This window comes from Cupressus sempervirens, chromosome 7 (assembly GCF_028749045.1).
Source record: "Cupressus sempervirens isolate cs-2001-9-10 chromosome 7, ASM2874904v1, whole genome shotgun sequence".
In the NCBI taxonomy this organism is placed as follows: Eukaryota; Viridiplantae; Streptophyta; class Pinopsida; order Cupressales; family Cupressaceae; genus Cupressus; species Cupressus sempervirens.
The window spans coordinates 567,517,821-567,589,909 of NC_143124.1; the positions used below are offsets into that span (position 1 = coordinate 567,517,821).

At 34.9% G+C, this 72,089-nt stretch overlaps 1 protein-coding gene across 1 annotated transcript; it reads left to right on the forward strand.

Annotated features, from left to right (window-relative positions):
- The first annotated feature begins 44,258 nt into the window (after positions 1 to 44,258).
- SDP1 (Patatin-like phospholipase family protein) lies at positions 44,259 to 48,509 on the forward strand. The gene is made up of 3 exons (XM_089792043.1): positions 44,259 to 46,376; positions 47,299 to 47,442; positions 47,528 to 48,509. The coding sequence occupies exons 1-3, from the start codon at positions 44,937 to 44,939 to the stop codon at positions 48,485 to 48,487; spliced, it is 2,544 nt and encodes an 847-aa protein (XP_089648169.1). The 5' UTR covers positions 44,259 to 44,936; the 3' UTR covers positions 48,488 to 48,509.
- Positions 48,510 to 72,089: the final 23,580 nt, after the last annotated feature.

Consider the following 72,089-nt stretch of genomic DNA (forward strand, 5'->3'; position numbering starts at 1 on the left):
TACTCTCCCTTGCTATACAAGGGTTATCTTATCTTGCATCTACTAACATAAGAAGAAATTATACCAAGGGTGACTTTATCCTGCATCCACTAACATAAGAAGTTATATAAATATTTCAAAATAACATTAAACTAAAATAGTCATCTAGATTATCACATGTCACTATATAATGCTTATTCAACCTTGAGCAGTAGTTTTCATATTCATAAATAAATCACAAAGCCATAGTTCAATCAAAGTATTCATTATTAAAAGACTTCACACTTCCCATGAAACAATTAATGATTATTTAAAAAATCTTCAATGAAGGGATATACCACACCTACCTATACCATATTAAATTGGGAGCACCTCAATTTAATGATAGTTTAGCAACCATTTAATGTGATTCTATCATTCATTTGCATTCCTCCTCTTTCTTCTCATTTCTCCTAGGCAGAATTAGGGAAGGACCTAATAGATCCTCTTTAATGCTCCTATTCTCATAGTATAAAGCTTGAGATAGGATCTAACCACTTAGGTCCTCCAATTACTCAAAATCTATTTTTTACACCGTAGTGGTCATATCTCAGATTTTGCATCTGATTTCTAGGATCTAGGACCTATTTTAGGATCCCTAGGGAATCCTAGGGGTTCTGGACCCTGGTTACCTATAATATAGTGTATCCCTACTTAATCACAGATGTAATGCATCTCTTTTGGGCCAATCTCAAACATAGTGTGGTCATATTTAGGCCCTATTTTGGATCTACTTCCTAGGTCCCGTGTCCAGATAGATCTAGGGTGTTAATTTCAAGGTATGCTAGTCTAGGTGAAAGAAAGTTAATTCTAAGCCCTTTATAAACCTATTCATTTGCTCTATTTTTTTATATCACACATTCTTGGTAGAAATAGGGAATACTGAGAGGAAGGTGAATCAATATTCTACAAACTTTTTCCCAAAATTAAATGTTCTACCAACATGTCAAATGTGGTAATAGCTCAAGCACAAGTAAAACATGATACTCAAATATTTGACACATAATGTTAGAACATTAGGAATAATCTAGGAGCTCTTGATGGTTGTATTAACGAGCTAAGGAGATGCAGACTAGAAAGAAAGGCATGATATGCCAAATGTGATGTCTTTCAAATTCACAAAGGATAGTAAGTAATAATGAGTTGTAGAGGAAGTGAGATGAAGTTGAGGCTTTAGAGCTCTCTCTGGTCATCATCATCTAATCTTGTTAGAGCTGCAAGGGTAAGAGATGTGCTTGGTGCACGTGTCTTCTTATCCTCTTCCTCCTTTTTCTTCTTTTCTTTCTCTTCTCTTCTTTTCTTCTCTTCATCTTCTCTTCTTTTCTATTTTTCTGTCTCTTTCTTCTTCTTCTCTTTTTCCTCATTCTTTTTCTCTTCTTCTTCTACCTTCTTCTTCTCTTCTTCCTCCTTTTTATTTTCCTCTTCTTCTTTCTTCTTCTTTTCCTCATGCATTTTTCTCTTCCTTTCTTCTTTCTTCTTCCTTTTCTCCTCTTCTTTCTTTCTTTTCTCCTCTTCTTTCTTTCTTTTCTCCTCTTCTTCATCAAAACTGGAGTAACTGGAGATATTGCTAAGAATTCTTGTTCCATAATACTTAAAAGGATTCTCAACTATATCAATTGTGATCTTTGTGCCACTAATCTAGATTGTATTAACTCTAATTAAGATCCGAGGTGTTGGCGCTACCGACTTGTTAAAGTCTGCCATCATTTGCATAATAGCCTTTTCAGTCTCCTCATTAACTTCCTAATTTTCCTCCCATTACCAATGTGGCTCTTTTCTTGTTTCTCAAATATGGTTCTAGACTGTTCATTAAGCTATCCATATGTTCATCACTGACAACTTGACATAGTTTATTGATATGGTTTTGTCTGATGTTCTTTTCCTCATCAACCACTATCTTCCCTCTGTTTGTTAGCCTGTCATAGAGGTCTTTTGGAATTTCATCCTTAATATCCTCAAATTTCTTATTAGATATAATAATATTTCTGATAACAAAATTTTCTAACTCTAATCTTTCAATCCCTATAATTGAACAAAGTTCCCTTCATTGATGGTTGGGTTGTTTACCTTCTCAATTTTAGGTTTCCATGCATGTTTTCCTAAGAGTGCACTTTCTAGTTTCTATTCTACTATCTTTTGAGGCTCTACTTGACCTCACATCTTCTTGCTAGGCAAGTTAGGCATTAGTTCATTTTTTTCTCTTTCATGGTCCTCTTTCTATTTCCTTCATTCTTTTCTTCTTAGGAAAATCTAGTGACTCTTGTTTCACCTTTGCCAGTCTAACTTATTTCCTTTTCACCTCAACAACTTCAACTTCTTTTTCTTTTGATTCCTTGGTCATTGGAATAGCTAGTATAATGGATGTATGTTGTTTTGATACTACTACATAAGGTGCAATAGGTGTTGCAATAGCAAGTGTTGCCAGTGTCTCTCCTTTTGATGGTGAATTGATATTCTACAAACTTTTTGACATTCTTCTAATTCATTTGTATACTGCCTTCATTGCACAATCTAGTGACCTCATGAATAAGATTTTTTGAGATCTCAACAACATTATCTCCTAACCAAAACTTTCCATCATGAATTTTTCTTAATATTATCTTGGTCACCTCTTCATTGTCAAACTCGTAATAAATAAATAAACTTTACTAGGTAAGTATCCTTCAAATATTCAAATCCTAGTTGATAACTCATGTCTTTATTGTGGATATGGTTAAATTCCTCATAGATGTGTTCTTTTCCTACATTTTCAAATTTTCTTCTTAGGTAACTACCCACATCTTCTAGGTGAATGACATTCTCAAGTATTCTTTACAATGTGGTGCTAGGATCACAATCACATATCTAATAGGGTTCATCTTCACCTTAGGTCTTGCTTCATCTTCCACATTATGTAACAAATATATGTGTGTGTGTGTGTGTGTGTGTGTGTGTGTGTGTGTGTGTGTGTGTGTGTGTGTGTGTGTGTGTGTGTGTGTATGCATTTCTACACTTGAATTCTTAACATAATTCATAGATCAAATGCTTTCTTTAGAGTGAGATACCTCTATTTGACGCGTAGTTTAGGGCTTTTTGAACTTTGCACTTGAAACACTTCAATTCTCCTTCAATTTTGCTATCAAATCACTCTTGATTTCTACTTAACTCTTCACACGATCAAATGATACTTGCAATTTTTCCTGCATAGCTTATATCTCATCAAAGTGATATTTGTATTAAATGTGCAACTGTTTAGTTTGTAAATAGTAGTTTCTATATACCAGTGGACTTTTTTTCACTCATGTACCTTCATGTGATCCACAAATGACATGCACTCTTAACCGTAGCTTTTACACATAATCTTCTACCTCATATTAACTATGCAACTCTTAACAAGGTCTCTACCTCAGTTTTCTCTTTCTGATACTTGATCTTTAATAAAAGATACTTAATTCAAATAAGATGAGTCACATATAATAATTGACTTCAACCTTTCATCAAGTGCATCAAAATACTAGTTTCTAATACTACATGTGAACTTGATGGATCTTTTTCTTTGAAAAATACTTTTTGATTTCTTCTGCGTACTCTTTCAATTCATATTTCTAACTATTGCTACTACTATCATTCCTTCTAACATTTGTGTTATTGTTTCTTCTAAAATTTGGATTTTTGTTGATGTTCCTCATGTCCATTCTACAAAATCTTTCTATGTGACTAAAGTTGTTGCATAGTTGGCATACGGGTGTACTTCTTTGATTAGGTCCATTCTGATTAACTAGTGCTCTACAATTTCTAGCAATGTGTTCAAAATTGAGACACGTGTAACATACAATATTACTCCTTGTTCCATTAGATCTTTCTCCTTCATTAGATTTTCTAGAGGATCTTCTTCTTTCATTACCTATAGGGTTAGTATCTCTAAACATTCTACTATTTCTATTATTATTATCAAACTTAGATTTCTTACAATCAACTACTTTATGACCAAAACCAGGACAATTATAACAGTAAAAACTTGTAATAGGTTTTAAAGACTCACCTCTACAATCTCTCTTCATATTACCAACTCCATTACATATAAAACATCTATCTTTGAATTCATACCTTACCTCTTTAGGTAGTTCAACTTTTTCTGTTTCCTTAGGTTCATCAAGTTTCTCAGGTTGACTTGCTTGTTCAACTTCTTTTGGTACATCTTTAGATTAACTAGATTCAATCTTATATAGATCATTCTTATTAGGTTCAGGGTTTAGATTTTTTTGCTAATTTTTCTCGAATGAAATATTCAAGACCGGTCTTATCATAAGAAGGTCTTTGGTAATATAGTTGCTCATCAATTTTCTCACTACTAGAATATAACTTTTCTAATTGTTTCTTAGCTCAAGTTAACTCTCCTTTCACAACAGTATTGTACTTCTCAAGTTTTGCATGCTCTATTTTGATGGAATCAAGTTTATATGTTACTTTAGTAAAATGGGATCTTAGATCCATATTTTCAGATTTCAGATTTGACTCAACCTTTCTATCATCTTTTTTCAAATTTATCTTTAGTTCAACAATCTTCAACTCATGTTTCAAAATCTCATTTTCCTTCTTTAATGGTGATACATAATCACTATATTTTGTCTTCTCTCTAGGTTTCTTGCTAGATTTGAGATGATCAATCTTATATTTCAATTTCCCAATATAGTCTTTTGCATCTTCATATCTTTATTTTTTATTATCTCTTTCTTCAATAAGAAGACCAATCTTCTCAAGGACTTCTTCAAGATTCCTTTGTAACTATTCCATATTCATAGGAATCTTACTCAAGCCATTAAGCCTCTTCAAAGTAACTGTGCTTTGATACCAATTTTTAGAAATAGGGAATATTGAGAGGGGGGGTAAATCAGTATTGTACAAACTTTTTTCCAAAATTGAATATTGTTAATTATTTTATAACATACATATGAAAGTAAACTAACAATGTTGTACACTAATAATAACCATATACAAAGAGATTTCATAACACCGTATTTTGTTAACTAGGGAAACCCTAGCCAACAAAAAACTCTAGTGGGGATGGTACCCACAAAATGATCCACTAAACAAAAGTATCATGTTAAGGATTTTGACCCTATTAGGAGTCTATTACATACATATAGTGTCTTGGTCCTTGTTAGAGGACTAGGCCCTATTAAAACCGTCAACCTTATTAGGAGTTTCTTCAACCCTATTAGGAGTTGGTATATACAATGATAAAATGTATGCAAGATGAACCTACTACCCAAACATCCAATTATACAATATAGTTCCTTTACACAAAAGAGATAGGTACAAAAACCTCTTTAGTGTTGATATCTTCAATATCTAATCTTCCTTGAGCTACAATTCACATACCTCTGATCATACATCATAATTTACATCAATATAATTTTCATATCACTTCACATATCACATACAACTTCCACATACCACATTTTACTTCGCATATTATGAACTTTTGTTTATACATTTACATTTTATCAAAACATGCCCAGTCAACCTTCAAGCTTTCACACGCTTGGAAAAACAAAAAACTAACTCTTTGTCACTTAGGGTTAGCATCTAGGATGTCATCCCTAATTAGTTAAATAATTATTTTGTACACATAATAATTCTTCAACCCATAATTATCTAATTACTGATATGTTATGTTATGCTTTGTACAGTGCCTTTACTGGTGTTTATTCCATAACTCATTCCATACCAACTTGTGCACTTAGACTAATCATCCTGACATACTATACTATATGTCCTTAATTATGCACATGCCAATAATCACTCTACCATATATACACATCAAAACTATCCCTGTTCTACTAGATAACTATTTGAGACTTAGATAATTTTCCATGTCTAACTGTATAAACTTTATCTATACATAGAGTTGTATTCATATAGGGTATATGTTTCCATAAATGACAACTCCAACAATATACCAACCTACCTTACTTAGCCATATTTCCAAAAATTCTATCGTTGAAGCCCTAGGTCTCAAGAATTCTTCATACATTCTAGGCATTCAAGCAAGCTCTCCATTCAAGATCAAGGATTCAAGCATTCAAGAAATAGAAGAATTTTATGCAAGATCTAACATTCTCAACATTCAAGATCTCCCTTTATACATTAAAGATTATTTATTACATCTTCTACATTGATCTTTCCATTCATTCATAAGGTGAATTTCAAACATATTCATTAATGAAGGTTTTGATTTCACTTTGATTTCCTTTCTTATGGTTTTTGAAGTTGAGTCAAGGCTATTGCATCTACATACTTGATTACATTCCAAATTCAATATCATATTCATAGATTTACATTGCTTCAATTTAGATCTATTTCTACTACTTACTAGTATTTTTTATGTTCTATCTTAATTCACTTGGTTAATTCCTCAACTAGAGTTTGACTGAGGCAAACCCTCCCCAAACAACAAAACAGAAACCCTTTATTTTGTAATTTGAAAATGTTGGAAAGACAAATAGGTGCAGATTTATATATCCTTTTCATGGGACTTTGAAAGTGAAAAATTAGATTCAGGTTCAGACATCATTGATCATCATAGTTGTATTTATTTTCTGCTCATGTAAAAGTCATCCTTGCTAAGGAAAGTCGGTTCTACCAAAAAGTCGAATGACTTATGGGTTTTGTAGATCTCACTATTTTCAGTCCATATCATGATTTTCATCACTTTTGGAGGTCATTTAATAGATCATTTTTAGGTTTTTATCTTGCAAGGTTTATCATTTCAATATACTATCATTCTTTAATATTTCAGCTTTACATTGCATATGTATTTACCTAAAACCCTCTTAAGGTGGAGCTAAGAGGGAAATAAATCCAAGCAATTCACCCCTTTTTCATTATATAATGAATTGATACTTCCTTTTGTGTTAATTGGGTCTATCTTAAGAGGTGGATCTTGGTCTTCCCCCTTCTTAAGTTGTTAGGGCGATTGATTCCACTCTGCCTCTAAACATCTTTGGTGAACCTGATATTTCCTCTTTTTCTTTTGGAGTTAGAATATTGCAATTTTGTGTGTGTTTATCTTCATTAGGTGAATCTCTTCTTTAGCATTAGATTGTAGATTACATCTTGCATTATAAAGATCTTTTTGTAAATGGTTATCTTTCTCAACATTATTTTTCTTGCATCTCTTTATAGTACCTATGATGTATATGATAGTTTCATTCATTTCATGGTATTTATGGCTCTTTATACTTTCCTTGCTTATGCTAAATGAGATTAAGGAATACATCTTGTCCTTCTTTCAAGTCTATGTTTAGGTCTTTATGTGGTTGACTTATTCCTTATTTGGATTATGTTAGAACCTTAGTTGATAATCCTCCTAACCATCCTACTCCTTTTCCTAACCCTCCTTCTCCTTCTTCATCTCCTAGCACTTCTCAAACATATGATCAATCTCAAACCTTAGTTCACGATGAAGATGTTATAGAATTCTTTGATGAACCTTCTCCTCCTCTTCCTACTCATGATGATATTATGTCCCCTCCTATTATTATACCTTACACTATCATTTCTCATGATTCTTGTGAAAATCTCCTCATATTGAATATTTGAAAAATAATTATACTAGAGGATACTACATGATTACTAAAAAAGGTTACAAAGGCTTATGACTTAGAATTAATGAACATGGTATTAGAAACTCTATTCATATCCATCATAAGAAATTAAACATGGTATTAGAAACTCTATTCATATCCATCCTAAGAAATTAAACATGGTATAGGTTATTCTCCTAGTAAGGAAATAGTGCATCCTCCTATGCGGCCTGCTCTTCATCTTCTAATACCTAATCCTAATCTTGATTATTTGAATACTTGTCAAAATGAAGCTTTAATGGTGTATATTCAAGTAGTTATTGCTGAACTGCTTTTTTTAGCATTCCTCTTGAAGAGGATCTTTTCAAATTTTCATGTCCTTTTCACTATGATGAGTCTCACATGTTTGTTGATTTTTTTATTTGTATGTAAAGGAGAAAGCCTATTTAGGAATTATCCCTTGCATGCAAGAGGTGTTACAATTTTTTCCATAATTTCACTTAGTTATTCTTCTCACATATTGGGGTGGATTTCACATTATTTTACATAATGAGCATTAGGAATCTCCCAATATGCTTCCTTCATTGTTCCTTCACTAGGGGCAAGGATTCTTCCTTTTATTTCCTTGTAGTGATCTCTTCTTCCTCCTATACATAGGTATTTTCATTTGTGAAATCCTATTTGGAAGAAAAAGTTTGGTATCCCTTCTTTTCTATCTCTCTCGAATCCTTTTCCTATCTTAGGAGTGATTTTTCTTTATCCCAATGACTTCTTGTAATTTGGTGCTCTTTCTTGCGCATTCAATAATAGCATTTCCTCATTGCACATTGCTTTCCTTCTTTCCATCTTTGTATGCATTATCTCTATATGTTACATCTCTTTGCACTACACATCTTATGTTGATTTCTTTCTTTACTATGTTGATTATGTTTATAAGATGTTATTTAGATGGTATAATAACATCCTTTCATCTCTTTATTTCATTTCTCTATAGATCTGTATTGTTTTATGGAACATTATTATCTATGGGTGTGTATTTATTTGTTGCATGCATGACCCTTATTTTTTCCTAGCAAATATCTTTTAATGCCTTGGATTTTTATGTTTCTCATTTAATAATTAGCTATACTCTACTTCATATGTGATATTTTTATAGCATCCTATGTTGTTTGAAATTGATTATCCTATGATGTTTTCTTGGTTTCATTTTCTCTATGGTGTAGAATTATTTTATAATAATTATTGTTGGCTAATTCTTGTTGGCTATGGGATGTTTGCATTTTGTGCATGGTTATTGGTTTTTTCTTATGACTCATCCTTATATCTTCCAAGGTATTTTTACATAATCCACCATAAATTTCATTTTCTTGTCTCATGCTTGGGGGGAAAGAAGCTTTCTATATTCTTTATTTCTTTTTCTAAGGGTCTACTTTCCTTAGGCTTAAGTGTAACTTTTTTATTATGTGACATTGTTCTTTCCTTATGAAGGATTGTGTCTTGACTATGGAATCTCTCTTCTATAAAAGGTGTATGTCCTATGTCATCACCACTTCTTTATCAAGTAAAGTTATATACACTTTCCCTTGCATTGGGTGAATTTTTTTCAATCTTCGGCCAAGGATTCCTATTCCACCTATATATATAGGGGGCTAAATAGCTGCATTCTTGTTCAAATTTCCCTCTTCTTGGAGATGTTATCTTGATCAAGTGCTCCTATTAGGAAGATTTCTTGTCATTAATAATTCTCCCTTTTGAGGATACTCTTTCCATAAGTGATATATTTTTTTCACGATTGATTATGTTATTAGATCGTAAGGGTCAAGGCCCTTCACTATGAATATAGTTCGCATTACTGCTTTAAGGATATCTCCTTGTGTGTGAAATAGGTATCCTCTTTGTCTTCCTTTCTCATTTATATTATATAGACATGATAAGGAGGGGGCATGCATACACCATCCTTATACATAATTTTTGCTGATGAGGTAGAAAATACATTTTCTAAGAATACTTTAGCCTTGGACACTTGGTATGTTTTCTAGGTTATTCTCAAACCAATGCATTGTTACTTCATCTCTTTTTCTCACACAAGAATACATGCTAAATCACATTTATGGATAACACATACATTCTCACTAAATCTCATATATGGGCAACACATTCCAAACATGTGTGATAAATCTTATATATGGGTAATGCGTACAAGCTCGCTAAATCTCATATATAGGTAATGTGTTCAAGTGCAACATATAATAATTACGACACTACAAGAATGACTAGATATGTGTGCAGATGTGATATGAAATAATACTTGATTGGCAGTTCAAACTGTTATACTACTGCAATTACATATGATGGATAATTCCAATTACTATAATATATTGAAAGAACTAATGAATTGTGATACAATATGTAGTGTGTAGTGTAACGAAAATGTATTAATATATGTCAAAAATGAAATGTATTATATTATGCAATAAATAGGTATTCTAATGATACTAAATAGAAATGGACAATATGTATATTTTTACTATTGTGATTCCAATTCCATAATGAAAACTAAGCTTACAAGGCTATGCTTGCAATAATGGTTTGAATGATAATGTGATCCTATGGTTGTCTTTGATATGACAATATATCTTATGCATGCATTCCTTTCTAGCCGTCTTTGATAAAAAATGAATCATGTGTTGTTGTTATAGGAATGGTCACTGCAATCACCTAAAAATGGTCATCTAGACTATTAGCGCCCTTTCTCAGCATTTTGGCTAAATTAATGAATCATTTACCTAGATCAAATTTCTAAAAATCAATTAATTTGATTATAACCTATAGTTTGACTATATTATCTAAGTTCATTATTTGATTAAAAGAACATGTCCCCTTTAATTAAATAAAATACCTCATTCTTCTAACCCACTCAATGTGCACACATAAAGTCCTTTTTCTATTTTCAAATTAAAAAGAAAGGCTTTTTGTCTCACTTGAAAAGTCAACTTCTCTCCATTGGTTGACTTGCTCTTGCACATAGATCATACCAAAGTCAAACTACATTCTTGATTGTTCATCCCTTGATCTTGATCTCCACCATCCATACACCTTTAAAATAAAAAGCTCTACCCTTCTCAAAAGATCCACACTCTTGAGTATTGTTATGATGCAAGTTTCTTGATTGATTTCTTGAGAGCTTGTGGAGAACTTCTATCCTCTTGTTGATTTCTTGAAAGCATGTGGAGAACTTCTATCTCCTTGAGAGGTTCTTTTTGGTACATTTTTTTCAATAATAGAAATATTGTACGATATTTCCTAAAGTACCCATGCGATACTTTTAAAATATCGTATGATATTTCTTGTTTAAACCCCTAAAAAATGTGCAAAAAAGATAATAAATGCTTCAAAAAATGGCAAAAAGTTGATAACTTACTAGTGCCTCATAGTCACGTGGTTAGTTGTGTAACCAGTTGCGCTTGAAATAATGCTTATGCATCAGAATGCTTGCTAAAGCCATTTTCTCTCTTCAAATCAATCCAAAGCTCTCAAAACTATAAAAGACAAATGAATTGAAAGTAACAATTTGACCCCTTATATATCCTTCTAACCTCATTTTGACACATTTTTCAAACTCCTCATAATCTCACAAAAATTGCATCCCTAGCTAATCTCAAAGTCTTGGCTCCATTTTTTTGATTGAAATCAAAATTTGAGTTCATCTTGATAGTCAAAGGCTACCTTCTTCTGTGTAGTTAGCTGACCTTTTGAGGTCTAATCTTCAAATCTCCACTGTGACATCTTCATTTCTTCATATCCTCACCATTTATACACTTCATATCTACTTCACTTCACATTTTCATATCTAAATCATCTTTCTACTTCATTTGACCTAATTTTCATACTTTATCCCTTGTGGTCAACTCTGGTCAAATTGGGGCATTCTACCATTTCTTTATGGTCACTCTTTGGTTCTAATCACATATATGTTATCATGGACTTTTTTATATCTTGATTTTCTCATATCTAGCTTGTTTTTGCATTCCCTTTACCTCATTTCGATTTTGATCCCAAGGGGGTAGAAATACTCTATCATCGCTTGCTAGAGTTATATATTTCTTAGAAGCACATGTCTGATCTCTTCATGTTTGTTCCCAATCTATCTACTTTTCTTGGAGTTAGCACTCTTCTTGAGTTTTGATATCATCTCTTTCCTAATGTTTAGTACTATCACTATCAAGTTGTGCATTCAAGATTTGCTACCTCTTTCTGCATTTCGTTCTTCGAAATCAAATATCTCTATTGTTGCCTACTTGGCTTTTGTTTTCTTTGACATCATATGTTCCTAGATCGATCACACATTAGTCAAAGAGGGGAAAATGTAATCACCTAAAAATGGTCATCTAGACTATTAGCCCCAACAATTTGGATAAATTAATTAATCATTTACCTAGACCAAATTGCTAAAAATCAATTAATTTGATTATAACCTATAGTTTGAAAATATTATCCTAAGTTCATTATTTGATTGAAAGAACATGTCCCCTTTTAATTAAATAAAAGACCCCATTCTTCTAACCCACTCAATGCACACACATAAAGTCCTTTTTCTATTTTCAAATTAAAAAAAAAGGTTTTTTGTCTCCCTTGAAAAGTCAACTTCTCTCCATTGGTTGACTTGCTCTTGCACATGGATCATACCAAAGTCAACCTACACTCTTGATCATTCATCCCTTGATCTTGACCTCCACTATCTATACACCTTTAAAAGAAAGAGCTCTCCCCTTCTCAAAGGATCCACACTCTTGAGTATTGTTATGTTGTAGGTTTTTTGATCGATTTCTTGAGAGCTTGTGGAGAACTTCAATCCTCTTGTCTAATTATCTCATACCATGGTATTTTAGCTTAGATTCATATAGCTTAGCATCTATTTTTTCAATAATCTAGCTCACATAGCTTAAATAGTTTGGATTTGTAACACTCTCCTCTTGCTTAATATAGTGGCATTGTGCATTGCATGTTATCTTAGCTCATATTTGCATTGCATTTTGAGAGTTCTCTTGGACATTGACATTCTTTATCTTGTCTCAAAGAACCTCCCATTGCATGGTTTACTAGCAATGTTTGTGTCTCAAAGACTCAATTGAGAGCTATTTACATTTCTCTAAACATACCTTTGTACTCCATGGATGGGGAGCTCTAAGCCGATATTCAAGCATTCCAATCTATGGAATACCTTGGATAGAAGGGCTTAGAGTGTGACACATTTATAGTGTATATTTTTGGCACCCATCATGGGCAATCAACCATGTGCCTCCTCTCCATGGAACTAGGCATAAGTTGTAGTCTCCATTGAGACCCCTTGTCACTAAACAAATTGAGACCATACTTAGCTAATCACAAAATGATCCACTATGTTTGAATGTCTCCTAACTAGTGGTTGATTATAGTGCATATACTCCAACTCCTAGGTGTAAAACCATTCATGAAACTAGTGGTATGACCGCCAAACAAAGGAGGTAAGATCATCCAAGATCTACTAATGATAGGTCACATCCCCAATGTGACTCTATGGTATGAACCCTATATATTTGAATATAGAATGTTTACTACACTCTTGTGGTTGTACCTATAATTGAATCACTACAATGTGCTCCCAAGCCCATATCTGATCCAATAGTACCCTGCATGCCTAGGTTCATCCATCATGATATACTATCTCATGCATCTTGTGGTACATATCCACCAAGATCGTCAGTCCCCATGCCATCCTCTAGGGCTACCCAATCAAATCTACCACTGGTTTGCCCAATCCTAGTGGGAAGCCCTTCTAGGCCCTATTAGTAACCAAAGCTTGAGAAACTAATGAGAACAAGAGACATAGTAATGTGTACTCATCCCCATACTCAGTTGTGAGCCTCTCCCAGTTCAAATAATGGTCTAAGATGGTAACATCCTAAAATATCTATTGTATAGCTAGTCTCCCCTATGTCGAGATCTGATCATAATATACTTATGACATGCAAAAGCCTCACATTAGTACACCTCACATGGATATCATAAACATTAACACAAATGAATAACCAAAACATAAAACTCACTAGATCTTCATAGTATGGTACCTGAAGGATGCAATATACATCCTCCAATGTGATGGTGGCCTCTCTAGTAGGCAAGTGAAAGGTGTTGTGCTCACTATGCCATCTCTCAGCTAGACTAGTCAACAACTTGTGGTTCACCCATATATTGGGCATACAAGTCACCCACTTCAACCCCATACTTGATATAGAAGCGCTCTCATCATCAATCAAATGATGTAGGATGCACAACCCCACCACTTTGGGGGCTCTAATATGTAGTGCAAGAAAAATCATCTACAACACAAAGCAAAACGAACATCAAAATCATCAAAACAATACTCAAACATGCGAAAAAAGTTTTAAAATAGACTGTATGACACTTTTTGCTATAGGTAGGTGACACTTTTTTGCTAGCTAACTATCGTGTGATACTTCTCTAAATACTCAGCGATACTTTTTTCCTAGATGATATTTTGCACCAGGTGGGACGACAGTTGGGTATTGCCAAGATGATATATTTTTTTAAGTGGGGCGATACTTTTGCAATAATAGAAATACCGTACGATGTTTCCTAAAGTACCTGTGTAATAATTTTAAAGTATTGTACAATATTTCTTGTTTAAACCCCTAAAAATGTACAAAAAAGATAAAAAATGATGAAAAGTTGATAACTTATCAAGGCCTCATAGTTGGGTGGTCAGTTATGCAATTAGCTACACTCAAAACAATGTTTATGCGTTAGAATGCCCACTAAAGCTATTTTATCTCTCCAAATCACTTGAAAGCTCTCAAAACCATAAAAGACAAATGAACTAAAAATGACACTTGGACCCCTTATATAGCCTTATGACCTCATTTTGACTCATTTTCAAACTCCTCAAAATCTAGAAAAAATTGGACCCCTAGCTAATTTTGATGTCCTAGATCCAATTTTGGGATTGAAATCAAAATTTGAGTTCATCTTGATAGTCAAAATCATATTTCAAAATTATACTTTCTTCTATGCAGTTAGCTGACCTTTTGAGGTCTAATCTTTGAATCTCCACTAGGGCATCTTCATTTCTCCATATCTTCACCATTTCTACACTTCATATCTACTTCACTTCACATTTTCATAAATAAATCATCTTTCTACTTGATTTGACCTAATTTTCATACTTTATCCTTTGTGGTCAACTCTCATCAAACTGGTGCATTCTACCATTTCCTTATGGTCACTCATTGTTTTTAATCACATATCTATTTTCATGGACTTTCCTATATCTTGATTTTCTCATATCTAGCTCATTTTTGCATTCCCTTTACCTCATTTTGATTTTGATCATGAGGGGGCAAAAATGCTCTATCATCGCTTGCTACAGTTATCTATTCTTAGGAGCACATGTCTGATCTCTTCATGTTTGTTCCCTATCTATCTACTTTGCTTGGTGTTAGCACTCTTCTTGAGTTTTGATATCATCTCTTTCCTAGTTTTTAGTATTATCACTATCAAGCTATGCATTCATGATTTTCTACCTCTTTCTGCATTTCGTTCTTTAGAATTAGATATCTTTATTGCTGCCTACTTGGCTTTTATTTATTTTTTATGTCATGTGTTCCCAGATTGATCACACATTCGTCAAAAAGGGGCAAAAGTAATCACCTAAAAATAGCCATCTAGACTATTAGCTCCCTTTCTCGGCATTTTGGCTAAATTTAATTAATCATTTACCTAAACCAAATTGCTAAAAATTAATTGATTTGATTATAACCTATAGATATACTATATTATCTCAAGTTCATTATTTGATTGAAATAAAATGTCTCATTTTAATTAAATAAAAGACCCCATTCTTCTAACTCACTCAACGTGCATAGATAAAGTCCTTTTTCTATTTTCAAATTAAAATGAAAGGCTTTTTGTCTCATTTGAAAATTCAACTTCTCTCCATTGGTTGACTTAGTCTTGCACATGGATCATACCAAAATCAATCTACACCCTTGATCATTCATCCCTTGATCTTGATCGCCACCATCTATACACCTTTAAAAGAAAGATGTCTCCCCTTCTCAAATGATCCACTCTTTTACTCATGTTATGTTGTAGGGTTGAAGATTTGATACTTGTGGAGCTCCTCTTCTTCTATTTTCTATTCTTTATTCTTCATACTTCTCATTCATTCTAGATTCTCTCCATTCTTATAGCTTAAATAATCTAGTCTAAATAGACATTTTAATACTTATTTTCTAGTTTAGCTTTCATTCTACTTTCTCTCATTTAACTTTCATTTGCATTACATTCATTCTAGATTCTTAGGTGCTAGCATTCTTGCTCCCGTCTTTGAATCTCTCATTCTATGGTGCACCATGCAAAGGTTGCATAGTTTGGTTCATTTGAGAGCCACCATCTCATGGCCTTTCCACATCATAGATAGAAAGCTATATGCCACCTCTTGAGATGCCCCCTTTTATGGGTATTCTTAAGAATAATGGTTTATAGAAGTGTATCCACATTTTTCACATGCAATATGACATCTTTGCAATTATCTGAAGTGTATATTCAATTTGTTATTTTGAGTCATCTTAGATATAGAGATATAAATGTGTTTTTTACTATGTGATCTCTATGATTATTGTTATTATGCTTGCACTTGGATATAAAGAGGTTGCATCAGCAACTGATAATGCTAAATAAGAGAAAATCATCTATGAGGGAACAAATATAATATTAATTCTTCAATTGACATCATCCATGGTTGATTAGCATTGTTCATTTATAATATTCAAATAGGCATAGTGAAATGTTTTGATTAAGTAATTTAAACAGGTTTTAAAGGACCCAAAACCTTTACTAAATAACAAAAGTCTAGAGATAAACAAGAGATGTAAATATCAGAGAAAAGTACCATAGAACAACATGGGATAGACCTCTAAAAAGAATAGCCATGAGGTCACCCAAGACAAAGCTGGGAAAAATAGGAAAAGAACAATAAAAGAACAGCAACCGACCAGCTAAGAAGTCTTTATTAGGTCAATAGCCTAATCTTCTAGAATATGTATATTATCAACAATGGCCTTCACCTCATCCTTTTTACTCACATCCTCATTCTTCTTAGAATGAGCTCTAGTGCATTTGCTTGGTCCCTGAGTCTCTGCCACTGGAGGGGAGTCCTACCCTTTATCATTCTCAATTCGCTTCAAAAGGTTACCCACATTATCAGCCATCTATTTAAACAATTTTTCCAAATTTCCCAGCTTAGCATCCATTTTAGACACTTCCCCTAAATACCACTAATCTCTTTATCCATCACCCTTTGTTTGGCCTTGAGAAATGGTATCTTATGCATGAGGTTTTTAACTTCTTTTGCATTCCCAATAACCTCTGAAAGTCTGTCTATATGTTGTCCCAATGTATGCTCACCTCTGGTAGTTTTGCTGACTTGCTCCATTTCCTTGCCCAACAATTGCATTTGTTGCTTAAGGAAGCCAATCTCCTTCAAGATTAAACCAGAGTTACCAAAAAGACCCTTGGACGACCCAAGCCCACCATCAATATTATCACCCAAATCTGGAAGGTGCCCCTGTTCCCTAACTTCCTCATTATTCGAGTCCCCATTCTTCCTAGTTTGTAACCTCTCCTTCTGCCACCTTAAAGATTTTATTTTCCTTTCCAGCCGATGAGCCAAAGGCTCATCATTAAGAGGAGAGGCCCAGACATCTTCAAAGCCCTTAATACCCTTTCCTTTACCTCCACTCCTCTTATTATAGTGATCTCTCACTAATTCTTCCATGAAATCACTTTCCCAGTCAAAATCACCTTCCTCTAGAATCTTTTTCTTCTTTTTAGAACTAAAATCATAGCCCTTTTTCAAAGTCCCCATACCCTCTTTAGCTTCATCTTGAGTATTTGAATCATAACCCTTTTCCAGGAGACTCCCTTCCTTATCCTGGTCTGCCCCTTTCAAAATGCCCCTAGGTTTCACAATCTTCTTGGACTTTAACACATTTATTATCAAGACCATAAGACCCTCATGGTAAACATGCTAACCATTCAGGTCTTTCTGAATAGCCTGAGTGGAAATACTAAGAGACTGCATTAAATAAAATGGGAAATTGATCCTAACATCATGCCTAAAGTGATTTTCCAACATGAAATGGTACCCATACAACTTCATGAATCTCCCATCTAAAGTTAGGTATGAACCGTTATCACAAAAAGCACAAATTGCCATGGTCGAGAAATAAAGGCCGAGTTGAAATATGAATTACCTTTTTTTACCATGCAACTTTTCTCCTGCTCTATCTCCACGAAATCATCAATGGCCCTATCCGAGAGCTTCCTCTCCCAATAAAAAATAATCCCATCCATGTCCAGCCCTATGGCCTCCGTAATTACTTCTTTGGTAACATCCATTCACTGGTTACCAACCATAATAGAGCCATCTTTCCAAGATTTGATAAATTGGTGCATAATAGCCAGATTGTTACCTCTAAGCCTTTCCATGTACCTTGTGAAATTGCCACACCTTAAAATATCCCAAACCTCCATGTTGTTCCTCCACTTCGAGCAGTTTGTTTACTCCATCCTTTTCCTTTTTCCTCCCATATTCACTTCACCAAATTCATTGGTTTTCGTTCTCTAAAATCCCCAAATCACTCTGCAACAAAAGGCCACACCACAAATGAAAAGAGATGTGGCAAAAACTACCCAGAATCCATGTGAAATGTTCGACTTTCTAAAAATCATAACCCACCACACTCTGAAAGTGTTCACGTCATAATTACAAATCACTGACAGCATCATAATTAAAATATTTTTTCTTAGATCTCCATTTAGCATTCTCAATAGATTGGCGGCCATCTAGAGGTAAGGATTCATAAAAATCCCAAATGATTTTATGATCATTGAAACAGGCCACATTCGCAGCCCAATCAGTAGCACGGTTGGCTTCTTTGAAATTATGAGTTATAATGCATGTTTGAAAAGAATTTATAATGTGAATAGCCTTGAAGATAATATTGCTAATTGTCCATGATGGTTTAGTAATTTTATTTAAATAATTAATAATGTTGAGGGAGTCACCTTCCACCCATATGTTCCTCAAATTCATACTCTTGGCATAGAGAAGACCATGAAGAGCAACAGAGGCTTCTACAAAATGATTGGTTTGATCCCCAATTGGAATAGCCATACATCCCACATGGTCACCATTAGAGTTTCTAATAACAACTCCACATCCTACTTTGCTTGGGTTCACTTTCGAGGCCCCGTCAAAGTTTATCTTGAACCAATTCGTTGGAGCATAGTCCCACCTAGCATTATCCCTTGGATTAGGATCCTTAATATTCATTCCCAAACTCCTTAGATTCCAGCTATTAAGCACCCATTCTTCCCACTCATTACAAGGTTGTTATCCAGAACCATTAATTTTAATATTTTCAATCATAAGGAACTTAATTTTATAGAACGCTTGATCAAGACTAGATTCCACCCCTTTAAAGATCCTATCATTGCCCTCCTTCCAAATGCCCCAACATAGATAAGGAGGAATGAAGTCCCACAATTTGACAATCAAAGCATTATTGGAAGGAGTCGTCCAACTAGTAAAGAACAATTGAATAGTAGCATGGAAAACCCACTCCACTTTCAATAAGCTACAAACTTTATCCCAAAGCTCCTTGGTAAAGGGATAATGCAGCATGATATGATCCACTGATTCCCCATCATTCTTGTAAAGAACACATCGATTTACAATGATGAAACCTCTCTTCTTAAGATTATCAAGAGTCAGAATTTTATTCTACAAAAGAATCCAAAAGAAGATATTAACTTTGGGTGTCATGCCTTTCACCCAAGCCTTAGCATAGCAGGGTTCATCATGATCATCGAAAGAATTAGCATAAGTAGAGGCAATAGAGTAAATACCACTGGGGTCAGTTTTCCATATCAGAACATCCTCTTCATGGTTTAAGAAGAATGCATTCAGACACTTACCAAGCTCAACCAGGTTATGGTCCACACTATAAAGATCCACCCACATATCATCCTTCCAATAATCACCCACAAAAGTACCAAACTAATTCTTGCATTGCTCCATATACATATTCCACCTTGGATCATCATGAAGTGGGTGGTCCAAGATCCAAATGTCTTCCCAAAAAAGAACTTTTCTACCATTTCCCACCTTCCATTTAACCCCTTTCCTTAAAATATATTTGAATTTCTAGCATTCTTCTAGATCATAGATCCCCCTTGTTCTAAGTCACTATTAAGGAAATGATAAAAATCAAAGTGGTCCCTATTATATTTATCAACCCAAATATTCTTCCATTCCCCCTCTTCCTTGTGCCATCTCCATAGTAATTTAGCCAATAAGAATTCATTCATTGTAGTAATCCTTAGCAAGCCAAGCCCTCCCTTCCCCCAGGGCATACAAACATTTTCCCAAGCAACCAGATGGAGTCTTTTTTTTTTATCTCCACTCCAATCCACAAGAAAGTCTTTTGAATTTTCTCAATAGCAAGAGAAAACTTTCTTGGAATTTTAAAAAAACTCAAAGCATAAAGCATAACACTTTGTAGGATAGACTTCAAAACAATAACCTTACCAGCCTAACTGAGGAGAGACCCTTTCCAACCAACAAGCTTCAAGTGGATTTTATCAATTAGTGAGTTCCAAAAGTTGTCATAAGGGGCTAAACCCAAAGGTAAACCCAGATAGGTTCCAGGCATAGAACCAATCTCATAGCCAATTATCTTTTTGATCTTGTTTTGTCTTGCCTCACTAACAATAATAAAGTAGATCAAACTTTTTCTCCAGTTAATGATTTGATGAGTGGCCATCCCATACTCACCCAAAGCCTTCTTAATGTTCCTAGCATTTCTCACTGAAGCCTCCCCCATAACAATAGAATCATCTACAAATTGTTGATGAGAGTAAATTAAAGCAAAAGATGAGGGATTAAGGCCCACAAAGTCCCCTTTCACCACCATATTATCCACAAATCTCCCCAAGCATTCAACCAGAATAATAAAAAGAATAGGAGAGATCTAGTCCCCTTGTCTAAGACCCCTATAAGCCTTAAAGAAAGAGGTAGGGGAACCATTAACAAGAACCAAGAAGGAGACCGATGAAACTAACATGAAGATAAGATCCTGAAATCTCTTATTAAAGCCAAACGCTTCCAATCCACAGAAAAGGAAATTCTAGTCCACTCTGTCATAAGCTTTAGATAGATCAAGCTAAAGAAGAAACCCTTCCTTCTTAGACACCGCAAGAGAAAGAATATTTTCATGAACTTTAATAATGGAATTCAATATCTATCTACCAGGAACAAACCCATTTTCCTACTTTGAGATGATAACCAGAAGAAGGGATAAAATTATAAGAGTAAGAACCTTAGAAATAATCTTATAAAAAGAATTACATAAGCTAATAGGCCTAAATTGATCCAATCTATCTACACCCGACTTCTTTGGAATAAGGGCAATAAAGGTGCAATTTAACTCTCCAAGGATGTATCTGGTACCCAAAAATTCCTTCACACCATTACAAATATCAACACCAATGATATTCCAATATTTATGAAAGAACAAAAAAGGAAACCCATCAGGACCAGGGGCTTTGTCACCCTCAAAAGAGAAAACAACCTTAGAAATCTTATCTGTGGAAGGAATGGCTTTTACTTAGTATGTTTGTTAGCTTGATTAATTTTGCTAGAGACTACATTTAAGCCTATGTTGAAGGTGGTCAGAATATTTTGGATAGAAGAGGACATGCTTTTGGGTTGTTTTCACAATACAAACGTTGTAGAATTTTGTTTTGAGAAGTATTTTTATGTTAATAGTGGGCAATCTCTATCAATTTCAAAGACTTTGAACTTTCTTAATTTTCATTATGAAATTTTGTTATATCTATAATTTATCTATAGTTTCTGAGTTCTCGTTAATAAATTCAAGGATGAATATTAAATAATATTTTAACATTTATCGTTCCTTTAAACAATCATGTTTAAAAAAATTAAGTTCACTATTTAAAATCAATCTAGAACCACTTTAACTCTTGAATATTCTTACAAATTCTTAGTAGCACCCTTTAAAACATTTGAAAAAACCCCTCTCCCTAAGGATGACAATGATGTAATGTCCTCTTTTTATAATAAGTATGATAGTATAAGATATATGTGCAAATGCAATATGAAATAATAATTTATTGGCATATCCAAGTGTTATAGTAATGTAATTCTATATGACTGATACTATAATGAATTGAAAGAACTAATGATTTGTGATACAATATGTAATGTGTGGTTTAATGAAAATGTACTAGTGTATGTAGGAAATGCAATGTATTATATTATACAATAAATGGGTAATGTAATGATACTAAATGGAGATGGACATTATAGTAATTCCAATACCACAATGAAAATAAAGCTTACAAGGCTATGCCTACAATAATGGTTCAAATTGCAATGTGATTATATGGTTATCTTTGATATGACAATATAGCTTACACGCATTCCTTGCTGGTTATATTTGATGGAAAATGAATCATATGTTGTTATTATTGGGATGGTCATAGGCTGTATGACACCTCTGCAATTCTATAAAGTGTATATTCAATTTGTTATTTGGAATTATCTTTGATATGGAGACATAAATGTGCATTATACTATGTGATCTCTGATATTACTATTATAATGCTTGCACTTAGATATAAAGAGGTCGCATCAGCAACTGATAATGCTTGATGAGAGAAAAAAGTCCAGAAAGGATCAAATATAATATTAATTCTTCAATTGACATTCTCCATGTTTGATTAGCATTGTTCATATATAATATTAAATAGGCATAGCAAAACCTTTCTTTTACAATGTCAGGGCGTAGTTACCCACTATGAAAATCTCGTTTGATTTCAAATTTGAAATCCATGTCCAAGCAGTTCTTAACAAACTCGTGACCCCTACTCCTGGACTCTAAACTAGTAGCCCTTCTAGCCCATCTATTAGCCTATGAGTAGGCTCTGTCCTTTCTTTTTTCATTTTGATCTTTTCTCGTGTCACATCAACTCTAACTGACTTTGTGTCTTGTCACATCCGTGGTGACTTACCTCAATGATGATTGATGATCAATCAATCTTCATGCCTATCTACTGGCAATGGCTCAGACTACATTAACATACACATGTCACAAGTGTACCAGTTCATTCTTCTACCTGTGGTAGTGTTACCTTGTAATATCTCCTCCTTCCTTGAATGACAAAACCACTTACAAGCTTCATGCCAATGAGACTTGTAAGTCCAACACTCTCTGCATCGATTTCCTTTCACTTTGGTGCTAGTATCTACATGTTTTAAAATTTGGAAAACCCAAATGGATTTTCCAACTCATTGCTTAGTTAATTCCTAGGGAAATTATTTTCAAATGTCAAAAAGTCAATGATTTTTCCCACTACTTCTAACATGCTTTTAGACTTTGTTGAATGGAAAATGCCTCTGAATATTCTTATTGCTTTGTTGAATTTATAAAGCATTGGTGTCACCATTATATTTGCAATATTGTGTGTCAGATTTTTGGGATATTAAGCTCCACAATACGAATGCATGTGATAAAAAATATTGTATTCCTATATAAAGAAGCATCAACTCATTAAAATTTCTATTGGGGTTGTCCTACCTACCTCTGACAATCTAGTTTTAACAAAATTAGAATTGGAATATCCAAGTATTTCTATAGATCTTATATCTAGGACTAAATCTTCAACATTGTCTCCTCCTTCATTTTTTTTATAATTAATATAGAGGACTCTTCAAGAGATAATCTAGCTACTCTATTAACAACAGAGTTGAAAGGGATAGTATTAATTAAATCCACTTATTTTTCTATTTAGCTATGGGGTAGTCAAATTGATGCTCAAGTTATCTTTGTAGCTATGAAGAAATATTTTGAACTAGGTTGAAAAAATGTTATGAGATGGATTCCATGATTTTGGCCTCCTTATTGAATAAAGGCAATGTTTCATTGTATTCTTGAAGAGTGGGTTTGCGTGTGGAGAGAACTCTTCTTACATCAATTTTTCTCTTTCTATTTTATTTATATTTCTAGAGAGTGGACAAGTCTTGCAAACGTTTGGCTAAACAAGTGTACGGAGTTAATCAATATCAATGTTGTGGGCTCCCTATCATAAGATTAGGTTAGGGTCTCATGGGGGGCTTAAGCTTCTATTTTAGAGGGAAAATCAATTTACTTATATATTTTGTAATGACCAAGTCTATTGTTTTGATCATCTAACTTTGATATGTGTGTGTGTGTGTGTGGTCGGTAATAGGTTTATATTTTATTAATAAGAAAAGAAAATACATCAGCAAAACACGTCCATTGACATCTATCTAAAAGGAGAATCAAAACCTCTAGACACATCTTTCTTCTATACTATCATTACATAAGAGTCTTTACCAACTTTGATATATATATTGACGAGCTCTTAAGGCTAGACATTTAATCATGTGATGCAATTTTAAAATATTATAATATGCAAAAAAAATATAAATAGAAATAAAAATATGTAATGGATTGTTGAAAATATTTAATATGCCCCTCCATGGACCCCATCCTTAGGGCTTCCTAAGAAATAGAGTGGAGTTGCTTTTTAGTCCCTGCCTTGCATAAGGCAAGGTACTAATGTTTTTGGTGGTGCTCACCATCAATCAATTTTTTCACAGAAAGCTATTTAATTCCTAAGGTTGAAAATAATGTTTATTTTTAAATTAATTTTGAATGAGGAATTCTTATTTTCTCATTGGCTGGTGGCGATTTTAGTAGAGGTAAAAAATGATTTTTTTCACGAAAATAGGGAAAAAAGTTTCTAGAAACTTCTTTCAATTCTTTTTGGTGGAAACTTTATTTTTATAGATCACAAATCATAGAAGCAGAGGATCATCTAAACTATGCCTACCATTGTTTAAATTGTCTACCTGCACATATAAAGAGATTTGAAAGTGCAATTAATTTCATTTTCAATCTGTTCTAAGGATTCAGAGGCGACTGGTAGGGAAGGACGCATTGGGTGTAGAGCAAACCATGTCCATATAGATATTTGGATCCAATTATGTCAATTCTTTGAGTAATTTCCATTTTCAAGAGATTTGTATCATAATTGCAGGAATTAAGAAGAAGAAAAATGGGGGCTATGAAGAAATTGTTGGCTATGGATTTGCAAAAATTAAATGCAAATCATCAATCAATTAGATGTCATTTGATTCAAGTCTAACTAAATTCGTCGATGCCTAACTGAATTCGTCAATTCCTGTAATAACCATCATGTAAAAGTGCTTGCACAAGCTCTATAAAATGTTGAATTTGATCAAAGGTGTTTACTAGAAATAGTTTTTACTTAATAATGACTCCAACAACCAGTTTTCCTCATACATCTTACCAATTTCTTTCCTATAACAATCGGAATCATTCTAGATACGTTTGGTAGGATTGATATTCCTAATTGTTTCTTTAATTTTTTTATATGTCAATGTGTATGTATGTTTACTTATTTTTAATCATTTCAATTTATGGAATAGAGAACCTTAGGGCTATTTCACATCATAGTGTTAGAGATCCAACTCTATATAGTAAAATGTTTATATTATAAAAACAAATTCGCACAAGAGATGCATGTAGATAGAGAATTTCTAAAATCATTAAGGTGAGAGGATTGTGAAAGAGAAGAAAGTGTTTGCAAGGACAAGTTGGTCCCTTCCGAAAGACCACATCAAGAAGAGGGCCATGAATTTCAATTACCATTTAATGAAACTCAAAAAATAGAGTACAAGGATTGAAATTATTGAAAATGTAATGGTTAAAATTTTAGAATTTTTAGATTATAGATGTATAACTTCACTATGTACAGTTGCAAGTGCCTTTTTTGCTCATGCTATAAGATCTGGGGATCTAGTTGTTCAAGTTGTAGATGGATGTTTTGGGAATTTAGGTGAGTGGATAGAAAGAGTGAAATTTTTTATAGACAAAATGGCCTTTAAATAAATGGAGGGAAGAGTAGCATCCTTTCACTAGTCATGGTCATTGTGCTTAAGGGAGATGAGTTCTAGAGTTTTCTATAACTTTTGAGAAACTATAGATATTTTAATTTTGGATTTTTTAAACAAAGAAAATTAAAAATACCCTTAGAAAAATAAGAACACCCAATCAAAAAAGAAGAATTATTGAATAAAAATTATTTTTGAACTTTAGAAGTTGAATACTAACAAGTCTGGTATAGTTGACCACAAATTATTTTGATGGAAATGAGATCCATGGCACAAACTATTTTGATGGAAATGAGATCAATGGCCAAATTTGACACTATGAAAGAAGAAAATGAGTGTTGTTGTCACTTGGCTATAACATGAATGGTAGAGTCTATGACATAATAGTAAATGAATTTCCATGTAAGGGTTCCATTATATCTTATAAGCAACCTTGCATCCAGATTCGTGCCTCCCTATCTGACTTGCTTTACAAAAAAATTGGTTAGTAATAAATGTTAAGAAAAACTCTAATTTGATCACAAGAGTACATATATCTTAGGAATTGAGAAAAGAAACCACAGTTACATCCAAGCAATCTCCTCAATAAATCAATGACATAAATTGTATCAGCCTTACCCCATTAATTTTGAAAAATAAAGAGACATAACTAATACAAGCTACTCGTAAACCAAGACACGTAATTAAGTGCTAATGTTCAACTATATCTACCAAACATGTAACAATATTATCCCATGTCATATGCCTCATAGGAGGTCGAGGAATGAGTCTATATCCTAAATCACCTAACTTCCAAATCGAAAAGACCGAATAGCCAATATCATACGTTTGAAAAGAAAGCCCAGAGCGATTTTAAAGTTCTAGCCAAGCCCAATAAGAATTTATGAATTACTTATCAAAACTAAACCAACCCAATCTGAACCATTCATCAGAACAAAACCATGAAAGATCACACTCTCTACAGAGTCATTCATGGTTAATGCCCTATTATCTTTTGATTATAGGGTAGTATTCTGCACTCTTAAAGTTTTAAAGATTAATAGCCCATCTAAACATCCAATCAACTGAGCAGCCAATTTGATCTTCCATTGATCGAGGCACAAGCAACCATAACAAAATTGAGGGCTTTTCTTTACATAAATTGAAATAGGACTTCCTAATAACATAATCACAAATTAAATGAGAAAAACAAAACTTAGGACAATCAGTCGAGGTGTTTATTCCACTTAGACTTCAAAGTTTTACAAGCGGAACACTGTGCATTGAATCATCAAATTTCTTCAAATTCTACTATATAAATAAATTCACAAACATTCAACGAAGATGTTGTCATACAATTGCCTAATGCAAACAAGTAAAATGAAAACTACATCTTCAAGTAATTACACTCTAAATCCTGTTGAAATTTAAAAAGCAAACCATAGCATAAAAAGAGTAAAGCTACGAAAAAGAAACCCTACAAGCATTCATGACCAAGTCTAATCCAAAGGATTATAATAGCTAATTTTCATCATATATTTATAGTAATATATGTACATTACGTTTATGCAAGATCTTAATTACATCCCAATAAGTTTTTGAGGCTATTCGGCTCTCAAATGGAGAAAATGAGAGGAAAATCTAGCTAAATTTATAAGCCCTAAGGAGTATTACAACCCAGTGTTGAAAATTGCCGAACGGCTTACCAAATATTAACCCTAAGAAGCAGAGTACAATCCCAAAACACCATCTGATGCAAAAACTTTGCTTCCAATATACCATTATTACTTATGGGATGTCATTAGGTTGTTCCACAACATAGTTTGGTGGAAATTCAAAATTCGCTTTCGCCCTACTGGTTTTTTCAGCATTTGGGGTGCAGAAATTGAGGGCATCAAGGTTATCGAATACCACTCCTGGTTGTATGTACGCATTGGATAGATGGAGGTACTTAATTAACCAATCTCTGCTATCATCTGCAATGACCCCTCTTGAGTGTAGCAGAAAATGTATACTCACTTCCATTTTTGGCCATTCACGATAAAACACAAGGCTTTCACAAATTACTAGCAATGGGCACCTAAATGCAGTATCTAGGTCTAGGGAACCCAGAGACAGCTTCATGTATTTTTTTGGTAATGAAATTTGAAGTTTATCTTCTATACTATAGACGGCCTATTCCAAACCCTTCCTCCAAGTTGGGACAAACAAGTCACGACAGAGTCTAACAATGTCTCCTACCACAATCTTTTCTCTGGCCATAACCCCAATGAAGGATTTGATAATGGTACTATTAGTCCTCCATGTGTACTTGTAGTCAAAGATACCTTCCCCAATCACTCTCCTAATGGAAATTTGAGTCATATCATCAACCAGGTAGAGTATCCTATTCCACCTTTCTGGTTTTACATTTCTGCATAACACCATGGTGCAAACTTCGAACGTATGAAACATGTAAATGTTTGAATCCATATCTAAGGGAAGGTGAAAATGATAGCTTAGTAGCTCTAGTTATAGGAAAGGGAAGCACCTAGAAACATCTCTGATGATGATATCCAGCGATGTCATCCAGACAAACTAAGCCCCTAAAACCTCGCCATTATATAATTATGTCATAGGATGAAAGCTAAAGCCATCCTTAGTATACTAGCGAACCTGAAAGCCATCCCAATTCATGATGTCGAACAAGCATGCTAATATAGTGGGGGATAATATATCAAAAAATGAACATTAGTTTAGCTTATACCTCAATTACTACCAAGGTCTGCCCATATGATGGATGGGAAGAAGGATGTCGATAGAATGTGGGATCAAACTACAAAGCATGATTAAATATTCATGTAAATATAGAAATTAAATTGCCTCTCGAATGTATCTATGTTATTGATTAGCTTTGTAGTTGTGTCTATGTATCTCTATACATATTAGAAATCTATATGCATTGAAATAATGTAATAATATAATAGGAGAATAAATAAAAAGGAGGAAAAACATAAAAAGAGGAAAGAGCCAACAACAAAGTCGAGAGACTAAGGCTATCTAGGTGAAGATGAATCATTTTTAAAGAGTAGTGTATTAGTACCATCCGCCCCCATATTTGCTAAAAGGTCTTCTTCTCGGTTCCCCTCCCTAAAAATATGACAAATCCTACTATCTTCCAACTTATCCAACAAAGCAAGGACTTCTTCTAATTGAGAGTTGAGTACCCAATTAGGAGTAGAACATTTTTTTGATAGCATTTGAGATAATCTAAGAATCTCATTCTATGATGACCTTGGGGGATTTTAACATGAGACACATATGAAGACCTTTCTTTAGAGCCTCTAATTCCATTAGATTATTGGAGGTCGGTTTAATCAACATGGCTTTTTTTGTGATCCATTGACCCAATCATCATTAATGATATATCCAATACCTGTTGTTCCTGGGTTACCCTGAGCTGCACCATCAAAGTTTAGTTTGACCCCACCCAACAGGCGACAGTTCCCATCTATAATTTTCCCTAGTCTCTTTATTAGATTTGAGATAACTCAACAGAGGATTAATCAGATTGGACCAAAGGTTCTTCATTTGCACATCCCAATTGGAAAAAGATTATTCTTCTATCCACACATTTCTAAGGTGTGAGTTTGTAGTCTCAACAATGCTTGCTTCCATTTTTAAAATCAACTCCTCAGGCTTCAGTTCTAAGTTGCAGAATATGCGTCAATTCCTCTCCTTCCAAATCTCCCATGCCACAATGAAGGGGGAGATATTCCATAGTTTGTGATATACACCTTTAACCAAATTTGTGGGCAAGCCCTTTAGAAGAGTCATCAGAGTTTTAGGGAAAGGGGTCAACCATCCCAACATATGCCTAAGCCACTCCCAACATTTTTGGGAATAGGAACAATTATAAAGAATATGATCTGCATCTTCGTCACTTTGTTTACATAAAGCACATATGGAGGGACCTTGAAATCCAAGTTTGTATAACCTATCCATAGTCAGAATTCTTTTTTGGAAGGCCAACCACAAAAAAGAACCCTACTTTTGGGAGGCATGAAGCATCCCAACATAGCTTTAGCGGGATGTCCACCTTATCCCAATTTTGAGATTCTATTAAAGCCTTATATCCATTCTTTACGCTATACTTGCCATCATTAGAGGCTGCCCAGATTAGTTCATCTTGCTTTTCTGAAAGCTTAATCCTCCTATCTTCTAATAGCTTTTCATAATCCTTGACCATCTCAGGATCCACATCCAAATCCTCCAAAGATTTCCACACTACTTTAGGAGAACCATCTATGGAGATCATAGTCTTGTAATCACTAACTTTGCAACCCCACAGATTATTTAGCTTATTTTTGAGATCTAATGATATGAGGTTTTGATTAATGGGGGATGTCCATCCCAAGAATCTTCCCAAAATAGGGCCTCATTACCCTTGTCGATGTCCCAAGTTAAATATTTGCAGATCAAATGGTGACATTTTAACATAAAGTTCCAACTTTCTAACCCCTTAGGCGGGTTTTTAGTTCTAAAAATTGAAAGAGGGTCATCCACATTAAGATATTTGTTGTATAGGATCTTAGCCCATTTGTGATTTCTTTCCTTATAAAGCTCCCAAATAAGTTTTTCCCCCAAGGCTATATTTTGCCATTGCAAATTCTTGATTCCTAGCCCACCTTGATCCTTAGGTTTGCATATTTTCTCCCATTTGATAAGCACCAATTTTTTATCCTCTTCACTATCATTCCATAGAAAGTTTCGCATTTTGGATTCGATTTTGATGAGGTTTTGCTTAGATAAAGGCAGACAAGATAGCAAAAAAATGGGAATGGCAGATAGAACTGATCTAATCTTTGTGCATTTTCCTGCCCTAGTTAACCATTTGTCCTTCCAGCTACCAAGCTTGGTATCCAATTTTTCCAAAGTATTGTTCCATACCTTACTTGATTTCTTGTCTTTCTCAAGGGTGATACTGAGATACTTGCAAGGAAAAACTCCTTTTTTATATCCCATAATTTTGCAAATTTGTTGTTCTATATCAGGTTTGGTGTTAATAAAAAATATTTCAGATTTGAGTTCATTGACTTTCTATCTGGAGGCTTCCGTATATGTTTTAATAATGTCTTTAAGACCAAGAGCCTCTTTGGCAGTGCTTTTGCCTGATAATATGGTATCATCTGCATACTGCTAGTGAGTAATATTGGGCATATTTTTAGTTACCCTAATACCTAAAATCCTTTGTTTTTTGTGTGCGTCAGTCACTGCTCTCCCAAATGCTTCTGCTATGATGATGAATAGAGAAGGGGATAAAGGATCTCCTTGTATAATGCCCCTTGATATGTCAAAGAAACCTTCTAGCGTACCATTGATGAGAATGGAGATTTTGGGAGTCAAAATAAATTTGAAAATAAGGTTAATCCATTGATGGGAAAACCCGAATGCTTCCAGAACCTTGCATAAGAATCTCCAATCAACCATATTGTATGCTTTTTGAATGTCTAGTTTCATAAACATACATGCTTCTTTGTTCAAATAGGCTGAATGAATTGTCTCTTGAACGGTATTGATTCTGTCAAGAATAGATCTTCCCGACATAAAGCCAGTTTGTTCTTCTGAGATAATTTTGGGAAGGATACTTTTGAGCCTATTGGCTAGGACCTTGGAGAAAACTTTGTAAATAGTGTTACAAAGTGCTATTGGTCTATAATTACCCAGGGTCAGTGGCTCAACCTTTTTAGGGATTAGTGTGAGAAAGGAGTGATTAATTTATGATAACAAAGTGTAATCACCTAAAAATGGTCATCTAGACTATTAGCCCCCTTCTCAGCATTTTAGCTAAATTAATTTAATCATTTACCTAGACCAAATTGCTAATAATCAATTTATTTGATTATAACCTATAGTTTGACTATGCTATCCTAAGTTCATTATTTGATTAAAAGAACATGTCCCCTTTTAATTAAATAAAAGACCCCATGCTTCTAACCCACTTAAAGTGCACACATAAAGTCCTTTTTCTATTTTGCAATTAAAAGAAAAGGCTTTGTGACTTTTGTCTTATATGACAAGTCAACTTATATTCTATTGGTTGACTTGTGTGTGCACATGGATCACTCCTCTTTTCAAATTCCACCGTTGATCATCCACCATCTTCATCTTGATCTCCACCGTCCGTACATCTTTAAAAGGGAGAGAGCTTTCCCCCTCAATCCATCCTTATTTTTGAATATTGTTATACTGCAGGTTTTCTAACAGGTTTCTTTGGAGCTTTGTGGAGAACTTCTATTTCTTGTCTACATTCTCTCATCCATGGCATCATGGCATTCTAGCTTAGCTTAGCTTTCATTTTTACATGTAGCTTAATCTCACATAGCTTGATAATGGTATTGTAAAACTCCCATACATGTTTTAGCATAGCTCCACTTTGCATCTCATTCTAGCTTAATCTTCATTTGCATTGCATTCTTGAGGAACTCCTTGAGACATTTGCATTCTTGCATCTTGTCTTTGGAACCTCCCATTGCATGGTTTACTAGCAAGAAGAGTATCTCTAAGGCTCATCTGAGAGCTTTCTTATTCTTAAAATATACTCTCTTGCACTCCATGGATAGGGAGCTCTAAGCCGGCATCCGAACATTCCGAACTCATGGAATCGTTTGGATAGAAGGGTTTAGAGTGTGACACTTTCGAGTGTACATTTTTGGCGCCCACCGTGGGGCTTGAATCAAGTTTCTAGCTCCATTTGCTTTTTTTTTTATCTCTAGTTTTTAACAGCAGCATATTGGATTTAATCAAATGCTTTTGTAGAATTATCACTTTGGTTTTAAGGCCAACCCATAAGTAGATTGGTTTGAAGGCCAAAAATCTAGTTGGTTTAAAGATTTGATCATATCTTTTAAACCGCTTGGATTTTGGTTCTAAATTTTTTTTTACAAGTTGGGTATGTGTTCAAAATGTTTCAGTCGGATTTTCAGAGCATTTTGACGTGATTTTCGAAAGTTATGATATTTTCTTATTTTTTCATAAAAAGTCGTTTCTGGTCGCACATCAGCATTTTTTTCAAAAAAACTTAAATTTCCAGAAAGAGTTTTTAATTTTAATGGGGATTCTTTCTTTGTGTTTTGAATTTTGAGGTTGTATTAAGGATCAAAAACTCGATTTGAGAAATTTGGCCTATTTTGACAAAATCAATCTCTAGAGCGCAAATGAAGAGATTTTTTTAAATTTTTTGCATTTTTGGAAAGCTCTTTAATTTTTAATAGGGGTCTCTTCTTTTCATTTTTATTTTTGGATATGAAATAATAGCAAAAAAGTCTAATCTTGTTGACTAGGTCAAAATCAAAGAGTAAAAATGAGAGCATTTGTGATTAACTTGCACTTTCTTTGCATGCACTTGGTTGGAAGATAAATTGAATTTTTGAGTCAACTAACCACTTTTTACTACAGTATTTTATGTTATTTTACACTAACTTGTGGTACTAACAAGTTGTGATTGCAGGTTGCCATCCTTATGAAAAAAATTGAAACATTGCAGAAAAAGAACGCATGTCAAAGCTTCAAATGCACAAGGGCTACTAACAATTGTTTGCAGGGCTGCCCAATGCATAAAAACCCAATTTTGCTTGTTCTTTACTTTTACATGTGCAACATATACTAGTTATTTATTTTTAGGCACATTAAAACTTACAATTGGGATCTTTTGGTGATAGGAGAGTATGCTCTTCACCCTTGTGGTGAATCAGAAATCTTGACTTACCATTTGGTTTCAAGAGTAAGAGGCAACTAAATCTTCTTGGCGTGTTTGGGAGAAAATGATTGGAATAGTAGAGTATGCTCTTCACCCTTGTGGTGAACCAAAAATCTTGACTTCCAAAAGTTGATCCACTTTGTGTAGTTAGAATCCTTTAGAGGGCCTGCTCTCGGACAACCTGAGAGGAATGACCCAAGTGGGGACAAGCCGATTACCTGGCTCTTCCAATCCACTATAAACTCAAGGCTACCAAGGACACAAAAATTTGGTAGACATAGTGTTTGTCTTCGCCTAGTGTGATCGCTTATGGGATTTCGACCATAGAGAGATCACTAGGCAAGAATGCTTAAGGTACTCTTGTGGTCGCGAGATCAGTTACTCATCGCAAGGTGAGGTGTCCCGTAATTGGGAGCAAGAGGAACACTATGAATGGAAGCCCTATCTAAACACCCTAAGTTAGTAACTACCTTTTTTAGCCGCTCAACTTCTTGGTGCAAGGATGAATCCTAGTGGACTACCCGGATCACCCCAAGATTTTACACTCGCCATATGTGTTCCCTTGGTTATGCTTATGACATTTCCATGACAAAGCCAATATCTCTTGTGGGAAACCACTTGGTGTGAGGCAAAGGAGCATCAAGTGTGGGCCAAGTTGTTGAGTAATGAACCATGACTTCTAAGTAGATATTGCTTGATGTGTTCTTGAATGTGTTAGACCTGTGAAAATCTTTTGAACATATACATGATGATAGTTATACGGCTTTCTTTTAAGACCTCACATATGCTTGTATCATGCAAGGTTGCTTTGTCCCTTGCTTGATTGTTTGAAGACTACTCCATGTTTCACTATCTTGCTTGCAAAGAAATTATTTTTTGAACATCAAACTTGCTATGGTATCAACTATTGTCAAACTTTGTCAACCAAGTCAAAGCATCATGTCTTAACATTTTTCTTGTGTTGCTTGCTAAGGGGAGTTTCATCATTTGGCTTTGATTTGTTATTTCTCTAGTGCTTAAACATGCTTAAAGTGGCTCTTTGGTCTTAGTGCTCTTGGTTTTTTTGTCTTCATGGTCTATGCATGCTTGCTAGTTATCTTTTTGCTAAAATGGTTACCTTGATTTCTTGACTACACTCTTGGGTTGGGAAAGTTGTTCACTTGTCACCCTGCTTGCTCTATCTATTTGGCTATTTGGGCATCTTGCCTAGCTATTGACTTGAGTCATTCATGTCGTAAGTTTCTTGGACATATTGTTTGACAAGTCACTTTAATCTCTCTCTACTATCTTGGCAAGTAAACACTCTACCTCCTATAGTTTCAACATCAAGTTATCTTCTAGGCTCTTTTATGCTTGGCTTTGCATCTACCACTATGGAATTCAAATCTTGTGCTACCAAACCTCAACCAAATCTAGATGATCATGATATCCTCCATGTCACTAAAGAGTTTCAAGATCTATATGTGCAATACAAAGAACTAGAAGAGACAAATGATCTTTCTTACCTTCATCTCTCTAAGCGCATGATAGAAATGAAGTCTAAACTTGAGAAAAGGTTGGAGGAGAAGATTGCATCATTACATGAATCTTCCTTAAGGTCTTTACATGCATGTGAGTCACCTTCTTTGAGGTCATCCACTTCTTCTAGGTCTACATGCTCTACTTCAAGACATCAAATGTCTTCATCTTCTAGATCTAAAGACCTCTTTAGAGAACAAGCAAGTGATACCTCCTTTAAGCCTATGCTAAAATTTCATGATGGACCTATCTTTGACCAAGATAATGATGAAGACATGAATGCATTCTATTCACTTGAGAAACAACAAAAGGACTCTAGACATACTTTTGAGAGAAATTTTACTCCCTTGGGGAATTCTTATGATGACATTTTGAGAACACTTCTTGGCACCAAGCTCATCATGTTGCCTAAGTCTAGCTCCTATGGAAATCCATTCTTGGATACCTATTGTGCCTATCATCGATCTAATGACCATGCTACTTTATATTGCATTGAGCTAAAACATAAAATCCAAGATCTTATTAATAATGGAATTATTGATACCTCTAGTGACTCATGTGCTGAGGATACTTCTCTTGAGCAAGATTATGTTGATGAACCTATGTCTAGTAGTGGCTCCATTACATCTTCCACTTCTTCCAACACTCATGCATCTCCCAACACTTCAAAGCTTTCCAACATGCCTCTATCAAAAAAGGAACCTAATGCTTTCCACATTGACTATGTGTATCCTCAAGGACTACCTCTAAAAGAAACTCAAGCTAACCTTCACTTGGCTGCAAACCTTTTCCATGCTACTAATCCTAAACATCCTCAACCTTCATGCACTACTATACCTAATCCAAGCACTACTCCATTCACTCTTTATTCTCCCTTGTCCTTAGAAGTGGCTCCATGTCAAGAGGACTCTAAAAAAGAAAAAGCTATAAATGTCAAGAAAGATCAAGATCAAGCACCCTTTCATCTCTTTCAAGATTTTTCCCCTCCATATCCTATATCTTGTCCACCTCCTAAGTATGATGAAGATACCACTTCCATTATCTCCCTTGAGCTTACTGAAAATTATGAGAAAAGTTCTCTTCATATGCTATCCAAAGCTACTTGTCAAGATCAAAGCATCCCATCATGTTCTACTTCTCCACATCCACTTCAAAACTGTGCTCAAGCTTCAAGTGCTTCTATTAAAAATGTTGTTCCTATCAAAGGTACTTATGAGTCTATTGATGGCTTTGACCATGTTGCTCACTGTAAAGATGTTGATATCCCTTCTCACTATCCATTTGCATATCCTAATTCTATCCTTGGTCCTCATCCATTAGAGCTAAAGCCTTCAAACCTTCCATCCATATTGGGGCCTTATGTTCCTCCATCTCCTACATTCACTCCTAGCTCATTCCCTAGCTCTCCTATAATATCTCAAGATCAACAAAGACACTCATCCTTGATGACTTTCCACCCATCTATACATCTAAACCAGTCATATCATCCTTATTCATCCACAAATCCCAAGTCCTTTGGAAGTGAGAATAAACATAAGAATCCATTGAAAAAGAAAGATCACTGTGTCCCATCTAATCGACATGTGAATGCTAAGAAGGAGAATGCACAAAAGAGACCACAAAGGTCCACTATTAAAAAAGCTAAATCAAAGAAAATATGGGTTCCTAAACCCATTATTGAAGAAATGTGTTTTGAAGTATCCAAAGGAAAATCTAAAGCTATATGGATTCCCAAGTCTCTTTTAGAAGACTTGAATATTGAAAATACCTCAAAGTTGACATTCAAGCTTCCAAAGGCTTCCATTCCATCTTCTTCCAAAAATCTTCCTAAAAATATTTCAAAGCCTTCCACTCCACTTTTTCTCAAATCTCTTCTACCACCTCATACATCTGAATCTCAAGCTATTTCATCCATAATTCCTCCATTGTTCCAATACCCTTCAAGGTGTGTGTCAATGTTGATCTTGTCCAATATTTTAGCTACCCACATGAAATCCTCTAAATCTTACACCTCCTTTCTATACATGAACTCTTATTCTCCATATATTCTTCCTACTACCATTTCCGTTTCATCACCCTATCAACATCTTTGAGCATACCTTTCTATGGTCTTGGCTTATCATGGCTTATCTTTCCTATAGGAGCACTATCTAAATTCAAAAAGCTTGAGCTCTTTCTAAAAATTCAAAAAAAAAAAAGAAGAAGAAAAAATAGAAAAAATGAAAAAAATGAAAAATGTGCCTTAGTGAAAACCACATCTTGTGGCACCTTGGTAGCAAAAGTAAAGAGAAATAAATTTATCCTATGGTGAAAACTACTTCTTGTGGCACCTTGGATAAGTACCATGATGAAAACCTGGTAAACAGGCATCATGCATAATTCTTTCACCATCCATCTATCCCCTCTTCTCTCTTTGATCTTGACAATGTTAAGCTATCTTTGCATATTGGCTATCTTATCCAGGAGATTCTCTATTTGTGCTTTCTCATTCCCTCATAGCCTCCATCTTGAGCTTTATTTTTATTGCTCTATCCCATCGCTATCCTATCTAGTTGACCCCTTGGTCTTGATCATAATAAATGAAACATGGTTCTCATAGGTCTCTTGACATGTCTACTCTTTTGGACTACACACTTCATGCTATCTCACTTGTTGGCTTCATTGCTTATCCTATGCTATCTTACTCATTGGCTTCCATTGCTTATCTTATATGCTATCACACTTTTTGGTTTCATTGCTTATCCTACATGCTATCTTTCTCATTACTTCCATTGCTTATCCAAAATATGCTCCATATGACTATTTCACCTCTTTCCCTAGCTTGGGTACTCTTGAGGAGTCAGTCCTTGAGTATCACTTTCACTTGCTTCACATTCCTTTCTTATGCATCTTTTCTTATCTATCAGCTTGTTTCTCCAGCGTGTCCTATACCTTGCTAGACATTGGGAGAAAATGATGTGATCTTGCTTGAGAACTAGTGATATCTAAAACCTGCTGAAAAAATCCTAAAAATTAGAAAATGTCCTAAAAAAAGGATCTTCTTAGTGAAAACCTAGCAATAGGTGCTTTGATGTATCACCAAAAAAAATCAAAAAATTCAAAAATACAAAAAATTGAAAAAAAAAAAAAAAAAATCTGTCAAAAGTGGTGAAAACCTGGAAATAGGCGCTACTTGAAACCCTTGCACATATGTCTATCAGTCTCAATCATCCACTTCGCTACACATTTCCTAGCTTGGAATTGTTTCTTGTGCTCGTCTTGGGGGCACAACTGCTTAGCCTATTGAGGTATTCTTGTGCATTAGGGTTTCTTTGACAACTCACAAAATAGTGTTTCTCAACACTTCCCCCACCTTGACATCAAGTGTTTTTCAACACTTTTCAGATAGTTTACCTATAGTCGTCGATGTCGCGATATTTCTCACTATTAGAATCAAGTCTTCAAGAAATGGCCAAGTGACTTATACACACACACTTTAACACTTAAACGACTGAGCTATGCTAACATTTATCTACTTTGTGTGCTGTCTATTATGATTTCTTTGCCATGTCTTCCCTCCCTAATAGTCTTTCGAGGATGTCATTGACTAGAAGACTGGGGGCATGGGGCATGTTTTCTTGATTTCTGCTTGTGGGTATACTTTGTTTGTCTATAGTGTTGTAAGCATTTATGCTGGTCCTATTCAACACGTTGACTTACAAATGTATCATCCTTGACTGTTTTGCAAGACTGCACTTAGGGTTTATCCTGGCGCTTATGCCTTGATACAAGTGTAATCTTGCTAAATTAAACTTAGGGAATCTAATCGTGTAGTTATCTTGACTTACATGTCTCTGATGCTTAGATTGGATTTCCACATACCTATGTAATATCGATCATATTCATATCCTCATAGTTATACTAGTGATGGTTGTATGATCTCATGATGTCCCTAATAAATGCTCAATGATGAAATTAAGAGTCTAGATGTTATGCACTTCTTGCTGGTAAACCACTTTGCATATTAGCTTGCATTTTAGGTTCATTTTCTAGCTTAGTCTTGCATTCTTGCATATGGGGAGAGCTCTCTCTTCATCTCTTTGTGGACATATCAGCTAACTCCTTTCATATATTTCTTTATTTTCTTCTTGTTCATGTCTTTTCACCTTCTTAATCTTTCACTTCATCTCTTTTCTATCTTATCATCACATTATATAAAATTTTGACCTCTTAAATAATTTCAACATCCTAGATTCATTTTCGGGATCGAAATCCAAATTCGAGTTCATCTTGATGGTCAAAATTGTCTTTTAAAATTCTACCTTCTTCTGAGCAGTTAGCTGACTGTTTGAGGTCTAATCTTTGAATCATCATTGGGGCATCTTCATTTCTATGCTTCGTATCTCCTTCTATTCACCTTTTCACATCTAAATCATCTCTCTACTAGATTTGACCTAATTTTTATGCTATATCCTTCAAAGTCAACTCTAGTCAAACTGGGGCATTTCATCAATTTCTTATAGTCATTCTTGGGTTCTAATCATTTATCTATCATATCTTGGACATTTCTATATTCTAATTTTCTCATGTCTAGCCAGTTTTTACATCCCCTTACCTCATTTCAATTTCGATCCCGAGGGGGCAGAAATACTCTATTGCTGATTGTTACAACTATCTATTTCTTAAGAGCATTTGTTTGACCTTATCACTTGCTCTCGATCTATTCGCTTTGGTAGATGTTAGAATTCTTTTCGGATCTTAACATCATCTTCCTAATGTTCAATACTACTGCTATCAGGCTGTGCATTCAGGACTTGCTATCTATTTCTGCATTTCATTCTTTGGAATCATATATCTATATCTATCATCGCCTACTTGGCTTCGATTTTCTTTGACATAATGTGTTCCCAGATCGATCACGCATTAGTCAAAGAGGGGCAAATGTAATCACCTAAAAATGGTCATCTAGACTATTAGCCCCCTTCTCAGCATTTTAGCTAAATTAATTTAATCATTTACCTAGACCAAATTGCTAATAATCAATTTATTTGATTATAACCTATAGTTTGACTATGCTATCCTAAGTTCATTATTTGATTAAAAGAACATGTCCCCTTTTAATTAAATAAAAGACCCCATTCTTCTAACCCACTTAAAGTGCACACATAAAGTCCTTTTTCTATTTTGCAATTAAAAGAAAAGGCTTTGTGACTTTTGTCTTATATGACAAGTCAACTTATATTCTATTGGTTGACTTGTGTGTGCACATGGATCACTCCTCTTTTCAAATTCCACCGTTGATCATCCACCATGTTCATCTTGATCTCCACCGTCCGTACATCTTTAAAAGGGAGAGAGCTTTCCCCCTCAATCCATCCTTATTTTTGAATATTGTTATACTGCAGGTTTTCTAATAGGTTTCTTTGGAGCTTTGTGGAGAACTTCTATTTCTTGTCTACATTCTCTCATCCATGGCATCATGGCATTCTAGCTTAGCTTAGCTTTCATTTTTACATGTAGCTTAATCTCACATAGCTTGATAATGGTATTGTAACACTCCCATACATGTTTTAGCATAGCTCCACTTTGCATCTCATTCTAGCTTAATCTTCATTTGCATTGCATTCTTGAGGAACTCCTTGAGACATTTGCATTTTTGCATCTTGTCTTTGGAACCTCCCATTGCATGGTTTACTAGCAAGAAGAGTATCTCTAAGGCTCATCTGAGAGCTTTCTTATTCTTAAAATATACTCTCTTGCACTCCATGGATAGGGAGCTTTAAGCCGGCATCCGAACATTCCAACTCATGGAATCGTTTGGATAGAATGGTTTAGAGTGTGACACTTTCGAGTGTACACAAAGCACCCCCATTTCTGGAAGCTTCAATAGCTTTCCAGAGATCTATGCCTATGATATCCCAACATTTTTGGAAGAAGAAGGCCTAAAAGCCATCAAGACTTGGGGATTTATCTGGGTTCATATCAAACACTACTTTCCTGACTTCTTCCAAGGTAATAGGTTTGTTTAGAACCTTATTAACTTCGAGTGTGACGATTTTTGGAATTACTTTGAGAAGATTTGCTTGTGCTATTCCATTCGAACCTTCATAATTGTTTAGGATGCGATCTTGTATTAAATATTGCTTAACCATGCTAAATTTGAAATATTTTGCTCTAATAGCTACTTGTCCAAATAAGAATTAAAAGTAAAAAAATATTAAATATTGTTTAACCATACTAAATTTTAAAATATTTTATTCTAACAACTATTTATCCAGTAAAAAAAGAAATCCAATTGTTAAGTATTTCAATTTCAAAAAATATCAGTTTATAATCTAATAAATAGCACAAAAATTTTCAAATCTCATTCTCCAAGGATTCTACTTCAATATAAATGAAATTAGAGATTTTAGTTTAAATGTAAATAGAGATAATGCAAATTTATATATTTATTTTACTTCAATTGAATTAATTTACAAATTTCTATTTTAAAAAAATTATTTACAATTATTTACAAAATTTTACACCTACTATAAAAAATAATAATAATCTACTCGAACTAACACTCATAAGGCAAGGACTCTAGCTCCCAAAGAGCTCTTGTTATTTTAAGAAGTATTTTAAAGCTAGTGGCCCATGAATTTTATATGTAGTTCAACATTTAAAAAATCAAGCTCCAAAATTCAAGGAAGGTAGTCTAATAAATACAATAACTGTGTCTTCTATAGTTTATACATAAGAAATTAGAAAATCAATTTCTTTCCATTTTTTTTGTAAGGGGTATCCATTTCGCCAAATTCATCTAGGGCACAATCTCGACCTCATCCCTTCTCAATGTTGGAGCCATACACTTAGTGAGACTTGATCCCTGGCAGGCTCTTTAAGAACCTTTCAACTTCACTGATAGACCAAGGGCCCATTGATTGCAATTAAATGTTTGACAATGATAAAAATCATATTTAAGCTAGTGGGCTAATTTCTAGTTCTCTTGTTTATTACCCATTTAAGCTGGGTTCCCATGGAGGGGGGGCTCGTAAAAATAGAGCTAAAGCTATTGAAATTTTATGGGAATATTTTAAGCTTAGTCATCTCATGGATTTTTTTATGTATTTTAGTTTAAAATATTGAATTTGCAAATTTAGGAAAGCTAGAGAAAAATTGCCAATTGAGCAACAATGTCCCCTCTCATTGCCTTAAATAATCTCCTAGGAGAACAAAAAGTTGCTCTTCTAAGAAAAATAAGGCTTAAGAGATGTCTTAATGTGTTAGAATTTCTAGAATTTCATAATAATTTAGATTGATAACCTTTATTTAAAATAATAATAATAATGAATTTCAATAAATGTTAGAAAAGTTATATTCCTAATAAATATGAGATGATAGCAATATCACAATATATATATATATATATATATATATATATATATATATATATATATCTGCTGGTGAAGTTGAATGGCTCACAAAGAGCCCACCAGAGATCAAGTCTTGTTGAGTGCAAGGCTCTGACATCATAAGGGATGAGGCCGGGATCGTACCCTGGGTGATTTTGATGGCATGGAAGCTCCTCAGTCCTTGGCTCTAATTAGGCATGAGTGGTCCGTATCGGATCCCTAAAAAGTCTATGTGGTGGCTTTCGTTGGTTGGTAGCTCGTAGGCTTCATGCCTCACTGGGTTGCCTCACAGGTCTAAACCCTCCATGTGTGTGTGTGTGTGTGTGTGTGTTCTATTGACTCAACTAACATGGAAGCATCAGGAAAGATTCGAAAGGGACAACTAGGCTTGGAATTTGACGGTCACCCCTGCCTGTCATATGAATTTTTGATGACGATTGGGGCATTTTAACGCCTTTCATTTTATGTTCAAAAAAATATATTGATTGTCAATTTTTTTTTAATGAATAATTTAATAAAAAAAAATTAAATTTAAATAATTTTTCTTTATAATTGATTTGTTTGTCTATTTAAATCCTCATCTAAAGAAGACCCAAAATTTTCTTTGAAAGTTTCTTTCAAAATTTTATTGTGAGATTGTTCATCTTGATTTAATAATGAACTACCAAAAGCATTTGAATCTTTTTTTCTAGGCCACCTGTACATTTCTCCAATAGTTGCATGTTTCCTTCTCTTTCAAGACATTTTTTATGTACCTACAAAAATAAATATGACATTAGTAACTATGTATGAAAATTATTCTGTATAGATATTGAAAAACTACATAAAATTTACAAATTTATCTTATGTGATTCAATTGATGAAGAAGAATTTTGAAGCTACAATAAAACAAGATACAATTGTTTCACAAAAAATAATGTTTTTGGTAATATGACTGTTTTATATAGATATAAATTGAAATAATTATAATTTAGTAACAAATAAAGAAATCTCATATTTACAACAAGTTTCTAACTTTTTCATATTTGTTTTGATAACAATAATAAAAGATAAGTACAAGTCAGTCATATATTAAAAAATCATAGATATTTCTAAATTAATATAAGAAAATTTTAACACATAGAAGATTTAATTTATATAATTAAAAATATTAAATCATAAAATATTAAAGAAACGTGGCAACTTTCTAAAATTAATATATTTAATTTAAAAAATGTTAAATCAATATAAATATTAACAAATTTCTAAAATCACATGTTTTATAAAATTTTTTTTAAAATAATAATAATTACAACTTACAATGAATTAAACTAAAAATATATAATGAATAATATAAAATATGTTAACAATTATATCATTGTATTATTTATTAATAAGTTGAGTTTCTAAAATTCATATACTTTAGATTCTAAATTATTACTAATATACAAAAATATACATTATATGTTAATTAGACATTAAAATATCTTATATTTTATTATACATATATTACATATATTTTAATATAATGTTTTTATTATTTTAATATAATGTTATATCTATATTACTAAGTGCAGTGTTATATTATTCTTATAAGAAATTTTGACAGTTTATTAAGAAATTTAATTGTCAAATTTATAATTTTAAAAAAATTTAGCCCGTCAATATGTACGATTTTTTAAAAAAATAGACCATCATATATTGTTAAAACATTGAAAAACGGCCAATACGGCCATCAATTTCCAGGCCTGGGGATAACCGTCGCCATTGGTGTCTTCGAAAGTTCCAACCAGACATTTGGAGGTGACGTGTAGATGCGTGTCATGGATAAGCATTGAACTTTATAGCCACGTCGAGGCGATGAGTCACTCATGATAATGGATAATCTCCAGTCAAACTAATGGTCAATTATACAAATCAAACACGTGTAAATTTTACGGATCAAATACAACCCCCCGCAGAGAAGATTAAGATCACGTGGGACCACGGGCCCGGGCTTTAAAGCCAAACATTCAGAATTTTTGATATTCATGATTTTGAGTAGTTTAAGAAAAGGAATCACCAGAAACCCATTTTATCTGGATCAGCAGATTCCCTTCATGATTTCCGAAATTAGTTTAGCGCTGTGTTTATTCTGGACTCGAATCAAAAAAATGTTATGTGAGTGCATTGTTTACTGAATCATCGAAGGCCATGGCTGATATTGGTTCATGCCTTTGCTTCCACAAGAAATTGGATGTTTTTTGAATTGAAATTTTTGGGCGAAGGAGGCCAAAATAACAATAGACAGAGAAATTGTGACTGGGAAAGGAAAATGGAATGATGAGCTTCACAGGTGTCTGCAAAATTTAGAGTTTCTTGAGGAAATTATGCGTGTTGGACACGTCAAAGAATAAGATAAGGGTGGGAATCCTTTGGAAGGATGCAGAAGCTATGCAAAGAGCGCATTAAATCACCGATATGGGCATTTTTCATAGCAGTTCGGGAACAATAGATGAATTTAGGAGAAGACTTGCGATTTGTTTCTGCTCGTATAGCGCTCTGCAAATTCAGATAGACCCTTAATCCATACAAGAGGTCTCCGGTATATATCTTCCCCCTTTTAAGCTCTTCCCTCGGGCCCATTTCCTTGTTTTTCTCATCTGATCAGCATAGGTTGCATAGTATTTGTATCAGAAATGGATGGCAGTGCCGAGGCTAATGTGGGCACATTCCCAATAGGCCCATCAACAGTTATAGGCAGAACCATTGCTGTTAGGGTTCTGTTATGTAAATCCATATCGGAATTTCAGAAGATTGTGACCATTGCAATCTTATTACACTCCAATAAATGCAAGGGGTTTTTGAAGCGAACATATGGGAGGACTATTGCTCCACTTTTCAGTTGGCTCCATCCTCGGAACCCGCATGCTCTTTTAGCCCTAATTGTTGGAATAGCATTGATTTTGAAGCGATATTCTTCTGTAAAATCCAGGGCTCGGGTTGCTTACCGTCGGAAATTCTGGAGAAATCTCATGAGCAGTGCACTTACATATGATGAATGGTCCCATGCCGCCAAAATGCTTGAAAAAGAGACTCCCAAGAGAAACGAGTCTGATTTGTATGATGAAGAGCTTGTTAAAGCTAAGTTACACGAGTTGCAAAGGCGCCGGAAAAAGGGTGGGTTGCAGGACATAATATTCTATCTGAGAGCTGATTTGGTTCGGAATCTGGGTAATATGTGCAACCCGGATCTCCATAAAGGCAGGTTGCAAGTGCCCAAAGTTATCAAAGATTACATAGATGAGGTCTCAACACATTTAAGAATGGTGTGTGATTTAGACTCGGAAGAAATACTTTCGGAAGAAAGGCTTGCATTTATGCAAGAAACTAGGCATGCTTTTGGCAGAACTGCTCTTCTTCTGAGTGGGGGTGCATCTCTCGGTGCTTTTCATGTGGGCGTTGTGAAGACATTAATAGAGAATCATCTTTTGCCGCGCGTTGTAGCGGGAGCAAGTGTCGGTTCAATAATCTGTGCTGTTATTGCCACAAGGACATGGCCGGAGCTTCAAAGCTTTTTTGCAGATTCTGTGCCGACCTTGCAGTTCTTTGATCAATTGGGCGGCATATTCTCAGTTGTTCGTAGGCTGCTAAGACAAGGGGCGCTCCATGAAATTAGACAGCTTCAGAAGATGCTTAGATCTTTAACGAGGAACCTAACTTTCCAAGAAGCTTATGACCAGACCGGCAGGGTTTTGGGGATCTCAGTTTGCTCACCTAGAAGGCATGAGCCTCCTAGATGCCTTAATTATCTGACATCTCCTCATGTGGTGATCTGGAGTGCGGTTACTGCTTCCTGTGCTTTCCCTGGATTGTTTCAAGCCCAGGAATTGATGGCCAAGGACCGGCATGGAGAGCTCATTCCCTATCACACTCCATTTCAGGTTAGTCCTGAAGAATCGGGCATCGGAACTAGGCAGTGGATTGATGGAAGCTTGGAAAGTGATTTGCCAATGATGCAGTTAAAGGAATTATTCAATGTGAACCACTTCATTGTCAGTCAGGCTAATCCTCACATTGCACCGTTGTTAAGATTCAAGGAATTTGTGAGAGCTCACGGAGGTGATTTTGCAGCAAAGGTATGCAAGTTTTTCGCTCAGATTTGATTTTTCAAATTATATCTCACGGGCTTTCCTCTTGTATCATTTTTTTATATCCTAAACTCTAGAAATCGAGCTGAATGAAAGACTTCAAATCCTGTGTTATCTACCACACTAGATTCAATCAATCAGAAATACCACATAACTGTGAGGAATAGGGGAAAAGACGCAGCAGCCAGCTGGCTAGCTAAGTTCGTGTATCTAGAATTTTTGGCTCCTAAATTTTAAATGGGATTTTGCCATTTGCCCCTGTACTTCTGTATTTTCGGAATCTTCATTAAAATGTGTCATTCAAAATGCTCGCCACCAATAGTCGTTCAAGCAAAATCTCAAAACACCAAACACTAGTACTTGTGATTAATGCCCTAGTAGTCTATGAAATGTTCCAATTATGGATAGCCCATAAATTGATTAATCATCAATCAGAAAACTTTAGAAGTCCTATTAAATAAAAGACTATTAGTACATATGTGATCAGCACATATGTTTTCATTTTGGCTGTTTTAAGAAGACAATTAGAAGATATTTATGACAAAAACTATTAGTACATATGTGATCAGCACATATGTTTTCATTTTGGCTGTTTTAAGAAGACAATTAGAAAATATTTATGACAAAACTATCACAGTTATGTAGTTACTAACTCTTTTAATTAACATAATAGAACATATGGACCTTGACCCTAACTCTTTTAATTAACATAATAGAACATATGGACCTTGACCCTATACTTGTTCTTAAAAGTTAACCCGAAAACTTTTCCCAATCTCACCATTTTTGTTTCTTCTTCAAAACTGGATTTTTTTGTGTTGAAGTTGTTCATGTCTGTGTTTCCAAATCTTTGTAGATGCCTCCTCTGTAAAGTGCATAGCTGTTGACATATCTAAATTCTTTATTGCAGCTAGCTCATCTGTTAGAGATGGAGGTTAAGCATCGGTGCAATCAAATCTTGGAGCTCGGTTTCCCCTTGGGTGGAATGGCCAAGCTTTTTGCTCAAGATTGGGAAGGTGATGTGACCGTGGTTATGCCCGCTACCCTTGCACAGGTAAATATTCAGTAGTATCAGTATCCGACCTATATTGTATTTGGTCTATCATTTAATTGACACTTATAGTTTCATTCTTTTTCAGTTAACTAAATTAATTCAGAACCCAACTCACATAGAGCTTCAGAAAGCAGTTAATCAAGGGAGGCGATGCACATGGGAAAAGCTCTCTGCAATAAAAGCCAACTGTGGCGTTGAACTTGTGCTAGATGAGTGTGTTTCTTTCCTCAATCGTCTCCGCAAGCAAAAGAGGCAAACAGATCAGAGGTCTTCCCCAAAAGGAACCAGCAACATGATGAGATTGAGTGTGGCAAAGAGGATACCCTCATGGAATGTCATGGCCCGTGAAACTTCATGGGGATCCCTTGATGAAGAGGGTGTTGCTGAATCTACTATTAATCATCAAGGAGGAGCCTGGGGAGGACCATCTAGGAGAGCACCCAGACTTTCTCGCAACAACCATAATGGGAGTGACAGCGACAGTGAAACTGTGGATCCTAATGTTTCTTGGACAAGACTTGGGGGTCCATTGATGAGAACACCATCGGCAACTACATTTATTAAGACATTTGATGCTGAAGGAGAGTTAAATAAGCAATGGAATAGAGAGGAAGGTCCAGTAAGGAACTTGGAGAACACTCTACCTAAATCACAATCTAGAATTACAGTTGCTGAAGGTGACATGCTCCTTGCTGAAAAGAGTCCCTCTGGAACAGTGCTCAATGTTGTCAAAAGGGAAGACATCGCCATTGTTAACAGGGGCATCAATGTTGCCTCTCCATTAAATGATCCGGCTTGTGAATGCATTCCGCTTACCCTAGAAAAGGACTTCGCTGATGATGGATCTTCAACCACCTCTGATGGTAGTAATATGGATAGTGAGGCAGATGCCTGTTCACTTGCATGTAATAAGGTTGGGAAGGATGCCTGTCTTCCATCTTTTAGGCCACGCGGTATTTTTGAAATTGATAGAATAAGTCGATCAAGCACTACTGGGATGATATCCGACATTGACAATGAATCGATAGACCATTCATTCTGTTAATATTAATCTTCAGGTTTCTTAACTCTAAATATTAGATTAGGTTTTCTTTTATATAGTTTATTTTTAGTTCTAGCAGTTTTGTATAACAGTTTGTAAATTTGTAAATGTTATTGCTGTCTCTTTTATAAATTTGTTGTATTGTTCTGATTGAGAAGAATATCAAATAATAAATAGTTTCCACTTTCTACATATTTTTATCTTGTTTCTCACTCTGGGCCAACAGTGGTATCAGAGCATTGGAATTAATCTATGCGCAAAGCTTCTGAAGACTGGAGTGTTTTTAAAGATGCAAAATAAAAGAAAGAGGATTCAGGAGCAATTGATATTATTTTGATAAAGTTTTTACAACTTGATTTAATTTGTGCAAATTGTGTTTCTTTCTGTATTCACAATGCAATCTATTGTTTCATTAATTGGGGAAACATTATCTGGAAAAGATAACTGAATGAAATGGCATAGAAAGGTGGAAAATACACTCATATTAATGATTTATGGTTCAAAATATGTGATGGAAATACTCAACCTTTAGAGCCAATTGATGCTAAAAAAAAAAGAAATATGGATATATAAAAATTCAAAAGCTTTAGCTTTGATAAGGGCTTCTGTTAATGGAGAAGTGTATCGACATATACAGGGATGCACACTTGCCTAGGATGCCCTTGATAAATTGAAAAAATTATTTGATTCTCATTCAGAGTTAGAGTTTATTCAATTGCAGTTAAAACTATTCAATCTTGAATTGAAAAATGGTGATGTTATGAGTCTAGCTTCAGAAATTAGAGCTATAAAACAAGATGTTGATGCTGCAGGTGGGAAAGTTGATATTTATCTCACAACTTTTATCAAAGCACTTCTTCCAACACATTCCACATATCTAGAGTCTCTTCAGACAAGCAATCAATTAAAAACCATTACTTTTGATCTATTGGTTGAAAAGTTAGCAGAGCGTGAGAAAGCATTTGGAAGGAAAATAGATAATCCAAATGAAAATGTTTGTCTTGCTTATCAAGAAAATCTTATAAATAAAATAGCTTCAAGAGGTGATCATAATGATAGAGGAAAAGGTAGAAGTCAATGGAAGAAAATTGATAATCAAAATGATAGACAATTTTTATATTGTAAAAGATGTGGTAAAAAAGGTAGTCATGAAACACATGAATGCAAACTCTCTTGGCAAAAGATAGAAAGTTTTAAAGAAAACTCTTTTGAGCAAAAAGATAAAACCAAAGTTTATAATAATGATAAAATTTCAAGTACAACTCAATTTGTTTGTGATAGTGATGGTGATCAATATGTCCTTACTGTTTCAGAATGTGCATCTACTTCCTCATGGTATGATACTTGGATTTTAGATATTGGAGCCACACAACACATGACATTTAGACATGATTACTTTGAGGAATTTAATAAAAGTGATTGTGGTCCAATTTACTTAGTTGATAAATCAAGTCTCAAACCTATTGGAAAAGGAACTATTTGATTTAAGTTGCCCAATCTTCCAGATTTTATGCTTCATGATGTTTTATATATTCTTCAGTTACAACGCAATTTACTATCTCTTGTATTGATTCGCCAACAAGGTTACTCTATTCTATTAAAAAATGCTCAAGTTGTTGTAAGAAAGAAATATAATAATCAAATTGTGTTAACTGGAAGTGAGGATGGAAGATTATTAAAATTAAATGGCACTCCTGCTCTTTCTAAAAAATTTGCTTATCTTACAGAGGGAGGTAATCTATCTACTACTATGTTGTGGCATGCAAGATTAGGTCATATATGTTATGATAAAATTCATATCATGAAAAAGAATGGTGTTGATGGCTTACCTATTTTGCCTAAATGTGTTGAAAAGTGTGAAGCATGCATTCTTGCCAAGCAACATAGAAATTCTTTCCCTCAATCCAATTAGAGGGCACAGAGAAAATTACAACTTATCCATTCATATTTATGTGGGCCTTTACCAATAACTTCTATGGGAGGATCTAAGTATTTTATGTTGTTCATTGATGATTATAGTCGTATGACTTGGATTTATTTCTTGCAACAAAAATCAGAAGCTTTTGAAACTTTTAAAAGATTTCATGTTATGATTGAAAATCAGGCTCAATGTAAAATTGGTACTCTCTGAACAGACAATGGTGGAGAATTTACTTCTCTCATTCTCAAAGATTATCTATGTCAACATGGGATTCAACATCATCTCACTATACTAGGTACTTGTAATGTCCCCTGTTTAGCCAGTTTGGATATATGTTGTCGTTAGCCTACTTCTATGTGGTCCCGGGGGCTAACAAGGACATGGACGGGATCTTGTGGTGTTTTGGCCTAGTCGATTTTGTTCTGGGACCAACTAAGTTCGTTTGGAGGCATTTACAATGTGACTTACTATTTTTAGTAAGTCAGCCAGGCTAGTCGGATGATAATTTTGATGATGGGGTTGGATGTGTTTTTCTTAGCTCTTTCTAACGAGCTATCATTTGTGGTGTTTCGAGATCATTTGCTATGGAATTTTAATGCCGGAAGTTATTTAATAAAGTAACTTCAATTAAATTAATATTATAAGGTTACTTTATTATATTTTGTATTTATATGTGTGCCCAAGAGTGGGACACCAAATGATCTCCTTGGGACTTTAAAGTGATAAATGGAAACAATATATTAAAATACAAATATGAGATTTAATCCCACATTGCTTGTGGAGTGGGGGTCGACCCTCTAAGAGGACTTTATATACAGCCATGAGTGGGGTGTGGGGATATGAAGAGATTGATGAATTCAAGCTTAGTTTGGTTGGTTTGATTGCTGGCTTTTGGAGACGAAATCCTCCATTGGTGACAATCCTTTCGCTCTTGGAAGACAGAGTCAAGGGATTTAAGATCTATTAGCTTCATACTGTGTGCATTCAGCTTCAATTTTTCAGCTACAGGTAAGATTGAAATTGTTCCATTTCCAAAGGATTATCATTGCAGACATTGAACAACATGGATAGCAGATTTGGAGGTGAGATTTGGAGCAAGTTTGTGGGTAAACACTGCTGCTACAGTGCGCATGAACAGTGTGCGTGAACAGTGCGTGTGAATAGTGCGCATGAACAATGCTCATTCTGTGTACTTGGAGATCATATTTCATACCCTAACCGAGCAGCTATTAGATGGGTTGCTAAACTGGACATCCATCCTCAAATTTCGATCAATAGCGATCATATTAATTCCAGGTTCTTCTACACCCGATTATAATAGTTCAATGAATGTATAGGTGTCATAATTATAAAGAGTTTTGCATATTCAGTCACTGTGTAACAGTCTTTGCACTACAAACTCAGTCACTTTGTACACAGCTATATGAAGTTTGTATATCTTGAATAGAGGATAAGTGTATGGAACATTTACAATCAGTCCATAAGAACTCTTTACATTGCATATTTGTAGTAGTGTTCAAGTGCCAAGATATTTGTCCTTGCTATTCTTCAGATCATATGGTCATTGTTTGGCAGAGCAGCATTATAACATCTGAACAAGAACTCAGAAATTACAAATCAGACTTTGCACACCAACTGTTTGACAAAATGTTGTTGAATCAAAACTAAAAAATTCAAGGTAGAATTAGTAGGGTATGTTACAGTGGTATCAGAGCTATAAGTCCTGCCATCCTGTGGAGGTCTTATAGGAAATTTGGAACTGGCGGATAGAGGGGAAAGTGTTTGATGAAATGTCAAAACACTAAAATCCGAGCATTTATGTTTGAGCATGCGACAGGGGCCTTATAATTTCCGCAATACTAGAGCAAGACAAAGTAGGAGTTCAGATCTGCAAAGCAAACAGTCTAGTTCATCTGTACAGGGGGGTATAGAATCCAGTCATATAGACACAGCGGAGGTATTTTTTGATCAAGACAGCAATATGGGTGACCGAGATGACAGGAATACAAGATTAGGTGGAGGCGGGAATGCCGGTCCAGAGCCTGGAGAGGAAAGATTTTTACAATTATTAGAGACCTTGGCACAGGGACAGCGATTAGCAGAACAAAGGGCACAGGAACAGAATCAGAGATTGGAGCTTATGATGCAGATGATGGCTCGTCAAATGGGGTTGAATGCTAACATGGGTGGAGGTAATAATCAGAATGGTAACAATCAGAATGGGAATAATCAGGATGGGACACATAATGGAGGTGAACAAGTTGGGAACAATTTCGGTCATGCACCCCAGCAAGCTAGGACCGTGAGTTTGAGGCCCATGATTCCCACATTCCCTCCTAGAGCTCCAGAGCAGCTCGTACCAGAACCCCAGATCATTGATATACAGGACCAGTTGAGGAGAGATTGGGAAGCCGGAGGTCCAGATTTTATTGCTGCAATTACCTTTAGGGAGTATATGGATGTGCGGATGAAACATATGCCACGTGGACATGACAGGAACCAAAACTATGAGCTACAGAAGAAAGTAGGGAAACTTCAGTTACCATATTATGATGGCTCGGGGAAGTCTTCAGCAAGAGCTTGGGTTCAAAAGCTTGACACATACTTTCAATTGAACCCTATGCCTGAGGAAGAAGCTATTAAGTACGCAGCAATTCATCTGGAGGGGTTAGCACACGAGTGGTGGCATCATGGTATGGTCACTATGGGTCATGCACACATTACCTCATATGTGGAGTTCACGGAGAGACTGATTGAACGTTTTGATAGGAAGGATCCAGAACTCCATTTCAAGGAGTTAGCTCAGCTTAAACAATGGGGATCATTGGAGACATACATTTCAGAGTTTCAGAAACTTGCAGTGTTAGTAACAGATGTATCTGAACGGAGGATACTGGTTCTATTTATGGATGGGTTAGCTGATCAGTTGAGAGGGTGGATTAAAGCTCTCAACCCTCCCACTTTGCAGGAAGCCATTAAGAAAGCTCGTGACATGGATTCCTCTTCAGCTTCTAAAAAATAAATTCCTGGCAAAGAGTTTCCCTTCAAGGAAAGATAAGGACAGGAAACCTTTTCATAGAGAGGCTCAGCCACCTAAGGAGGAAAGTAAGAGGTTGGACAATGAAACACTTAATGATCTCAGGAAGAAGAAGCTTTGTTTTCATTGCAGGGAGCCTTGGGATTTGTCACATAAGTGTCCATTGAAAGCAAAAGCTAAGCAGATGGAGTACTTTTCAGCTGAAGAGTCAGTGGATGGAGATTCAGAGCAGTCATCAGAATCAGATGGAGATGATGATAATTCTTCACATGAGGAAGCACGTAGTGATGGCACGATAGCTCAGTTGTCTAGTATACAGGAGGCCGTCACTTTCAGAGTTAGGGGAACTTTGGATGGACAGAGATTTGTGGCACTCATTGATACAGGGGCAACACATAACTTCATTGATGAGAAGTTTGTGACACGCAGAGGGCTACATACAGAGGAGCATAGGGGATTTAAGGTGATGGTTGCCGATGGCTTCAAAAATGACTATACCAAGAAAATCTCCAACTTGCAGCTTCGTTTGGGAGATTATGACATGACAGGAGATTTCTTTGTGGTCAACATTGGTGATCAGGATATGGTGCTTGGGATGAACTGGATGAAGTCTCTGGAAGAGTTTACATTTAGCCTCCAGAAAATGGAAATGAGGTTTGAGGCAAATGGTAAGAAGATAGTGCTCAGAGGTTTGTCAGATGGGAGACTTCGAGTGGTGTCACTCAAACGAATGCAGAGTTTCTTTAGACATGATCAGGTGCAGTGGGCAACAGAGTTCAAAGTAATGCCTGAGGTGACAGAGCAGCATAAACAGGAGTATCCACCTGATGTACAAAAAATAATAACCAAACATACTAAGGTGTTTGGTGAGATACCTCCAGGGAGACCCCCAGATAGGGGAATCGAGCATGTTATTGAGTTAGAGGAAGGGGCTAAGCCAGTTATCATCACACCTTACCGCCACCCCAAGAGATATAAGGATGAAATAGAAAGGGCAATCAAGGAGTTGATTGACATGGGGCACATACGACCAAGCAAGAGTCCTTTTGCTTCTTCAGTAGTATTGGTGAAGAAGAAGGATGGTACAATGAGGATGTGCATTGATTATAGGGAGCTAAACAAGAAGACAATCAAGAACCGATACCCTATCCCGCGCATCGATGAGCTTATCGATGAATTGCACGGTGCATGCTACTTCTCTAAGATTGATTTGAGATTTGGCTACCACCAGATACGGGTTAGAGAGGGGGATGTGGAGAAGACAGCTTTTAGATGCCACTACGGACATTTTGAGTTCTTAGTCATGCCTTTCGGGTTGACTAATGCTCCCGCCACTTTCCAGTCCTGTATGAATAGAGTGTTCAGAGATCAGCTGAGGAATTTTGTGTTGATATTCTTTGATGATATACTGATATACAGCCATACTTGGGAGGAACATTTGAAGCATATTGATACAGTGCTCAGTATTCTAGAGAGGGAGTCATTATATGCCAAGATGAGTAAATGCGAGTTCGGGATGACAGAGTTGCTCTATCTAGGGCATATTATTAGTGCAGGAAGTGTTCGGGTTGACCCAGACAAGATCAAGGCCATTCTGGATTGGCCACCGCCGAGGAACACTTCACAACTCAAGGGATTTCTCGGGCTTTGTGGGTTCTACTGCAGATTTGTGAAGGGATTTTCACAGATAGCAGCACCACTTACAGATTTGACACGGAGAGACAGTTTCAAGTGGTCAGAGAGGGCTCAGGATTGTTTTGACAGGTTCAAGGAGCTGATGAGTACGTGTCCTGTTTTAGCCATTCCAGATTTCACCAGGCCTTTTGAGCTGCAGTGTGATGCCTCGGGAGAGGGCGTAGGAGCTGTCCTCATGCAGGACAAACATCCCATCGCATATGAGAGCAGGAAATTATGAGGTGTTGAGAGAACTTACAGCATCTATGACAAAGAAATGCTAGCAATCATGCACGCACTAGCTAAGTTCAGGCAATATTTAGCAGGGAGCCGATTCACAATAAAAATAGATCATAACAGCTTGAAACATTTCCTTGGACAGAAGGATCTTAATGACAGGCAACAGAAATGGGTGAGTAAGTTACAAGCTTATGATTTCGACATAGTCTATGTCAAAGGGAAGAAAAATATTGTCGCAGATGCTTTATCCAGAAGGCCTCATTTGCTTGTTGTTGGGATAGTCATGGATGATTGGAGAGAGTTGATCTTGGCAGAGTATGCCAAGGATAGTTGGGCATCTAGTGTTATTGAAGGAACTATTCAGGATAGCCGATACACTGTTGTAAATGATCTGATCATCTACAAGGAAAGGATTTATTTAGTACCCGGGTCTGCTATGAAGCAGAAGATTTTGAGGGCGTTTCATGATTCACCATTGGCAGGACATCCTGGATTCTTTAAGACATATCGGCAGGTGAGAGAGCGCTTCACTTGGAAAGGACTCAAAATAGAGGTGCTTCAATTTGTTAGAGAGTGCCAAGTATGTCAGCAGAACAAACAGGAACATTCCTTTCCAGGTGGTTTACTACAGCCCCTACCCATACCGGAGAAGAAGTGGGATAACATTTCCATGGATTTCATCACAGGCCTCCCAAGGCACAGGGTCGGGATTGTATTTTTGTTGTGGTAGACAGATTGACGAAATTTGCACATTTCTTTGCAATTTTGTCTACGTATTCAGCAACACAAACAGCAGAACTATTTTTTCGAGAGGTATTCAGACTACATGGGATACCAAGAAGCATAGTCAGTGACAGAGACAGCAGATTTATGAGCCACTTTTGGCAGGAGTTGTTCAAGTTATGTGGAACAGAGCTCACTCCGAGTACCAGTTACCACCCCCAAACTGATGGTCAAACAGAGATAGTGAACAAGTGGGTTGAGGGATATCTCCGAAACTATATTGCAGGGCAGCAGAGGGCTTGGGTGAAGTGGCTACATCTAGGGGAGTACTGCTATAATACCTCTTACCATATGTCTATTCAAATGTCCCCTTTTATGGCACTATACGGGTATGATGCTCCTAATTTCTTGGATTTGTTATTTGGGGACAGTAGGGTGCCTAAGGCCAAGGATCTTTTGCAAGAGTGTCAGGAAATTATGCGATCCTTGAAGGAAAATTTGCAAAAGGCACAAAATCAGTAAAAGCAATATGCTGATCAGCACAGGGTTGAGAGGTCTTTTGAGGTGGGAGACATGGTGTACCTCATGTTACAGCCGTATAGGCAGTCCTCTCTCAAGAGGAGTGGAGCAGAGAAATTGAAACCGCGCTACTATGGACCATTCAGAGTAATCAGGAGAGTGGGCGAGGTAGCTTATGAGTTGGAACTGCCTGCAGACAGTAAAGTGCATAATGTGTTCCATGTGTCACGCCTTAAGAAGGCATTGGGGCACAATGTGGTGCCTTCAGTAGTATTGCCACCTCTCGATGATGAGGGAAAGCTTATCTTGGTTCCTGAAGCTATACTTGACACCAGGGAGAGGGTGCTTCGCAGGAGGACTATCAGGGAGTACCTGGTGAAGTGGAGGAACCTACCTGTTGAGGATGCAACATGGGAGGCAGAGCAGATTCTTCAACATCCAGAGTTGAGATTGCTTGGGGACAAGCAATTTCAAGAGGGGCGGACTGTAATGTCCCCTGTTTAGCCAGTTTGGATATATGTTGTCGTTAGCCTACTTCTATGTGGTCCCGGGGGCTAACAAGGACATGGACGGGATCTTGTGGTGTTTTGGCCTAGTCGATTTTGTTCTGGGACCAACTAAGTTCGTTTGGAGGCATTTACAATGTGACTTACTATTTTTAGTAAGTCAGCCAGGCTAGTCGGATGATAATTTTGATGATGGGGTTGGATGTGTTTTTCTTAGCTCTTTCTAACGAGCTATCATTTGTGGTGTTTCGAGATCATTTGCTACGGAATTTTAATGCCGGAAGTTATTTAATAAAGTAACTTCAATTAAATTAATATTATAAGGTTACTTTATTATATTTTGTATTTATATGTGTGCCCAAGAGTGGGACACCAAATGATCTCCTTGGGACTTTAAAGTGATAAATGGAAACAATATATTAAAATGCAAATATGAGATTTAATCCCACATTGCTTGTGGAGTGGGGGTCGACCCTCTAAGAGGACTTTATATACAGCCATGAGTGGGGTGTGGGGATATGAAGAGATTGATGAATTCAAGCTTAGTTTGGTTGGTTTGATTGCTGGCTTTTGGAGACGAAATCCTCCATTGGTGACAATCCTTTTGCTCTTGGAAGACAGAGTCAAGGGATTTAAGATCTATTAGCTTCATACTGTGTGCATTCAGCTTCAATTTTTCAGCTACAGGTAAGATTGAAATTGTTCCATTTCCAAAGGATTATCATTGCAGACATTGAACAGCATGGACAGCAGATTTGGAGGTGAGATTTGGAGCAAGTTTGTGGGTAAACACTGCTGCTACAGTGCGCGTGAATAGTGCGCGTGAACAGTGCGCATGAACAGTGCTCATTCTGTGTACTTGGAGATCATATTTCATACCCTAACCGAGCAGCTATTAGATGGGTTGCTAAACTGGACATCCATCCTCAAATTTCGATCAACAGCGATCATATTAATTCCAGGTTCTTCTACACCCGATTATAATAGTTCAATGAATGTATAGGTGTCATAATTATAAAGAGTTTTGCATATTCAGTCACTGTGTAACAGTCTTTGCACTACAAACTCAGTCACTTTGTACACAGCTATATGAAGTTTGTATATCTTGAATAGAGGATAAGTGTATGGAACATTTACGATCAGTCCATAAGAACTCTTTACATTGCATATTTGTAGTAGTGTTCAAGTGCCAAGATATTTGTCCTTGCTATTCTTCAGATCATATGGTCATTGTTTGGCAGAGCAGCATTATAACATCTGAACAAGAACTCAGAAATTACAAATCAGACTTTGCACACCAACTATTTGACAAAATGTTGTTGAATCAAAACTAAAAAATTCAAGGTAGAATTAGTAGGGCATGTTACAGTACTCCTCAACAAAATGGAGTTGTTGAACAAATGAATAGAACCATCATGAATATGGTTAGAGCAATGTTATACTTTAAAGGAATCAAGTTGTATTTTTGGGTTGAAGTAGCAAGAACTGCAGTTTATCTTCGTAATAGGTCTCCATCATCAGCACTTCACCAAGCAATTCCATATGAGGTTTGGTTTGGATATCCTCCTTCTATTCAACATCTTAGAATTTTTGGGTCCACTTGCTATGCTTCAATTCCTAAAGACAAAAGAAATAAGTTGCAACATCATAGTTTTAAATGCATCTTTCTTGGATATTATGAATCCTCTAAAGCCTATAGGTGGTATGATGAAGCTAATAAAAAACTTATCATTACATGTGATGTAGCATTTTGTGAAACTTCTAAAAATGTTGAAGATATTGAATGTCAACATCTAGAAGAACTATCAAAATCTTCTCCTTGGAAAGAAATTTTCTGTGAGATTAGACATTCTGGGGGGGACCCAACTTATTTAGCCTCACCTTTAATGGATTCACATGTTGCATCTATACCTCAAAATCAAGTTGATCCATCTATGAATGAACAAGAAGAAACTCCAACAACTAATGAGCCTGAAATCTCTGAACCTTTGGAAACTACTACAACTTCTTTTGTGCAACCAAAATCTTCTCATAAGTGGGAAAAACAACTCCAACAAACTCTAAAAGACTTAAGACCTGATGAAATAGGAAAAATAGGTACAAGAAGATCTTAGAAAGCGAGGCTAGCAGCTCAATCCAATGCTGTAGAAAATATGGAGTCTATTGATGAACTCAATCTTGCAAGTGACTTTGAACCAACTTCCTATATTGAAGCTAAAGATAGTGAAGTTTGGAGGCAGGCTATGTAGGATGAATATGATGCATTAATAAAGAATGGAACATGGGAGTTGATTGATCCACCACTTGGTTGTAACCCTATTGGTTGCAAGTGGATTTTTAGAGTTAAATATAAAGCAGATGGAACCCTTGAAAAACATAAAGCTCGACTTGTTGCGAAAGGATATTCTCAAAAAGAGGGAATAGATTTTGTTGAAACATTTGCACCTACAGCAAAATGGACCACCATCCGTGCTTTTTTAAGTCTTGCAGCTCAAAATGGGTGGAAAATTCACCAAATGGACGTCAAAACTACATTCTTAAATGGTGATCTCAAAGAAACCATTTATATGACTCAACCTGAAGGGTATGTCAGCAATGGGAAAGAACATCAGGTATGCAAGCTCAACAAATCTTTATATGGTTTGAAACAAGCCCCTCGGGCTTGGTATGAAAAACTTATTGAGCATCTGTTGAAGTTGGATTTCCAGCATTTTGAGTTTGATGATGGAACACTTTTTGTTAAAAAGGCTGATAACAGTGTTATCTATCTTGTTGTTTATGTGGATGACTTATTTATCACCAGTAGTGATGAAAATACTATTCAAGATGTGAAACAACAATTGAAGTAGGGTTTTGATATGATTGATTTAGGTCATCTTCATTACTATTTAGGTATTGAGATGATTCAAAAAGCTTATTCTATTTTTATTACCCAGCAAAAATACATTGGTGATCTTTTGCAAAAGTTTGGCATGGCTGATTGCAAACCACTTAGTACTCCCATGGAGCAAAATATCAAACTCACATTAAATGACTCCTCAGCATTGGTTGATGCAACTTTGTATAGGAAACTTGTTGGTAGTTTGATCTATGCCACAACCACTCGTCCATATATTTCTTTTGTTGTTGGAGTTCTTTCAAGGTTTATGCAACAACCCCGCCAAGCTCATTGGTTAGCTGCTAAAAGAATTCTTCGATATTTGAAAGGCACACAACATTATGAGTTGAAATACTCTAGAACAAAAGAGTTTTCTTTGATTGGATATTCAGATTCAGATTATGTAGGTGATTCAACAGATGGTAAATCTACTACTAGTTTTTTAATGCACCTTGGGTCTGGTGCAATTTTTTAGAAATCTAAAAAATAATCAATCCCAGCTATCTCTTCTTCTGAAGCTGAATATATTGCAACATCTAAAGCAACTCAGGAAATTTTATGGCTTGGAAGGATTCTTGAAGACTTGCAAACACCACAGATTTCCTCAACACCACTCCTCATTGAAAATCAATCTGCTATCAAAATGGCTAAAAATCCAATCTTTCATGATCGCACCAAGCATATCAACATGAAGTATCATTTGATTCGGCATCATGTAAAAGATGGCAGTATACAGCTGAAATATTGTCCCACTGCAGATCAGCTAGCAGATATTTTTACTAAGGGGCAGAGAAAAGTTTGAAAAGTTTAGAGGAATGATTGGTTTAATCCCTTCAAATTAAGGGGGGGATGTTAATATTAATCTTCAAGTTTCTTAACTCTAAATATTAGATTAGGTTTTCTTTTATATAGTCTCTTTTATAAATTTGTTGTATTGTTTTGATTGAGAAGATTATCAAATAATAAATGGTTTCCACTTTCTACATATTTTCATCTTGTTTCTCAGTCTTGGCCGAAATCATTCAAGATTGAATCCCAAGATTGTGTCGATAATTTTGCAAATGAAAATGGCAAAGGTGGAATTCAATTGTCAAAGCATTGCAGGAAACATATTGCCCCCATCGAGTTGGTTGTCTTCAATCAAACTATTGTAGATGAATAGGAATGAACACAGCTATAAAACAGAGAATAATAATACAAAAGTTGATAATTTTTCTATTGAAAGAGACATTGGTGGGAATTGTGAACAGTGGAGGGTTTCACTTTATGTACAGAGATTTTATATGGGTCTTTGAAACTAGCTTCCTAGAAGTGGGTTATCACACTCGAACTATCGAAGCAGTAAACCTGTAACAAGAGGCATTCGATGTATCTGTAAATTGGCTATTGATTAATAATTAGAAAATTCCACATTATAGATAAATTGCTTCTGGGTTATAATTGACTATTTATCATTTATAAATGTAAAGATGAAGTTTCAAATGAATGGGAGTTTCAGTTTTTATATGTTGTGGGTCCTTCTTTCCTTATAGGGGAAGAAAATGACTATAATGCGTCAGTATGAGCTTAATGATCTAATTCTAGTTTGTGACAAAATTGCAAGTTCAAGAAACTAGGGCCCGTTTGGCCATGGGCATAGGAATGGAGAATAGGCTTGTAATATTGGGAATAGGAATGACTTCCAATAATAGCTATATTTTGTAATGGGTATAAGCTCATTTTAGAGGCAAAATGGGAATATAAAAATCGTATTCTAAATTTTTCTATTCCTATTCAATCAACCAAATAGAAAATAAAAATCGTATTCCTATTTTCCTATTCCTATTCCTTCAACCAAACAGGCCCTAAAAGTGGAGTAGCCATTCCATGTTGTACCAATGACATCTGGTATATAAAGAAGTTGGATCTTTTGTCCTTTTGAATAAAGGACACTTTTCGTTGGAGGATCGACAATTTGTATTAAGTTGGTGAATTTTTCTAGAGACTACATTCAAGTCTCCCTTGAAGGTGATCAGAATTACATTCTGGATGGAAGGGGACACGCTTTTGGGATATTTTCACAATACACATGTTATGTAATTTATGTTTGTAGATTTGATTGTCTCTCAAATTTAGAAACATAAATTACATAAATTTTTTAAGTTGACCCTATAAAATGAGTGGAATCACTAATTCTTGAGTGTTATTAAAAATTCTCAATAGCATTCTTTAATACATTTGAAAACATAACTTGTTGTGATGTGAATCCTAATTAGTTTCGAGGGTTAATTTTTTCTCCATTTTATTCAACGTGATTTGTCCCCATATTTTACTACAAGGGTAAATTGGGTGAAGGGGCATCACCTCTTGCAGAGTCCTAGAGAAGAGTCTCAGGTGCACTCCCTGTTACAGTTTAGGGTGGGGTAGAGGGGCAACATCCCCATAGGGTTTTTGGGGGCAAGGCCATCGAAAGCTGAACCGACTTTATTATTGTAAAAGGCATCAGCTATTATTTTTCAATTGGATGACTTATTCTAGCCCTAATTTTGTAACTGACAAAAAGCTTGTATAAGATGATTTAGGGTTAGGGATTTCATAATGTATGATGAGATTGTAGCTTCTTATGGTGGGTATTGAGTTGTAAAGATTTGCATAATGTAATAACTAGATAATAAGAATATTGGACTTGTTTGGTGGACGTAACCTTGGGATTGGGTGAACCACATTAAATCTTTGTCTCTTGTGTTCTCTTTTGTGCAATTTATTATTTTCTAATATTAGTTATATTTCCACGTAATTGTTATTTCCATCTCTCCTAACACTCCTCTCTATGAGGACTACTACTATGCAATGCACATCTTTTTATTACAATTACAAAACCATGAGAATGACTAGATATGTGTGGAAATGCAATATGAAATAATATTTGATTGGTAGTTTCAAATGCTAGATTACTGCAATTCTATATGAGTGCTAATTTGAAATGCTAAATTGTGATACAATATGCACAACAATAAGTGATGTGTAACGCAACGATAATATATTAATGTATGTAGGAAATACAATGTATTATTATGCAATAAATGGGTAATGTAATGATAGTAAATGGAGATGGACAATACGTATATATTTACAATTATAATTCCAATGTCCAAATGAAATACAAAGCTTACAATACCATGTCTACGATAATGGTTTGAACCTAAATGTGATTCTATGGTTGTTTTTGATATGATAATATAGCTTACGCCCTTTCCTCACTAGTAATCTTTGATAAACAATGAAACATGTGTTGTTACAAGGATGGTCATAGGTAGTCTACCATCTTTGATAACCTCTTAAGTGTATATGCAATCTTCTATTTGAAGTCATATCTAATATGGAGATATAAATGTCCTCTATATTATGTCATCTCTGCTATTATTGTTATGATGCTTGCACTTGGATATGAAGAGGTTGCACCAACAATTGATAATGCTTGATGAGCGAAAAAAGTCTATGAGGGAAAAATATACTATTAGTTCTTCAATTGAAATCCTCCGTAATCGATCAACATTATTCATATACAATATTCAAATACGCATAGGGTATGTGTAGGATCATGGTGGGCCAAAAAGTAGCGATGTGAAAAAAAAAAAGTCTAAACATGTCGAAAAGTGCTTTAGAAATTGTGTTGACTTTTTCCCTCCATCTTAATACCAAATAAAAAAACTATTCAGTAAGAAAATTGGATACCTGATATATTGGGCATTCGATATATTGGGTACTCGGGGTGACCGCAAGAAGTTGGGTCGCAATTTCGCGGAAGTCAGATCTGTGGAATTGTACTTCTCAGAAATGGGTACCCGATTTTTTAAAAATCAGGTACCCATTTCTAAAATTACGCTTTGGGCACCTGATCCATTTTAAATATCGGGTACCCAATTTTTAAAATTTGGCTTAACTATCGGGCGCCCGCCTTTTTAAGAATCGGGTACCCGAGTTTTAAAAAATCGGGTACTTGATTGCTTAAAAATTGGGTACCCGATTTGTAAAATTTTATATAAGCGCTTTTTTGACATTTTTGAGGTCATTTTCATGACCTCAAAAATGGGAGCCCAATTAGAGATGCATACGGGAGCCCATTTTTCAACCCTACCGACTACCCCCTTGCTGCTAGTTTTCGATACACAGGTATTTTAATATGTTTTATATATTTTACTTAATTTTTTTCAATTTTCAATTTAATATGTATGTTAATTTATTATTTTTTCACTTTTAATATGTACATAAAATTGTAAATTTACATTGTTAATGAACTTAAATGTTTAAATTTTGGTATTTGTTAATTAAAATATAGTTTCGTAAATGTTTACTTAAAAAATTATTATTTTAGATGTTTTGAAATGTATTTAATTTATGTATTTATTACAATGTTGAATGATTAGATTAGATCTAAATTTATTGTTTAAACATGTAATTTTACAAATAAATATAACCTCAACCTAAAACCATATAACCTCGACCTTGTTTTAAATATAACCTCGACCTAAATTCATTGTTTAAACTATAATCTCGACCTAACCATATAAATAAAACCCTAAACATATATAAAATACTTAATCACATAACAGCCAGCCAAGGGATCCAAACAAAAAACTTATAGTATTTAAAATGATTTTACTTAAATTGTATTGTACTTTGTTTCATGGATCAAAAATGGATGATGTAAACTATTTTATAAATGTATATTCTTTCAGCCTTTCATACCCTGTGACATGTACAGTGGATGATTGTGCATTCTGAATTAATTTGCCAAGTGGCATTCGGAACAAATGTATATAAATTATTTAAATGGATTGAACTAAAGTAGTTAATATGAACTTTCATGTGGATGTGTTATTTATTTTACTTTTAGTAGTTTATAATTATTTAAAAATGAAATGTAAATGTGCTCATTAAGGAATGCAATCTCTTATTTTTTTTATAAATGTAAATTATTGTATGTATGTTATTGCTTGCTTAGTAAAACTTTTGATTAGTTCTTTGGATCCCTTGGTTGGGCGTCATTTAGGATTAGTTCTATAATGTCAATTTGTATTGAATTTAACTCTAATCATAACCCTTACTATCATCTTAACCTAAGTAATCTTAATTTTCTAAAACCTACACCAGGTAATATATAAATAATTAAATAGCTTTCCTATCTTACCTTGAGTACTAATTTTATAAATGTCAAACCCTAAGATTGAAAGGTAAACCTAGCCCTTAACTAATTAATATTATACTTATAAACCAAATTGAATTAAACCATGATCATAAACCTAATTATATATCCCAACTTAAGAGTAGAAACCTTGAATTTAACCTTAAAAATCCTTTCCCCAGCCATTAACCAAATTGAACCATTACCCTAGAAGATTGAACCAAGTTAAATGTTGACCTTAAGACTAAACCAAATCACCCTAAACTAGAACTCAATAATATATTGAACACTTCAAAACAAAATTCAAACCTAACTTTTTAAAATTAATATTGGTTTTTAATCTAAAAGCTCTAACTATAATTCTATATCTAAAACCAAATTTAGCACTTTAAAACTTAATTCAATTTATTATCTCTTGTCCTAATTGAAACCTAAGCATGTAAACCTAATCAAATAGTACAAACCAAATTGAACCCTAATCCTAAACCTAATTAAACATTGATATCAAGGTCTCAAAATGATACATCATAAAAAAAATAGAAGAGACTTGAATGAATCAGGCATCTAATTAAGTAACCCTCCTTGACCATCAAGAGGTGGAGGTGTCCACATCAGTGCGAGTAGGAGCCTGGACTAGACCCTTGGATGGGTAACCTAAATGTTTATTACCTTTGCAGAATGGAAGGCCACATAACAAAATATTTCCTTATTCTATAAAAAGAAATACCCACGCCCTAGTGATATATATAGTTAGATCTTTTTCCTAATTTTACTATCAATTTTTTTGGTTAGAAGACGATGATAGTTCAAAATGATTTAGAAGATAGGGATAAAATGAGAACCATCATTCCTAGAATGAAGATGCATTATTCCAAGTGATAAACCCATTTCTATCATAAATCAACTCCTCCATCCAAAAAATTAGTAATGAGAAATCCCTACGTCAAGTAATCAATGGAGGGCTCATAAAATTGATCAAGTGATCAACAGAGGGCTCATAAAATTCCTAGGTCAAGTAATCAATTGATCCCTAAGGGGAGATAAGAATCTCATTAAAAATTAGAGACAGGACACTCCTAAATGCATATCATACAAAATAATTATTGCCAAGGTCTTAGCCTCTAGACTAGAAGATATCCTACCCAAGATCATTAACCCTACACAAAAGTGTTTTGTTAAGGATATTTATGCATATTGGAGAACTTGATAACCTATTGGAAGACTTTGGATTGAGAAACATTTCTAGGATAGAGTGTAGGCATGCTCAAGTAATTGATTATGAAAATGTCTACAAAAGGGTGGAATGGAGTTTCACTATGATGATGTTGCAAGCCCTCCATCCAATATTAAATGTCAAATGGTGTCCTCTCTTATGATTGGTGTCAAGGTTTTAGTAAAGAAATTAATGGGGTTAGATCATAATTTTTAGGACTCTCTAGATCAATTATGAAAGGGTGTCCTCTTGCATCCTCTTTATTTTTTATTGTTGAACATTGACTCATTACATTATCTCCTTAGAGATAACCAGTTGCCTCTAAAAGTTAGAGGATCTACTCTCCAAATAATTAATAAGTATCTAATGTACATAGTTTGTTGATAATATATTTGTATTCTTTTTAAGCTAGAAGAGTGCAACATGAGTCATTTAATGATCAAATTGGACCTCTTTTCTTTGTATCGGGTAGTAAGATTTATGTCTCTACATCTATCTTATTGGGGCTAAATATTGAGTCCCCTACCTTGTGTAGTAAATATGGTATTGGATGGAGATTTCATAATAAAGTGGTTAGGTACCTAGGGATTCCATCTATAGTAAACCCTAACATATAAATGAAATGTGTCTTTATATCAACAAGAAAATCTTTGGAAAACTCAACAAATGGAACTCTAATTATCTCACTTTGGTTGGTAGAATTCAAGTATGTTAAAAGATTCTCTCCTTGAATATTGGGTGTAAGTTTGTCTTCTTCTTGCTCATTTTATTTAAATCAATTTGGTCTTCTATATAAATCTATTAGGACCATTTTGTGGATAGCTAAGGGATTACTTTGGCAATAAAATGGATAGCCAAAGCTTCATAAGGTAATGAATTATGGATTATGATTAGAATTAGGATTATTATATGGTTAGGGATAGGGTTCACATGTAAATTATTTCATTACCTGACATGATCTACACTTATAGTTTGCAAGAAGGTTTTCAACTTGGTGTCATACTCTATTTTTGAGATCTTCTGAAATTGCTTTTGTAAGAGATGTTTATCTCAATACCTATATATGTACATAATATGATGGTGCTTCCCCATACATATATACTCAATATACTTTACACATTATATGCAACTTCTTATATTTTCACCTTTACATCTTTTCCCCCTTTCTAATGTAAATGCCAAAGGTGAATTTTACATGGTTATTCCAAAATGTGACAAGAAGTCAGAACATACCTTTAGAATTAGTGCCATTGTCTTGTCCTAGTTTTCTTGTAACATCTTGTTTGTGTGCAATGCAATATAAACTTCTATTGATAATTCTATCATTTGATCAACAATGGAGAAATTGTTAGCATGTGCTCTATGACATGAGTATTTTCGACACCTTTCTAGAGAATATTTTTTATTAGCCAACTACTTTTTGTAGAACTTCATATGACCAGGTTTACAACAATAATGCATGAGTTAAGTTTTAGATTTTGATTCTTTGAAGAATCATGAAGTTTTTCGTATCCTTTCTATATAGTAGAATTGTCCCCTCATTCCCAAAAGCCCCAAAATTCCCCTCATCCCTAGGTGACTTAGTTAATGGGGATGCCTATTTTAAGTGTTGAGATTTGTACTTGTGTCACACAAGGTTTTTCTCTTTGTTCTTCTCCCTATTCTATTATGTTTGTAATATGGTCATATGATTGCATAGAAGGTTGACTCCTTTGAATGCTCTATGACAAGAGCATTTTTGACACCTTTCTAAGAACAATTTTATATCAGCCAACTACTTTTTGTAGAATTTCATATGACCTACTTTACAACAATAATGTCATGTGATAGATTTTAGATTCTTTGAAGAATTGTGAAGTTTGTTCTATCCTTTCTATATAGCATAATTGTCTTTGCCTTTGTCCTTGGTATTTAATGTTTTTTCATGTTGGATGTGTCATTGTTGATAGAAAACTACTTATGTTAAAAAGTGGATAATAGTTAGGATTCAAACTACAATCATAAATATTTTTAAATCAAATCATAATTCTATCTCTAATCATTATAATAATCTTAAGCTTAGCCATCATGAAAACTGTTAACCTAACTAAATTGTAAACCATAACCTTGTCATAATCTTAACTTTGTTTCATCCTGAGACATGAACATGTATAATCCATAATGAGTTCATACTTAAAAATTTAGTATTTAATGTTTAATTTGACTTAAGTGTTTAATTTTATTTATTTAATTGATATGATTTTAATAAAGATATGCACATTTATATAGATCTAGTTGATAAATTTTAGATTTAAATTTTATTAAATAGTAATTTTGTCATACATGTATTATGTTCCGATGTATTTTTTATGTGTTTTATGTTTTATGTTGTTTAAATATATATGCAGATTATATTTGATGGACCCACCGCCACCCCCTCCCCCTCCCATACCCCCACCTCTGCCACCTCCATCTCCACCTCCACCTCCACCTCCACCTCCACCTCCACCACCCACTGCGGATGAGCTCCGCGAGACCATGAGGCATAACCTCAATGACCTCATCAATGATATAGAGGCTATCTGACGTGAGAGGCACCCCCTCACCTACTACGTCTTGCAGATAGCATGCAAGGCGTGGTTGACTCCATTCATCATTTTGATTTAGACATCGATTCATTTAGATCATGGAGGGAAAGCATGCGTGCCTTCTACTCTGATGGCTTATCATACAGAGAGGTTTCTAACCTGCATATAGGTAAAGGAAATTTTCAACATTATTTTGTAAACCCTAAGATGGGTGAACCAATTAGTGAGAAGAAGCCTCGCATTTCCATTAGGTGGTGTACACATCCGCGCATAGTAGCACATTTTTGGGAGCAGTGGTGGATGGTATTTGACCATCCACCACACGCTAATCATGAGGTGCCCATGTACTTCCTTAGGAATTTATGGGCTGAGTTTGAGTTGGGTTTGAAACCCAACTATTTTGATATGAAAGCATTTCAGGGGGTTGGTAGAGGGATGCCTCAGGATAGGCCTGGGGCAAAGCTGAGTGACAGAATGAGAAACCGCAGGCGAGCTGAGCCCCTTGTACCTCTTCCTGCACCTGTTGTGCCTACTCCTCACCATCATCATGCAATTTCATCTGCTTTTACCCATTTGAGTGCCCTTTCAAGAAATTTAGTACAGCAGTGGACACAGGTGGTACATGCTCCTCCACTTGGACATGTTTGTACTAGCTGTGGAGGCATATGCACAGGCCCCTAGAGCGATCTTGGTGTAGCACACACTGGCCATTATGCTGAGGGTGCAAATTTTGATGATGATGTATACGTTGCCCATGGTGATGGTAGTAACGAGATAGACGTGTCATCATTTGTTGACCTCATGCAACAAGGAGAGCCTGGAGAGAGTCAAGAGCAACAAGTAAAATTTTAATTCCAATATAAATATAAAGTGCACATAATTATTTACTTTCTACATATATGTGTAATTGTATTAGCTATATTAATTTTTACTTTTCAAATAATAGAGGATGGATGACACTGTTCCTCCTAGGAAGCAATATACTCTTTTTTCAAGACCTATAGATGTTGGCATCCCTTATATGGTATGCACTTTGAATTACAATGTAAAAATGTACATTCAAATTTGAATTTAATAACATGTGCTCATATATTCTTTTTATTTGATTTTGTAGGGATTATCTGCATCTACACATACTGATGTTAGTACAAGTCCTACCCCAGTTACCACTGAGGCACAGCCTCAAATACATGTGGTATGAACTTTTGACTGAAGACAAATAATTTGTATTATTTTTATGTATGTACATTATTATTAACTTATAATTTGAACAATTTTGACTCACATGTATATATATTTTATGTGTTTTTATTTTACGAACAGGAGCATGGATATCATACTCATCCATACAGGCCTCGGTATAGTCTATTTTTGACTCCATCTTATGATTATCGTGCTAACATACCTATAGACACATCTATGACATTGGCTACCACTCAGGTATGATATATACATTATATATACATGTTTAATTTATAGTGTATAAAAAATGTAGTGTACAAATTATGTACTTTGTAATTATATTCATGTATATTTAATTTTGACTAAACGTTTATGTATCCATAATTTTAGGACTACATCACCATGAGTTTTGCTAAGAGCATAGGACTTAGCCAGATGGAGGTACCTACATCGTCATTTGAGGTCAGTATTGTGATTTATGTACATAATGTATAGTTCATTATGCTCTAAAATCAAATTAAAAAAATGTATGTATTGTAAATTACAGGACCTCACGACTGTTGCATTTGGTAGTTTTGACAGTGCGCCTCCTCCCGTTACTGAGGGACACCTATCTCATGTGGTATAATTTATTTTATTATGTAGTGAATATTTAATTTATTTGTAAGCTAGATTTTGAGACCCATTTCAATTAAGCAAGTACATGATGAGATGTGCCTCCTGCTACACAGGGTGATACATCTACCTCACAGGGTGTCCAACATGACGAGATGACTCATATTACACATGATGATCCATCTGAGTCCTCTTTGCATGGAGCAAAGATGAAATTTGATCAAATATATTAGGTCTTGTTGGCACCTATAGATTGTGTTTTTATGATGTATATATATATATTATTTATGATGTATGTACACTTTGTGTTAGGATAGTTAAAACTGTATGTTAGACCATGTATTTTTTCACTTCATAGATCATGTTATGATGTATGTTAGACCATGTACTATTTTTTTATGATTTCTTATCATGCTTGCGTATGTAGTACACATATTACTATGTTTCACCATGCTTTAAGTATATTCAAACCATTTTCTTTATTTTGACATAGTTTATTCATGAACATATGACACATTTTGTAAGTATATATGCAAGATGAACAATAATTTTAACTATCTATAGAGCATTATTGGATAAATATCACATCAAATTTATGCATTGAGATAATTCACACAAATAAAATTGACCTACTCGATTAAAAAATGTATTGATAACATACCTAACAATGTATCATAAGTGATCTTAATGTGTTGTTTGGTAATGTAAGACTCATTATCACCTAATAAGACCTATTATGTGGTAGTAAACATATGAATACCTTTCATAACGTATAACAGACATAATGACTTATTAGGACTCCCATGTCCCCTTAAGACACACATGTATGGATAACATACCTAACAATGTACATCATAAGTGATCTTAATGTGTTGTTTGGTAATGAAAGATATAATCAATACAATGAGTAATGATCTTTAAATTATCATGTGCAAGTGACTTGTTTTTAATATTACAATCAATAGTAATTTGAAACTTCAAACAAACATTAATTTAAACATGCTTGAATGTAAAAGTAATAGAACAAAATAGGAGGTCATTACTTAAATTGACAATTAATTTATAATAATTTATCAAGTGCACATACCTTTAACTTTCAAATAGAAGTAAACTCTCATTTTTGAATTAGTTTGTACAACATATTTCACAATATATGTGAGACAATGTCAATGATATATTTATAGTTCACTGAACTCATTTCAAACATAAAATTGGTTGAACGCATCTCTTCAAATGAGGTCCTGTAAAATAAAAATGTAAAACAAAAACACACATGTTAATAAACACATAAATTAATATTCAAGGTATCTGAACTATGTAAATATATATGTGTAATTTGTATGTACTTACTATGTGAAATTGCACA

Coding starts and splice junctions, on each gene's coding strand:
- SDP1 (XM_089792043.1), top strand. CDS start 44,937: ATGGATGGCAGTGCCGAGGCTAATGTGGGCACATTCCCAATAGGCCCA. Junction 46,377..47,298: donor GAGGTGATTTTGCAGCAAAG/GTATGCAAGTTT, acceptor TCTTTATTGCAG/CTAGCTCATCTGTTAGAGAT. Junction 47,443..47,527: donor TGCCCGCTACCCTTGCACAG/GTAAATATTCAG, acceptor ATTCTTTTTCAG/TTAACTAAATTAATTCAGAA.